Genomic DNA, 72089 nt, shown 5'->3' with positions numbered 1-72089 from the left:
CATTTTAATAAGGAGATGGACACAGTCTCACATGATGCTCATAAGCAGACAAAGGCAATGTATTCTAGATGAAATTTCTTTTAACCAGTTTTGCACTGATCTTCTAGCACATATCATTAGATAAGTCCTCCTATGGGTATCCCACAAGAGTCTGTCCTAGGTCTGGTACTATTATGTATTTTCATTGATGACTTGGATAAAGGAGTGGAGAGTATGCTTGTAACATTTGCAGAGGATACCAAGCTGGGGTGGGGTGGGGGGTTGCTATCACTCTGAAGGGCAGGATTATAATTCAAGATGTCCTTGACAAATTGGAGAATTGGTCTGAATTCAACAAGTTGAAATTCAGTAAAAAGTACTACACTTAAGAAAATAATCAAATGCACTAAAACAAAATGGGGAATAACTGAGTAGGCAGTAGTATGGCTGAAAAAGAACTGGAGGTTATAGTGGATCACAATTTGAATGAGAGTCAATAATGTGATGCAGTTGCAAAAGAGGCTAGTGTCATTCTGGTGTACATTAACAGGAGTGTCATATGTAAAATACTCTATTCAACATAGGTGAGCCTCAACTGGAGTGCCACACTTAAAAAAAAATCTGTGGATGAATTGGAAAGAGTCCAGAGGAGAACAAAAAAAAAAATTATAAGGTTTAGAAAACCTGAGCTAGGTTAAAAAAAACTGAGCATGTTTACTCTTGGAGAAAAGATTGAGGGGATCCTGATAAGTCTTCAACTATATTAAGCGCTATTATTAAGATGATCAATTTTTCTCCATGTCCACTAAAGGCAGGACAAGGAGTAATGGGCTTAATCTGTAGCCAGGGAGATTTAGGTTAGAAAATTTTTCCTAATATTTAACTATAAAGATAGTTGAGCACAGGAATAGGCTTCCAAGGGTGGTTGTGGAATCCCTATCACTGGAGGGAGGTTTAATTAGTTATACAAACTAGTGTCCGTGATGATCTAGGATATGGGCCTTGCTAGTATAATCTCTCAAGATTCTTCCAGCCCTACAGTTCTGTGAAAAGGTAATCTTATGTTGGTACATCTTTAATGTAAAGATCCTTTTGAACTACTCACAAGCCTATACTCTAATAGATTTTATGATTTTTTTAATTGATAAACTAAATCCTACTTTTCCAAATAAGTTTCATGTTATAGCCAGAGGCACACAATTCCCCTCCCCGAAATCTGGCTGGAATGCTACAATGAAGCCTCAATCATTCCACTATACAAACATCTGTTTGATAAAGATTATATCTACCTTGATGGTTTGAAATAGCAGAAATTAGCTCATTTCAAGAGACAACTGTTACAAAAATCAATAAATGCTGCTTTGAAAAATAAAAGTGTTTTGTACTAGCTAGTAATAGAAGACTTATCTTCTGACTTCTATCCCATTAATGGTGTTTCATAACAAACAGAAGCAAGAGATCAGGACTATTACAGTAATTATGTATGACAAGTTTCAGAGTGGTAGCCATGTTAGTCTGTTTCAGCAAAAAGAATGAGGAGTACTTGTGGTACCTTGAAAACTAACATTTATTTGGGCATAAGCTTTTGTGGGCTAAAACCCACTTCATCGGATGCATGAGTGGAATATACACGTATAATATCAGATAACAAAATGTTTTCTGGATTTTTCCAGGAAGACTTTAGGAAGAAAAATTATGTAAACATAGAACGAAGTTCCGGCATGTGCTAGGTGTGTGTGCTAGAACAGGCACCAGGTACAATGGTTAGTTTATGCTCCATTGATGCACAAAAAACCCAGCCTAACACTGCATGCTAATATACTCAGCAGTGCTCCTTAGTGCATAGGGAGCATGAGCAGACATGCAGCTTGAGGCATAGTCCAGGGCCTGGGCCCTCTGCACACCTGGCAGTGCCTGGAAACAGAAACTAAGTGTAATGCACAGTTTTGGTTTTTTTTTTTTGTTTTTTTTTTGACATTTCTCAAATGCCACTAAGTGTGCTGCCCCCTGGCAGGCAGAATGACTCATGATGCCTCCACTCAGCTAATCCAGCTCCTCTATATCCCTTTCCCACTCACTGTGCTTCTGGCAACAAAAGCCAGAATCTAGCCCAAAGAAAGAGAAAAAAAATTACTATTACAAGACAAGACATGAGTAGATTATAGAATTAAAGGGAGATGATATCATGGGCCAGTTCCCCAGCTGCTGTAACAAAGCACACCTCCACCAACTACAATGGAGCTAGGTCAATTTTCACCCACAGAAGATCTGACCTTACATATAGTTTACACCACCAAGTGAGATAATCACATGTGGGGAATGAATATGGACATTAAGAAATCCCAGCAGATCATAACTCAAAGTTCATTGCCCCAACAGCAGATACTCCACCTAGAGGCAACCTGAACCCAGCTAGCACAGTATCAAAAGTGTGTGCGTGCGCCTGGGGGGAGGGAGAGGAGGTTTCTGAGAAGAGCTATAGGCAGAGCATAGGGTAGAGTATGTGCTGGTCAAGATGGTATGGTCTAGAAGATAGAGCACTAGGGAAGGAGTACGGAAACTTAGGCCATGTCTACACTAGAGAGCTTATAGCAGAATGGCTGTACTAGTGCAGCTGCGCCACTGTTGGATCTTTTACATCGGCATAAAGCAGCTACATGAGAGAGCTCTCCCATCAGCATAATTAAACTGCCCCCAACAAGCGGCGATAGCTATGTTGGCAAGAGAAGCTCTTCCACTGACGTAACACTGGCCACACCAGTGCTTATGTCAGTGTAACTTATGTCGCTTAGAAGGGTGATCTGGGCTATGTCTACAAAAACAATTAGTTTGTTGCCAGCTGGGGTGGGAATCTACCCTGTACTAGCCTGTTACAGAGCAGCCATCCATGTGGATTCGTGACATGCATTAACACAGTGTTAATGCATTTTAATCTAGTTCTCTTTGAAACTAGATTAAAATGTATTAACAGATTTGTTAATGTCCATCAGCAGAGTCCACAATGACAGCTGGTCTGCAACACATTAGTATAGGATAGACTCAGACCCAGCTTGCCATGAACTAAATGCTCGTGAAAATATACCCTGAGTGTGTATTCCCAGCTCTGCTATTCAACTGGTGTGTGATCCTGAGCAAATTACTTTGCTTTTCTGTTCCTGTTTCCTTGTTGGTGCAGTGGCTGTCTCTCAGTGTGTGATTGTACAGTGCCTAGCAAAAGGTGGCCCTGATTTTGGTTGAGTTTCATTGAAACCAGTTGTAATACAACAATAGCAATATAGTGTTACTCTGTTGGAGACACTTCTATAGTATCTCAACCACAAATGAAAGCTTCCCTCCCCCACCAGAACCCACTGGCGAGGGAATGTCATTGCTGTGTCAATGTGTTGCAATTTGCTTCTCTCTGCAATAGTAGTGGTAAATTGTGCACCACACTCCCACTCAATCTGCCTCTAGAAATATCTAGCAGTGTATCAAAGGAGAGTCCCTGACTGCTGTTGAATCTTGTGTTATACGCTTGTCTGAGCATTTGCTTAGATTTTTATTTTGTGCTTGCGCTCCGCTCATGAATTCTAGTTGATGGTACAATGCTCTGGGAGGTCTATCAAATGAAGTGACTAATTGAATGAGTTATTGATAGTGAGTCACTGAGTGCTTTTTTCACCTCTCTCAAACTGACTTCTCCAAACCAGAGAAAAACCTTTACATATCAGAGATTGCAACCCTACTTCAAGATTTTCAGCTCCACAAATCAGTCACTAAGGCAGCAATGACACTTCAGATTCCCCTCAGTCTGCCCTCCCACAATCAGCCACATCAAGGGGCAAACTTTTGTCTGTTGATAGTGACCTGAGATCTCTAATCCCCTTTTCTAATTGTGTCTGTTGTTCCTGACCTAAGAAGAATTGCAGGGAACTGGCAGACAGATTCTCAAGTCAAGCAGAATCTACAAGTTGGCTGCCAGCTGTTAGAATCACAGTGCCAGTTTTAGCCTGTGTTTCCTTTGCATTAAAATTGGTGTTGACCTTTCAGGTTTTTGCAAATTTTAAGACTGAGAATTCTTAACCTGTGTTAGGCATGTGTGAATGAAGTGTCTGAATAATGAATATCTCCACCTCGAACTGATGGTTTTCAACGAGCAAAAAAATCCTTCACCTCTTCAAATTGGTTTTGAATAGTGCTACTGCACAACTTTACATGGTATTCTAACCAAAGAGGATGCTTTTGCCAAGAGTAACTTGATGAAATGGTATATATGTATGAAAAATTCTGCATATGATATGGAATAATAACTCATCTAGGGACCACAAAACACTATCTAAGGATGTTATGTAGTTAATATTTGTAAAGAATATATAGAGATCCCTAAACCACCATTTAAATACAGCCACCTCTGGGGTGGAAAAAGGCAACTGCTTGACAGCACACAAACACTACTCCACAACAGCTTTAGTCCGTGAAATGAACAACATATCCATTTGAAACCATGTGTGGGGAATATAATTACCTGTTTTGTGGTAGCAGTAGTTTGTACAGGCCTCAAACAGAACACCAGGGTTAACCACTTTATTTTTATATATGAGGCTGTGGAATCATTAATGACCACAAGTGCTCATCACAAAAGGCTCCATCTCCAGTAGCAGTGCCCTCTAATATTAGGATATTGGACTCTGACACAAGAGGGTCAGCTACTGAAACACCCGCACCACTTACTGGAGCACCATCACTGCTTCTTGGAGGCATCACGTCTAAATATTGATTCAGCTCAACCCCTCCCGATCTTGTGTGATTAACAGGATCACAGACCAAGGTGGCATGGCTACAGAGAATGTAGAGTAGGAAAAGTGCTTCCTGCTATCATCATTTATTTGTATTGTAGTAGCACAGAGAGGCCCCACAATCAAGGACCACAGCCCTTTGTACTAGGCCCTGTATACATAAGAGAATCTGTGTAAAATTTTACAATCAGATTACTCATTAGAAGCCTTCCCCAAGATAAGAATAATGCATCTGATGCTGTTCTCACACAGCCTAACTGCATTGCTTTCAACTGAGTTATTCTTTACTTACCCCAGCATAACTGAGTAGAATTAGGCCTTTTGACTCAACCACATTAAATTCACTCATGTGAAAATGTGTTTTCATATTATATATGGTACATAAAGATGATGGCAACTGAGTACTGATTAATTACTGTTAGGCCAAGTCTGCTACAAGTAGTTGCTTAGCAGAAGCAAGTACTCACGGGATTAACAAATGCTGTTAATCTCATTTCAATGACCACTCAGAGGCATTGAATTCATACAAAAAGAATTATAAAAATAATCTTGTGAATATGAGACCAGCCATGCTTTTTATCATTGCATCTCTTCCCCCTGTATTCCCCATATTCACTCTTACCCATCAGGCATAAACCCAGACTCTTCATGACTCTTAATTCTCTCAAGCAAAGACAAATATACTCATGCACCAGAGGCCATAAACCTACAGAAATCACAGCTCAAAGGAAAACTAGACTACGAATGTTTCATGATGAGCTTGTGGGGGGAGGGGGACACAGAGAAGCCACTTTGGTAATACCAGTAGTTTTGTTCAAGTTTGAGTAGATGATTTTTTTAAAAAAATTAAAAATTTTTATCATTTCTATGGTTAGATCGAAAAATAATGATCTTCCCCTCCTTGAAACTTCAGTAGTCTTTAGGGAGCAATGAACCTAACTATTTCTAATGGCTGCTAGCACCCAGATTACTTTCTCTGTTAAGCAATAATATTCAGCTCCTGCATGGCTCTTCATGTTTTCATAGTCACTACAAACATTAATTGATCAAACTTCACCATGTTATTAAAGCTAGTCAGTTTTTTCGTTTGAAAACTTCTCAACTAAATGACTCTTTGGAAACATTTAAAAATGTTCCTGTTTTTAAAAAAAAAAAAAAAAGGGTGGGGGTGGGGGTTTGAAAGCAATGGAGTTTTTCCCTTCCCTTGTTTTCTCTGAATCCCCTACTATCTTTTTAAAAAAATAAAAAAAAATCCCACTTTGCCCCTGAATAAAAAGGTAGGGAAAGGGGAGAAAAGGGGGAAAAACAAAACTGAAAAATGTCCAGCTTTCTTTGTTGAAAAAAATTGAAAAATGTTTTAAATTTTCCAGGAAAAAAATTTTGTAATAAGAAAAAAAAGTTTCACACAAGAGTTTTTCCATCGATCCTAACAAGTATTATTATCCCCATTACACAGGTGAGAAAACTAGAACATTGAGAGGTTAAATAACTTGCACAGCGGTACAGGGTGAATTGCTATCATCTGCTTCTAACACAAACCAGCCTTGTCTGCCCACTGCTGGAAACTCACCCCAAACTATCAGCTGCTGGAATTCACAAGCCCTACTCTTTCTCTCTGCAGGCTAGCAATTTGTACATCCCAGTCCTTAGGCCCCTAAGTGAGTCCTTGGGACAAAGCAAAGATAACAACCTGTGGCTAAATCTATGGAGATAGTTAGTCCCTGGAGTTCTGCCCTGGCCCTGAGGCAAAGGTCCCTCCAATCTGTCAGTTCACCTAATTTTGTTACACTCAAGTGCCAGTCCCTTGACTTATGGACACTCATAATGCACAGTTGTTGCTTTCATGAAAGCCAGTTCACTAATTTCACCTTAGTTTAACCTTAGCACACTTCACTTAGTTATTTCTTTGGTTTTACTATAGACAAGTTTGACAAAGCTCAAGATAAAAAGATTCAAATAGAAGTATAGGGATTAGAAACAAGAAAAATATCAAATGTAATCTAGAGCCTATAATCATTAACAAATCCCTTTCCTGTCTAATCAGGTATTTCTCACTCAATAGTCAGTCTGAACAGCACTTGTCCAGTTGAAAGAGCTGGGATCACTTTTCTCTCAGACTCGCAGAGAGTCACCTCTATAATAGATGCCATCTTGCACCCTTATTTTTTTCTATTATACAGTTCCCAACCTTTTGTCTTTTTTCATACCCAAGGCATTTGGTTAACTTCGCTTCCTGATGGTTCCCCTATTCAAGATCTTTTTCCTGGGCTTTTTTGTGCTTTCAAAATGCACAAGCCTGCAACTTGTCAAGATTGTCAGCATTTGGCTGGGTTGGGTCAAAAGATGCCAGTTATTCTGACTTTTCCTTGAGTTAGCTCTGAGAACCACACTGCTCTGGGTCAACCAGCTCAATTTTCAGCTGCTTTAGAACACAATATTCTACATGTTCCAGAACTCTTAAAATATTTTATGTACATAAATCCTGTAATAGCCATGGAAACCAGCAAGTACTTAGCTATCGGCAGGGGCCCTATATGCCCCCCTTTGGTGAAATATTGTGAAGATGGTGAACCCAGAGGAAACATGGGCCATTTCTAGGCCAAGTCCCTGGGTATAGACTGTGTATCCCCAACATCTGTGACCAATGTTGAATAAGCATCACACATTTCTGTTCCATTGAAGTCCCCAGCCATATAGTGCAGGGAGAGATAGGACCTTATGTTTCTAAGTTGTACACATTGTGCTAGAGCTCAAGTGTGTCTAGTGTTCAGTCCAATAGCTCCCACTAATGGTTATGGACCAGACCATTCCTGGCTATAGTATGGATGAGCAAAGGTGAGGCATCCCTTCCACAAAGGCCAGGGAAAAGAGCACTGGGAAGACTACTCCTCCTGTAGCTCCTGAGGGGTGTCAGCGACCCAAAGATGGATATGTAAGGAACGCACTTTTTCAGCACATGGAGCTAGCTGGACAGAGATGGAAGCACAATTCTAAAGAAAACTAGGTGCACACCAAAGAAGGGAACAGGAGATCTGTGCGCCTGTCCTTGGTGCAAGGTAAGGCACAGAGACACATTTCAATGAGTTTGAATAGAGGTTACTATGCAACCCTGAGTGTTCTATAATACAGCAGGAATGAGTGGAAGAGGACAAGCTCTGAAGGGAAAGTGATGTTTTTTTCCCCATAAGATATAAAGCAAAGATCAGGGGAGGGGTGAGCTGAGGTACCCCCCACTTCAATGCCATATCATCTGTAGAAGCAGAACTCTACAGGATGGAGGGAATGTGAAATAAAACAGGGTTGGGTGTTTTTATAGAAGACTTCAGCAAATGGTAAACATAAACCTTGGGCCAGATTCAGCAGCACAAGCCTGTTTTGCATTATTCTACTGATGCAAAAGCACCCATAAACCCAGTTTAGCTGGCAGGTTAAGATGGGTTGATAGCTACTTTTTATCAGCTGGAATGGCACAAAGCAGCCAAAGCATAGCAGCAAATCTAGGCATGTGTCTTTTAGTGTTGGACTTATTTTTCCAAAATGCGCTGCTTGCTACTATAAAATAAATGAGGTAAGATGTAAGAGAAAAAGTAGGGAGAAAGCAAAAAAAAAAATGACTTTGTGACTAGGAGTGTGGTTTGACCTTTAGTTTTTAAATTTAAGATGTACTGAACCGCATTGTGTCCTCATAATCCATTTGATTGCACTTCAAACAAATGACACAAAATATAGGTTTAGTAGTCCTCACTAGGACCCAGATGTGAGGCTTTTTTTTTGATTGTATGTAGTCTATGAAAGCAGCAAGAATTGTCTCTTCCACAAGGCCTAGCTTAAACCTATTCCTTCATACTTCTCTGATTAGTGAGCTTCTCCTCACTCCTTGCAAGGGTTAGGGCCCGGGTTCTTTATTTCAGCCTGATACCTCCAGCCAAGGTGACTCTTCCCTGTGCTTGAGACACAAGAGGTGCTGCCCATATCACCTCCCTGTCCATCAGGAATATAACCTATCATATGAACAAAGCACAATACCCTACCAATGAAATGCCACACTCAGAACAATATAACACAGGGGACTTGACTGGAGACAGGAAACAAAGGATCTAGGCAAGGAAGGTATTAAAATTATCTAAAATACTAGAATACAACAATTTCCCCCTCTCTCTGCATTTCCCACTGCATACATACCCCCATTCCCCGCCTACCACCTTTCTAAGCAGATGGGACACAGGGGATAAGTGCTGCAGCACTAGAATGTTGGGCAGCTTGACAAAAAGAAAGGGCTTCCCTTATTGTGTATTCACCCCATGACAGGTTTCTCACCTGGATCCCTTATTTGGAGTCCTGTGGAGGTCTTGGCTGGCTCTAGGTAGTCAGTAGTGGATTGGTTCTCTGCCTCCCTAATTGCTGGTGTTTGCAGGATATGGCAAAGTACCTTCTCCTCAGAAGGCTCAGTCTTTTTTGCTTTAGAGACACAGGCTTGGGCAAAGCAAATCCTTACCAGTAGCACAAGGTCCAGCTTTTCCTTTCCCCAGCCAGTCCCTTGTGCTTGTTTTCCTTCCCTTCTGGGGAGGGAAGGGGAGAGTGCAGCCAGCCTTGAAGGGTTTGGTGTATTACTGCACCCAGCCCACTGGGAGCTTCCATGTAGGGGAGGGTTTGAAAAAGTCTCAAGCAGTTAGAGCCAGCTGAACCTAATTAGTACCCTAGTAACTCCCTTTCCAGCTAAACCTTATTTCCCCATGGTAATCTCCCCTCAGTGGATTGGGAGAGGCCTTTTAATCCCCTGGGACTAATTACTACTCCCTCCCTTTGTAGCTGTTTGACCTGACCACATACTAACTTCCACAATAATTCAAAGTCTCTTTTTGTGTGAGGAATGGGAGCTGAGAGTTGCTCCTCTCTCCGCTCCATAGATTCATAGATTCTAAGGCCAGAAGGGACCATTGTAATCATCTAGTCTGACCACTTGCATAACAAAGACAAGAGAATTCCCCCAAAATAGTCCATAGAGCAGATATTGTAGAAAAGCATAAAATCTTGATTTTAAAATTGCCAATAATGGAAAATCCACCATGACCCTTGTTAAAGTTTTCCAATGGTTAATTACTCTCACTGTTAAAAATCTGTGTCTTACTTCCAGTCTGAATTTGTCTAGCTTCAATGAATTTTATGATACAATTTTCTGCTAGATTAAAGAGCCCATTATTAGATATTTGTTTCCCATGTAGACTACAACGAAGTCAACCATTAACTGGCTTTTTGTTATGCTAAATAAATTGAACTCTTTCATGTTTTCTAATCCTTTAATCATTCCTGTTGATTTTCTCTGAACTCTCTCCAATTTATCAACATCCTTCTTGAATTGTAGGCACCAGAACTGAGCACAGTATTCCAGCAGCAGTCACACCAGTGCCAAACAGAGTAATACTTTTACTCCTACTCCAGATTCCAGTTCATGCATCCCAGGATTGCATTAGCCCTTTAGGCCACAGCCTCATAATGGGAGTTCATGTTCAGCTGATTATCCACCACAACCACAAATATTTTTCAGAGTCACTTCTTCCCAGGATAGAGTCCTCCATCCTATAAGTATGGACTACTTCTTTGCTCCTAAATGTATACATTTATGCTAGCAGTATTAAAATGCATATTATTTGCTTGTGTCTGGTTTACCAAGTGATACATATCATTCTGAATCAGTGAGCTGTCCTCTTTATTATTTACCGCTCCCCCAAATTTTTATGCCATCTGCTAATTTTGTCAGTGATGATTTCATGTTTTCTTCCAGATTATTGACAAAACTGTTAAAACAGTGTATGGCCAAGACCCCTTGAGGTTCAAAGAGGTGACCAGTTCCTCTTTATTTGTTAAGTTAAAGTCAGATAAAGAATTCCCCTGTGGTGCCTGCAACACTTTTTGCATTAGAAAATTGTTTTCTAGAATGTTTAGAAATGCCAATGATGTTTTAGTATTCCAAACTTAAACAGCCTGAAAGTGAAATCAAAATGAGTCCCTTTGTCTCTGAGGCAGCCTGAATTCATCCATCCCCACCCTCTGAGACTAAGCAGCCCTCGCTTCTCATTGGCCTAGCAAATTGGCCTAAATCACTCCATCGAGAGCTCCCCATTGGCTTTTGTAGGCCTTTCTAGTCTACTCTGTCCCCACCCAAGATCCTAAGCAGTCTGAGAGATGGTGTTTGAAGGTTGTGGAGCCACTGTTGCTGTAGTCCAGAGGGTAGCATCTCAGAGGCTCAGTTCAGTGTTCTAGGAGCTAGAAAATTCCTGTCTACCCTCTAAGCACTACAGTGATACAGCTGTAGCACTGCAGCTATGCCCCTTTAGTGTAGACACTAGCTACAGCAACAGAGGGGTGGGTTTCATGGCTGTAGTAAATCCACCCCCTGGAGATGCAGTAACTATCCTTCCATCAACCTAGCTGCAATTAAAGGGGGTAGGGAGTGGCTAGGCTGACCTAACTACGTTGCACAGGATGCAACATTTTTCACAGCTTTGATCAACATAGCAATGCCTATCTCACTTTCAGGTATAGACCAGGCCTCCTGAGGTGGTTACAGAAGTATGAAAGGAAAAAATTCTCTCTGGAAGGCATATTTAAACAGTAGACCACTCCTTGTGTTTTATTTGGTGTTTAGCATTGCCTCCATCTTCTGGCCTCCCTCTGTAAAATGCAAGCAAAACGGACAGGCACAGAAAATGGGAAGTCTTCCAAATTCATTTTGTGAAAATGAAGGCACATTGCCTGCAGTAAAGACTCTCTCTCTTTTTCTCTCTCTCTCACACATACACTCTACAATGAGACACGGAGTTTCCATTCTGAGTATTTATTGTAATGGCAGGCAATTTGAGTATAAAACAGCAATTGTGGTCAAGAGCAAGAGATGGTCAAGTCCAATAAAGACTCTTCTCTTGTACTAATTGACCTAAATATTCATCTACCGCGATAAAGAAAATTTAACTTGACAACACAGGTCACTCTGGAATGATGAGAAAGAAGTCCATGCAATGCATATGCTTAATTGCATCCACTTGTTCTTATTATTGCTACCTGTTGCAGCTATTTATTATGGATCACTGTTTTTTCAGTCTATTAGAACTTCTGAAATTATTTCCATAAACTAAGACAGGTCCTGATAAATGAGGTGCACTGTACTTCATCTACATCTGTACCAGATGATTGGGAGATAGCTAATATAACTCCAAATTTTAAAAAAAGTTCCAGAGGTGAGCTTGGCAATTATCAAACTGGCAAGTCTAACTTCAGTACCAAGCAAATTAGTTGAAACTGTAGTAAAGAACAGAATTATGAGACACACATATGAACATAATATTTTGGGAATGAGCCAACACAGTTTTTGTAAAGGGAAAAAATTCTTCACCAATCTATTAGAATTCTTTGAAGGTGTCAACAAGCATGTGGACAAGGGTGATCCAATTAATCTAGCATACTTGTCCTTTCAGAAAGTCTTTAATAAGGTCCCTCACCAAAGGCTGGTAAGCAAAGTAAGCAGTCGTGGGATAAAAGAGAAGGTCCTCTCATGGTTCAGTAACTGGTCAAAAGACAGGAAGCAAAGGTTAGTAATAAATGGGCAGTTTTCAGAGTGGAGAGAGGTAAATATCAGGGTCACCTCAAGGATCTGTACTGGGTCCTGTGCTGTTCAACATATTCATAAACTATCTGGAAAAGGGTAAACAGTGAGGTGGCAAATTTTGCAGATGATACAAAATTATTCAAGATAATTACAAAGGGATCTCACAAAACTGGGTGAGTAGGCCAGAAAATGGGAGATGAAATTCAATGTTGATAAATGCAAAGTTATGCACATTAGAAAATGTAATCCCAACTATGCATACAAAATGATAGGGTCCAAATTAGCTGTTACCACTCAAGAAAGGTCTTGGAGTCATCGTGCATAGTTTTCTGAAAACATTCGCTCAAAGTGCATAAGCAGTCAAAAAACTAGCAATGTGGGAAACTATCATATTGCCACTATATAATACCATGGTACTCCCATCCCTTGAATACTGCATGCAGTTCTGGTCACCCCATCTCAAAAATATATATTAGAAATAGAAAAAGTACAGAGAAGGGCAACAAAAATGATTAGGAGTATGAAACAGCTTCCATACAGGGAGTGATTAAAAAGACTGGGACTGTTCATCTTAGAAAAGAAATAACTAAGTGGTGAATATTATAGAGATCTATAAAATCATGAATGGTGTGGAGAAAGTGAATAAAGAAGTGTTATTTACCCTTTCACATAAGACAAGAACCATGGGTCACACACTGAAATTAACAGACATCAGGTATAAAAGAAACATGAAGTATTGATTCACACAACACAGTCCACCTGTGGAACATATTGCCTGTTATGAAAGCCAAAAGAATAACTGGGTTCAAAAAAGAATGAGATAAGTTCATGGAGCATAGGTCCATCAATGGCTGTTAGCCAAGATGATCAGGGACACAAACCCATGCTCTGGGTGTCCCTAAATCTCTGACTGCCAGAAGCGGGGACTGGACAACAGGGGATGGATCAGTCAATAATTGTCCTGTTCTGTTCATTCCCTCTGAACCATCTGGCACTGATCACTGTTGGATGACAGGATACTGCGCTAGATGGACCATTGGTCTGACCCAGTATGGCCATTCTTATGTTCTTATGCACATGGAAAAAGGGTGAGTTAAGATTATAAGGGGAGGCATATTGAATTCTTTTACAGGGACATCAGTCTACTGATCCATAACTGAACTTCCTGGGAGTGTAATTTAGCGCTGCCTTATAGAGAGAAGAGTATGTTAACTGCAGTGCTTCTAAATCCCCATTTCAGACATTTTATGGATTGAATTCTGACTATAGCTGGATAAATAATGCAAATGTGTTCATAAAAGATTCCTTGATGAAATCCTGCCAATCTTCTCTATGAATATTAACAAGCTCAGGGGGTGACCCAGAGACCTGGGATCAGTCCTAACACGTATAAGATAATGCAAAGCAATAACAGCAACACGACGTAAATTGTGCCTCTTTCTCTGACAGAAAAGAACAATCTTCTAAGAGAGTTCTAAAACTATGTCCCTTCTATGCTTTATACATTAAACAGAAGTCAATGATATTGAAGACTACTTATAGATAATAATAAGGCAATTAGTGTTTATTAAATCCTGCAGCTTTACACTGGATTGGGCATAGTGAGAGTTATAGCACTCAAATGAGCACAAAAGCTACTGACAGTGTTTGTGTTTCCAAAGGGGACAGGGAGCACTGATCATGCTCTACCATGCCTTTCTGAAGTGCAGTCCTTCCCAGGACTCCCCGCTGGAACAATGCAGTTCCACATTTCTCCCAGCAAGGCACTTGTGACGCTTTTTGGGCATATCCAGGATTTTGAGGCATCTCACTACCAACCACTTGCCCTTAGCATGAGAAAGCCTTGTCTGTGCCTGCCTGATGTGAGTCAGTTCTTCAGCACCACCAGCCTCTGACAATGCTAACACTGTACTCCAGGCCACAGCCCTCACTCTCTCTTTACAAGTCAACAACAAGGACACTCCAACCCAGGGATTTCCCTACAACCCCTGAATTTCCCCAACACCACCCTCTCGCTCCCTCCAGTTTTGTGAACTAGTTACTTGCTAGTTGCCAATTTAGTGATTGTTTGGAAATTTGAATTGAAATTGAAACATTAATACACACTTTAAAAGCATATATGGTTTATGATAAAAATATGTGTATCTGAAAAAGTATAACAGACTTGAAAAGTATGAACATAGACTAGCTTCCTTATACAGTTGTTGTTTTTTATGACAATGTCAGTAGTGATGTTGACCAACCTAATAATTTCAAATTATGATTTGTAAGCAAAGTCTAAATGAGCTCTCCCTGACAGCTAATGTTGAGCTGGGGGTTTGTGAGGAAAGGCTTCAGGAACAGATTGTATTTACATTCACACCTAATCTACCTAGGTATCCAGCAAACAGAGCTGTGTTGCCCAAAGGATAGATTTTGGCTGGGGCTGGGTTACAAATCACTTGAATGCGGGGGGGAGGGGGGGGAAATGAAATTTTAGTATTCTTATTGTGTGAGTAAAGGGCAGCAGAACTGTACTTAGCCTGTGCTGATTGAGGGCATCGAGAGAATGGGTGAGGACAGGAGTTTTACTTGATGATCTGCCTGAGTCACAAGTACTATTTGACCTGCCCCTCTCCACTGTTTAAAGAGAGCTGATTAGGCTCCACAGATAGTCTCTTGTTTTGTTAAGTGACCACTACAGCTGAAATCACTGATAATCAGGTCTAAGTGCTTAGACCTGCTGTGAGACAATGTTTCTGTGGAAGAGACGGCCCAGTCTGCACTAGCAGCAAGGTTCCTCCACTGAGAGCTCAGCTGAAATCACTGGGTGGAACCTCAAGAGACCAACTGGCAGAGATCACAGTGGCAGGTGGCAGTAGAAGGTGACGGTGCAGGGCCTTTGGCAACAGATCGATGGAGTGAACGGTGGCACAACGAAAAACAGTGGCCAAAGCAAAAAGTGAGCAGCTGGAGGAATGAGCAAAGTGCCTTCTTGCCCCCCACCTGGGAGGTGAACTCATGTGAAAGCACCTTTGAACTCTTAGTCTCCACTGACCAAGGACAACACCAGTGAGTGTTAATGAGTCTGTTAAGGATGCTGAAGACGCAACACAGTTCATGCAAATACACATGGCTGTGACATCACACTTTCTATTTAAGCAAGAGATACCACGCACTACAAACTGGAGGCCAATGTTGAGTGCATTGTCCCTTGTTCATCCTGAACTTGAACACTGGCTCCGAACAAGACCAGCAAATGGTCACTATCTTTCTGCAAGAAACTCAACCGACTGGCTAGAAGCATATGGTGCAACAGTGAAAGACTCAACAGTTGAAGAAGTGAAGAACTCTCTCACCACATTCAAAAAATTTGCATACATGGATGATGAATGCACCGATGTAAATGGGCAACAAGTATTAAGCCACTGTATATATTATCATGATGTCAATGGTAGGCCAGTAGATGCATTTCTAGATGTTCTTATAGAAGACACATCGGCTGCATCTGTGACAACCCACATCTTAGAAGAGTTAAATGCTTGTTAACTGGACCCCAAACAGATGGCTGCTTGTGCATTTGATGGAGCTGCAAACTTCTCTGGAAAACATGGAGGAGTACAAACTTTGCTCAGAGAAAAGTGTAACCCTAATCTCTCTTATACACACTGCAGAGGTCATCTACTCCAACTAGCGCTAGTACGAGCTGCAGACTCTTCAAAAGACATTTTAAAAGCTACAAATGTAATGTCTTCATTATATTCTTTTTTCAGCAAGAGTCCAAAAAGACTGAATATCTTGGAAAATATAGAAGATACACTGAAACTGAAGTTCAAATTAGTCCAACCTGGGAAAACCCTTTGGCTTTCTCATGAGCGATCCTTGGTTGTTGTCTTAAAATTACCCCAGCCATTATTACTGGCTTTGGAAAGTATATACCAAGATGGGATGGATCTAAATAGTGGGGCTGGTGGATTACTTTTGCTACTACGTTCAGAAAAGACTATTGCCATTCTCTCTCTTGTAAGTCTAATGTTGAAACCACTTGGTTCATTAAACAATGCCATCCAGGCATCTGCTACAACAGTAGTAGAGCTTTGTCCAGCAATAGAAGTGACATTTGGATCAGAGAGCTATCCGTTGAAAAAGTACTGGAAGAAGCAAATACTTTAGTCCAGAAGTTGATTAATGAAGGCATTTATATTGAATACTTAAGTGAAGAGGACAAGAAATATTTGTTAAGACAACTGAAAAAGTACACAGACTTGATTCTTAAAAATCTACAACAGTTCTAGATTCTATTCAACCTCTATGCAGCTTTTACAGATCCTTGTCCTATAAAACACCAACAGTTGAGTGGAGTGAGGCAGTACCAGCAATGGGGCTTCCATGTGCTCAGGACAGAATAGAGAATTTGAACACAGAGTGGAATATCATACGATGAATGAATTTAAAGGTCATCCTAACTCATTCCTGCAAGAAATGCCTTAGGTGCCTAAGCCATCTGACCGCAGGTCGTGAGTTCCCATTTATGGATAGCTAAACAGACATAGGCATCTGCCTGCAGCCTGGATTTACGCACTGGTGTCTGAGAGGCGGCAGAGCTTATGGCCCCACACTCTGGTTGGTGTTTCCCAGTGGCTAGGTTAGATGACTTTCCCACCTAACATGATGATTTTTGTGGGTAGAATTCTTAGGCACCTTTCTCTCCCTATTCAATATAGAGGGATCTTGGGTGCCTAACTCAGCCTTGTGTATCGCAGTATTGTTCCTGGATTTTCTTGGTGCTCTGACATTCAACATTGCAATGCCTAAGTACCTTTGTGTATCCCACTCCACGTGTCTCAGTTCCTCATCCTATGGCTAGTGTTATGCTGGAGATCACATCATAATGGTCCTTTCTCATTTTATAATCTATTAAATCAATTAACCTATTTATTTGTAAATGTTTAGGAATATTCATTCTGTACATTTGGAGTGGATACACTATATTATTTGTACATAATAAACAGATATGAGGACCTCATTTTCCACCCCCCTTTGATTTTATATAGTTGTTTACACCTGCGTATTTCGTTCTGATAGCGTTTTACACCAACTTTGAACCTGTGTAAATTACAATGTGCAAAGCATTGGAGATTCCAACACACCGGTGAAACCCTGGTCCATTTGAGTAGTGGGGCCAGGAGTTCACCTACTATCCCTGTTTTAAGTGGAAATATCACAAGTACCCCCAAAATTTGAGGGGTTCAGAATGACATTGTCCGTAGGTTCTCAGGGATTTGCAAGCTAAAATCGATGTCTCTATCTCCTGTGTGTGCCAGCTATCCCTTCTCACCTGACTCAGCAACTTTGCAAGTGTATACTCAGCAGAACTTTGACTATCCAGGCCTCAATTATCCTAAATCTCATGTGATCAGAAAGAGGGTCGCATGCATTAATCATGTTAAAAATCCACTTAATTAACTGAAACCTTGATTATTCAGATTTATTCAGTGTCTCCCATGCCACTTGAGTAATAAAGTTTGTACTGTGTTTGTAAAATGCTATGTTTAACCAGTTTTCTTTTTCTTTCACTTAACTCTGAAATTTTGCTTAATGAGGCTTTTTCTTAAAGGGACTAATCCCTGGGGCTTCTTGCCAGTCCTCAGTGCAGTCAAGGTTTTCACCTGTCAGAAGGTCAATTTCATTTAATGTGTTATTTTTTCAGTTATGTAACAGAGATTATTATGTTCCACCACCTTCAGGCATCAATAACTCATTTTCCTGTCAAAGATCCTCCCAATGACCAGTCTGATGAGACATTGATCTTCATTAAAATCAAAGACCAAAACAGGCAACAGGTGGCTGTGATAGTTAAGGGGCGAGAAGGGATGTGAACAGGCTTTCCCAGCTGCATTAGCTTCTGCCCTACACTTTATTCCTAGAAAGGAGCTAGGCACAGGCACATCAGAAGGATTAATGACCACTTGGCTCCAGTCCTGAGTTAAGCTGTCAAATGGCTTTAATGGGGGCTGAGGGAGCAAAAGGAGGGGCTGCTCCACTGCACGCATGCTCCAAGATCCATTGCATTGACAGTGGCCCAGTTTCAAGGTGAGAGATCAGCAACCTTTGGCACGCGGCCCTCCAGGATAAGCCTCCTGGCAGGCTAGGCCGGTTGTTTACCTGCCATGGCCATAGGTTTGGCCGATCACAGCTCCCACTGGCTGCAGTTCGCCGCTCCAGGCCAATGGGGGCAGCGGGAAGCAGCGTCCAGCACATCCCTCAACCTGTGCTGCTTCCCGCTGCTCCCATTGGCCTGGGACGGTGAACCGCGGTCGGTGGGAGCTGCGATCAGCTGAACCTGCAGACGCAGAAGGTAAACAAACCGGCCCACCAGGGGGCTTACCCTGGCAAGCCACGTGCCAAAGGTTGACGATCCCTGTTCAAGACCTTATTCCCTACTAATTCTGCATGCCAGAAAGCCCCCCTTTTCATTAGGGAGAATGAGGCATCAACTCTGAAAGGATAAAATCTCGGAGTTGTTGCTATACTTTTCCCCCTCTCGTAGATTTTCACACTGAATAGGGATGTTCCTATTCTAAAGCACCATTTAAAAATATTATTCTAACTGGCTATGCCCAATCCACACAGGCCAAAGGGCTTTTGAAAATAATCACTTGGGTGTAGAAAAGTGCATGTTGATAATCACCAGTTTGCACACAGCAGCAGGTTCTTTGACCTTTGTCCTCCATTTCCCTTACAACTCCAATGCCCCCTGATGAGATGTCACTTTACAAAATAGAAGAATATTCCCCATTATCCAGACTTATATACCTCAAATAATTATTTTCCAACTGTGAAGTCCTATAGCATCTTTTCCCCTCCTCCTCCCACTGCTAATGAACTAAGGTACTTCATCAGAATTTGCTGCTCCCTCTTCTATGGCAGCCACTTTAACCTCCACTAGGAATGCAAATATAGCACCTGTGTGAGACGCATTGTTCTTGGTATGGAGTGAAAATAACTCCCAACCCCTAAAATGGATGCTACTTAGCCATCTTGCCTTTCCTGGATGTACACTGACTAGACTTTAGAGCCTTACATAAGGGGCATCATTTCAGATTGGAGGGGAGGCAACTTTAACCATGATTCCAGGGGCTACTTAGGCATCTGAAAACTGCAGGGTTTTTTTTTAAGTAATAATTTAGAAATTAGCTCATAGGAGCACTATATCAAATTCCTATATAAAAAGATAATTAAATAAATATTAGACCCACTCAACTCTAATATTAACATGTTCTCACATCTTGCGTTAAGTCACTTAAGGGACACTGCTTAGGTTTAAAATTTTAATTTATATTCTTACTTTGTTGCTAACTCTTGAATACAACAATTGAAACAATTGTAGAAAAATCTGGATTATTTTCTATCATCTTGGAATAGATCATTTAACTTTGGAAAGATCCTACCAGGGCAAGGTCCAGTGAGTTTATACTGCACCTGCATGGGGCTGTAGGAGTGTTACCCCACTACAAATAATAGACTAGAAACTGACCTTCAACAGGAGAGAAACTGATACTTTTGAGTCACTTTCACAGTATTGCCAATCCCAAATATTCAACAATCATGAACAGGCACAACAAAAATCATGAAATTGGCTTTAAATCATGAGATTATGTAAAAATGACAGACTTAGTGTTCTTTTTATTTGCCTTCTGCTTTTTGACCCTTTACGGTGCACTGGGGTCAAATTTTGAAGCTTTCTCCACGGCCACGAGGACTAGAAACTTCATTTTTCTTTAAGAATGAAGGCTGAAATCATCACATATCCACGTGACTCCAAGAGCTGGTGATTTAAGGAAAACAGTAATTATCATGAGGAGTCCTGTGGCACCTTAGAGACTAACAAATTTATTTGGTGTGGCAAATTGCCGGTACTAGTATGATGTGTCTCATGCTTTTTCTTCTGGGGGGAAGGGTCAGGGGCCGTTTCTTGCCCCTGAACTGGGATTTTAACTGCCCCACTAGAGTCCTAGTGGAGAGGGAGGGACCCAGGCCTGCCCTCTACTCTGGGTTCCAGCCCAGGGGCCCTAGGGATAGCAGTAAACCACTTGAACCAGCGTTTCCTTCCACTGGGCTACTTCCTTCTCCTGCCCTTCAGCTTGTGGGGGCTTCCTGCCCTCCCTCTGCACAAGCCAGGTGTCCCTTTACCTAGGGTCTTAGTCTTCTTAGCCCATCGCAGCACTTCTCCAAACTTTCCTCTGCTTCCTTCCAAACTGTTCTCTGCTCCAACACCAACCCTCTCTGCTCCAACACCTTCCCCTGTCAGACTGAAGCAGGGGGGTTATATCAGGTGACTGACTTCAGGTGCTCTAATTGGCTTTAGGTACTTTAATTAATCTATAGCAAACTTTCTTCCCTCTACAGGGAATAAGGCTCCTTTCTAACCCTCTCCTGCTGCCCTCTGGCCATGCTGTACCACATTGGGCATAAGCTTTCATGGAATACAACCCACTTCATCAGATGCATGGAGTGGAAAATATAGTAAGCAAGTATAAATACACAGCACATGAAAAGATGCGAGTTGCCTTACCAAGTGGGAGGGAGTCAGTGCTAACGAGGCCAATTCAATTAGGGTGGATGTAGCCCATTCCCAACAGTTGACAAGAAGTGGTGAGTATCAACAGAGGGAAAATTATTTTTTGACGTGACCCAGCCTGTACCATAGTGTCGGTAGGCCTGAATAAAGACTTGGAGTGGTTGGATCACTACAAAAAATAATTTCCCCTCTGTTGATATTCACCGCTTCTTGTCAACTGTTGGGAATGGGCAACATCCACCCTAACTGAATTGGCCTCGTTAGCACTGACCCCCCCCCCATTTGGCAAGGAAACTCCCATCTTTTCATGTGCTGTTTAATTATACCTGCTTACTGTATTTTCCACTCTATGCATCTGATGAAGTGAGTTATATCCCACGAAAGCTTATGCCCTAATAAATTGATAGTCTCTAAGGTGCCACAAGGACTCCTCATTGTTTTTACTGATACAGACTAACACGGCTACCCATCTGAAATAATTATCATGAGACTCATGACAAAATCATGAGAGTTGACAACACAGCTTTCACTTCTGTTTAAATGCTAGTTACTTTCCAGAGGGCTCTTAAACACAACACTACAGTGATTGAGTTGCAGTTCTCACAGGAGAATATTTAAAACCAAAAACCAAGAGAATTTCACATTTTAAAGATGAGAAAAAAATTGAGACTTTTGAGGTATAGGGCCACTGCCGGCAGGAAAGGAAAATAAACAGGCACAGAAGCTCTGGGTAGCTCTTCCACTTGAAAGAAAGTTGGAGGGTTGAATCTTCTAGTCCTTAATCCAGTAAAACTTCTATTGCCATCACTGCCTCCACTCACAGATATTAACATGTGCTAAATAACTATCCCTTTCATACTTAAATATCTGACCCACATTTAAAATGTGGAATTCTCTTCTTTTTGGCCCCTTCTTTTCACCTACACCCCCAAATCTCCCCCTTTTCTCAATGTAACCTTGGCTCAGAGTTGCTTGACTGTATTTTTTCTGAGGGTATGGCTACACTTACAGCTGTACAGCGTTGGGAGTTACAGCTGTCTTCGTATAGCTGTGTAGGGAAAGCACTGCAGTGTGGCCACACTGACAGCTACCAGCGCTGCAGTGTGGCCACATTTGCAGCATTTGCAGTGCTGTTGGGAGTGGTGCATTGTGGGCAGCTATCCCACAGAGCACCTCGTCCCATTTTGGCGCCGTGGGTTGTGGGAAGGGGATGGAAGGGTGCGGGTCATTCCGCTTCCTGTCCCAACGCCCCGTGGTGCATCGCTTCACATCTCAGCAGTCACTGTTTTTCCGTCCACGTTTGGCGCAATTGTGAGTCTCCCAACAGTTTCTGTGCAGCGCGATTTCTGTGGGAAATGGAGCCCGAGCTGCTGAGGACTTTGCTGATGAGTGTCGCCAGCACATCACGTTTGGCAGTTGAGCTATTGCTTAAGATCCAAAGTGATGACGAGTCCGATGATGATAGCGAGTCGCCTGATGCGTATGACACTAAATTGCTTCTGGCATTCACGGAAATTCTCAGCACCGTGGAACGCCGCTTTTGGGCTCGGGAAACAGGCACTGAGTGGTGGGATTACATAGTCATGGAAGTCTGGGATGACAAGCAGTGGCTGCAGAACTTTTGGATGAGAAAAGCCACTTTCATGGAACCGTGTGCTGAGCTCGCCCTCACCCTGCTGCGCAAGGACATGAGATTGAGAGCTGCCCTGCCAGTGGAGAAAGGGGTGGCTATTGCAGTCTGGAAGCTGACAACTCCGGACAGCTACCGATCAGTCGGGAACCAGTTTGGAGTGGGAAAGTCGACCATTGGAATCGTGTAGATGCAAGTTTGCAGGGCCATTAATCGCATCCTGCTAAGAAGAACCATGATGCTGGGGAACGTGCAGGATATTCTGGATGGCTTTGCACAAATGGCTTTCCCTAACTGTGGAGGCGTGATAGATGGGACGCATATTCCTATTCTGGCACCACCCCACCTAGCATCCGAGTACATTAATCGGAAGGGGTATTTCTCTATGGTTCTCCAGGCGCTTGTGGATCACCATGGGCGTTTCATTGACATTTCATTGGCCTGGAAAGGTGCATGATGCACGCATCTTTTGGAACAGTGGCCTGTTCAGGAAGATGCAGACCGGGACTTTTTTCCCAGACCGCAAGATCACAGTAGGGGACGTCGAAATGCCCATTGTGATCCTTGGAGACCCTGCTTACCCGTTAATGCCTTGGCTCATGAAACCGTATACAGGGAAGCTTGACAGGAGCAAGGACCGGTTCAACTACAGGCTGAGCCAGTGCCGAATGACTGCAGAGTGTGCTTTTGGCTGTTTAAAAGGGAGCTGGCGATCTCTGTATGGGAAGCTAGACTTGGGGGAAAGCAGCATCCCTGAGGTTATATCCGCGTGCTGTACCCTCCATAATATTTGTGAAGGGAAGGCTGAAAGATTCAGTCAGGCATGGATCTCTGAGGTTTAACGCCTGGAGGCTGAATTTGCACAGCCAGAGAGCAGGGCTACTAGAGAGGCCCAGCACAGGGCTACAAGGATTAGGGATGCCTTGAGGGAGGAATTTGAGGCTGAAAAACAACAGTAATGTTTGGTGCCTTGCACAGGAGTGAAGTGCAGTGGTTACAATGTTAGTAGGAAGCTGTTTTTCCTAAAATGATTTGCAGTGCCTGTTTCTTTCCTGGGCTACGGTGTCTTTCACTTTCTGCAATAATAAAGACTGTTTTCAAAGCCAAGAATTCATTTATTGAAAATAAAATAACTTTCTTGACAGACACACAACATTTTGGGAACCTAAAAGGGAAGGGGGGGTGGAGTGGGGAACTGTACAGTCACAGGTTTGAATATGTCCTGTCTGGAGTGCTGTGCAATGACTGCTGCACTTCAGGATGAAAATACTGCATGGTGATGGGGGTTGAGTGCAGAGGGTAAGGGTCGTAGTTCTCAGGGCTGGTTGGTGAACGTACAGGTGTTGGAGGCAGCTGGTGGTGGTAAGAACCTGGATGCTGGGGAAGGCGGTTTTGAGCTGACATTGAGGCACAAGGGAAAGAGCTTTGGGACGGGGGGGGCCGGCACAGTAGTGCTCTGCCTGCATGGCTATGAGTGACTGGATAGAGTCCGCTTGGCATGCCAGGATGCTTATCAGCTGCTTTGTGCTTTTCTTCTTAGCCACTGCGTTTCTCTGGCGGAGCCTGCTTTCCCTTTCCCTCCAGTCCTGCAGTTTTTTCCTCTAGTCCTGCAGTTTTTTACTCTCTCTGGCAGAGTGATCCATAACTGCTTTCAGCATGTCTTCTTTGCTTTTTCGCGGCTTCTTCCTGAGGTTTTGTAGCCTCTGAGCAGTGGATGATACGGGCAGTCGAGTAGTCAAGGACACTTTTCAAAAGGCAAAAATGGCAACAGTTAACATAGGCTGCATTGTTTATAATCTCACCCAGAAAGTTATTCCCACACAGTGAAGGAGTTTACAGTCTTCACTTTAGGATACTTTTCCCATATCAAACAGAGCACACATAACCCACAGGAGACAGGAAATGGTGAGTAAGGGGGACTGATTGCTTCAGGGATGTGCAGGGGTTTCTGTGCGTTGGGGAAAGCAAACTACTGCAGGGGGCACCTACACTGAACATTCTCCCAACATTTTCCACAGGAGTTAATCCTGGAAGATATCTCGCTGCTGCGGGTCACCTGGGAAGAGCGGGAGGGTCTTCTACAGCAATGCAGTTTCTGCCCTGGCCCCTATGCAGCTTGCCTGTGTGCAGCAATGGTCTCTCCACCCCTCGCAGCACAGTGGCGCGGACGCGTGGCTCTCCCTATAAACTTGCGCAAACACATTGCCCACGCTCTGGCTGAAACTTTTGAAGAGATTACCGAGGCCGATTACCACGACGTGATAGACCACATCAATGGGCTATTCCACATCTAGGCATGCATGCATACAGCCTTAACCCCCGCTCCTCTCCCGAAACATTTCCATCCTGAAAATGAAAGCCGCTTACCAGGAACCCGCTCCTCTGCTTGTTCTTCATCAAGTACCGGCTCCTGCGACTGGCTACCTTCTTCCTGGCTTGACAAGAGCTCCTGGCTGCATGCCTCCTGGGACTCCGGGGTGTCTCCCTCCACCCCCGTACCCTCAGTCTCGGTTTCCTCCCCGCCTCCTCCTCCTCTCCCCCACCCTCCCCACCCGCTCTGAAGTGTCCATCGTGGTTGTTGAATTGGCAGTGGGGTCACCCCCAAGTATCGCATCCAGCTTCTTGTACAAATGGCAGGTCGTGGGGGCAGCACCGAAGCGGTGGTTTCCCTCGCGGGCTTTGCAATAGGCACTCTGCAGCTCCTTCACTTTAACCTTGCACTGCACCGCGTCCTGGTCATGGCCCCTTTCCAGCATGGCCCTTGAGATCTGCCCATAGGTATCGTAATTCCTACGGCTGGAGCGCAGCTGGGACTGCACAGCTTCCTCAACCCAAACACTGATGAGGTCCAGCAAATTGCCATTGCTCCATGCTGGGGCTCGTTTGGCGCGTGGAGGCATGGTCACCTGGAAAGATTCACTGATTGCACTCCACACCTGGCTGAGCAAACAGGAAGGGGATTTTTAAAATTCCCGGGGCATTTAAAAGGCGGGTCACCTGAGGCCAGGGAAGTAGAGTGCGAACTGATGAGCAGAGTGGCTGAACAAGCATTTGCTGGAGGCCAATTACAGCGCTTTTGGTGGCAACACTGGTGGAGCAGCGCTGCATCACCAGCGCTGCAATCGTTATACCCCAGGCAGAGCAGGAGTACAGCCAGCGCCGCAGCCAGGGAGATGCAGCGCTGTTTGTGCCTTGCAAGTGTGAACGGTGAGTAAGTTGCAGCGCTGTAAACCCACCACCAGCGCTGCAACTCTCCAGTGTAGCCAAGCCCTGAGTCCCTTGTGTTCCCTCTAAAAGAATCCCCCCTCCCACTCCACAGAGGGATTCCTGTTTTACAGGCTAAACTTCCAGATCCTTAATTTAATCACCTCCCTTTCTTAATTTAATCACCTCCATTTCTTATCTTAATCACCAGAAGCTGGCGGCTTCTGTTTGTAAACAAAATACTGACTCCCTGCCCCAGAGGCACATCTCCTCCACAGAATTTACATTTCACACTAATGCTGTGCTGTAGTTAAAACCTACATCTGGGAGCTCGCACACTTCTTGTACAGAAACTCAGGGGGAAGTATCTGTCCCCCTACCCCCATGGCGCCCCAGCCTTACACACTCCTATGCAACTCTGACACATCTAGGATGACCAGATGTACCAGTATTAGGAGCTTTGTCTTATATAGGACCCTATTACTCCCACACAGTCCCGCATCCTGATGTTTCACACTTGCTGTCTGGTCACCATAGACACACCCACTTTTCCCTGCTCTGCAGGCAGGAAGTGCATTGATGCAGTGGCTGAGCTAGGCCTGAGCGAGGTAATGCAGAATATGGAGCAGTCACACTGTCAGCTATGTTTCCTGCTTCCTTTTCATTGGGAGTTAACTTTTTTCTCTTATTTTCAGTGGAGCCCCTTTGACTTCAGGGATGTGACAGCAAAAGAATTTGGTACAAGAAATGCTGAGTGGGCAGACTGCTTCTGGAAATGCACAGGAGTATTTCAGTGCACCTTTCGAATGAAGGTTCCACTTAAAAATGCCAACCTCTCCAAACAAGAAGCCTGTAAATAAAATACATGCTTACAGCCTTCAAATGTGGTGTCTTTGGGCCTGTTCCTTGTAATGTTAGCAAATCTTGTAAAATCTCCACACCTTGATAAAATGGTCATTAAATTGATCAAGCAGAACTTTCTCTGGTCACAATCCTTCGGCTTCATGAAAAGCAGAACACACGTCTGTTTGCCAATCATTTCACAACCTGTTGCCATATGGTAAATCACATTTTACTAGATACAGCAAACTCCCACTGAAACTATCTAACAAGAGGGTAACCCAGCATAAAGATCCCCTGGCTCTTTATGTTAATCAATTGCATCTTACACACCTTATAAGCGGAGCCTGTTGAATCTCTAGCTTCAGGTCACATTTTCTCTATTGATGCTGGTGCTTTCTTGTGCTCCAAGATCTAACCGGAGCAGGTACCAGCTCCTGGGGAAGGGCAGATTGGAAATGACTTTATTATAAGTGCCATTGCTGCCAGTGGCTGGATCCAAAAGAATATATTGCATTTGGGGAAGATAGCTGTGTGGTTTGTCCGAGTAGCTGCCCTTCTCTCCCTTCTTCCCCTCGGTGAGGAAGAAGGAGTGAGCAGAACAAAGCTGGAGGTAACGAAGGGAAAGGGGATTTGGAAGACGGGAGTTCAGCCTCCCCCTTCGCACCTCCCGTTTCCTCTGCCCGGGAGAGGGGTGGGGAGAGTTGATAGTCACCCAGCCTTGGGAGGCTGGGACACGGCAGCCGGGTCACATGTCCTCCTTGTACAAGTCCGTTAAAAAGAACAAACGCCAAGAGAGAAAAGGCGACTCGCGTCCCTCCCACTTTTTCTTCCCCCCCCCCCCCCCGCCAACCCCCTCCAGCCGCAGGCTCCGCCTCTCCGCGCTCGCCCAGCCAGCACACACACGTGCCGCCCACCCAGCTCTGGGAGCGCACGTGCGGGCGCGCGCATCTGGCGGGCAGGCGAGCGAGCGAAGCTTTGGCGTTTCTTTTGCGCAAGATCCCGCTCTCGCTCCCTCCGCAACCAGCAGCCTGCTCCCCGGCGCCCCTCCCCTGCGGCTCCCGGGTGCTCCGCGCGGGGGCTGAGGTGGCAGCTTCCAGCCGAGGACAATCGCGTGTGAGGCGCTGCGAGGCGCAGGGTGCATGTGTCAGTTCGCCTCTCCCCGCCGCCCGGTGCGCCTCGCTGGCTGCAGGCTGGCGTCGCTCCCTCTCCCCCTGGAGGCGGCCTGCGAGGGACGCCGCTGAGCCCGCCCGTTGCCCGCCTCGCTATTTACCTGCTGCTCCGGAGCGCGTCCTGCGCGCTCCTCCGCCCAGCACCATGGACAGCTCCTTCCCCGCCAACTCCAGCGCCTGCGGCCCCTTCGCGCCTCCCTCCGCCGCCTGCCCTCCCCTGCCGCCGGGCGTCTGGGGCAACCTGTCCGGGCACCCGGAGGAGCCCGGCTGGAACCAGTCCGACCCCTGCAGCGGCACCAACAGCAGCCAGGGGGGAGGCAGCGGCAGCCCGTGCCCGGCGAGCGGGGTCAGCCCCTCCATGATCACAGCCATCACCATCATGGCTCTCTACTCCGTCGTGTGCGTGGTGGGGCTCTTCGGAAACTTCTTGGTCATGTATGTCATCATCAGGTAAGGGGCTGGGCAGGGGGCAGACGGAGCTGTGTTCGCGCACGGAGGCTGGGGGCCGGAGGGAGGGAGACCAGGGAGGCTATAAAGCGCCAACCACTTTTTTTCTTATTAGTCACTTTCCTGGGCACCGCTCGCAACCCGAGAGCAGCTACATGGCGCCAGACAGTGCGATTGCTTGACACCGGGGTGCGGAGAGAGGGGGACATGATGTCTTTGCCTTGATGAGGCTGCCTGGAAGGGGGTGGGGGAATCACTCTTGAATTGGCTCGGCTGAAAGTAGGGTCCTGCTTGGAGATACTTTCCACACCAGGCTCTGTCTCTCCCGCCCCGGTTGTGCTGGCCACCTGGAAAGGGGCTGAGATTCTTGCAAGTTGCCTCTTCCTGCTTCAGGGACACGGGACGTGGCGGGGAAAGATCCTTTAGACAGACCTCTCTGTTTTCCTCTTTCTGCTTTGTGGCTAATCGCAGACGATATTAATGTATTGCTAAAATACCCTATGGGAAACGTGACGCCTCTGCTAGGGGGTAAGCTGAAGAGGTTCTGGGGAAAAGTTGTACTCCAGGTCTGATAGCGAGAGAAAAATATTTCACAAAGATCAGCTCAGAGGAAGGCAACGGACCTTTCTGCCTCATGAAGGAAATTTCAGCACGGCTCAGAGGTGAGCTGACTAAACGAATAATAAAAAAATAGAGAGAAAGAAATTAACACAACGCGCCACAGAGGCAAAAGTGACGTCTGCTTGTTTAGGTGGCAATTTATAATCTTCATGGCTGTGATTTATAGTCTGGTAATGACTACCTGAGAGTCCAGAACAAATGCTCACAAATAAGTGGAGATAAATGCATTTGCTCAGAACATTTGTGCTGTGCTTTCACACGGAACTCTAGCACACTAGCTATGGAGACAGAAGGATTAAAACTATGATTCTGTAACACTACACACGTGAATATTATAACACCTAACCTTTTACACACACACACTCTCTCTCTCTCTCTCTCTCCCCCCCTTTCTTCCAGGGGCTCTGTAGTCTTCCCCTTGAAATTAATGGCAAAATTTCCACTGACCTCTACTAAGGAAAGGATCGGACCCATTAAAACTGATTACTGCTTTTTCGATGTTGTTGCAATCTTTCTTAGCTTTCCCACAGATAATCCCAATTCCAGATAAATATATTTACTAGTGGGACAACTGTTATTTGAAGGAGCAATTTAAGATTTAAAGGGTTTTTTTTAAATAAGTTGCAGTTGTTTCATGACTGAGTCCTCTAAACTTACAAATCAGATTTCTTAATACAAGGCAAGTAAGAGAAGAATGAAAGAATGGTGTCCCTAGCCTCTTCATCAGAGGATGGAGATGGATGGCAGGAGAGAGATCACTTGATCATTGCCTGTTAGGTTCACTCCCTCTGGGGCACCTGGCATTGGCCACTGTCGGTAGACAGATACTGGGCTAGATGGACCTTTGGTCTGAACTGGTACAGCTGTTCTTATGTTCTTATGTCTAACATTTGGGAGAAATCAGATTACAATCACTTTCTCTGAGAAAACAGCACCATCTATTGAAAGCAATGATTGCAACAGATGGAATTGCTTAGGAAATTGGGGTTTCATTTAGAATACATATTCTCGTGAGAAACAACATCTTTCTTGCATTAATTTTAATGTAATTTGTAAAGGTTTTCATGATGTGATGAGAAGAGGAAATAGAAATAATTCTATATATTAAAGCAAGGTGATATGTTGTTATCCTGAGTGGTCCTGAAGTTATAAATGGTTAGTGTTTTAAAGACCTAAAAATAATATGATGCGTTATAGATTCATAGATTCTAGGGCTTGAAGGGACCTCGAGTGGTCATTGAGTTCAGTCCCCTACCCTCATGGCAGGACCAAATACTGTCTAGACCATCCCAGATAGACATTTATCTAACCTACTCTTAAATATCTCCAGAGATGGAGATTCCACAACCTCCCTAGGCAATTTATTCCAGTGTTTAACCACGCTGACAGTTATGAACTCTTTCCTGATGTCCAACCCTTGCTGCAGTTTAAGCCCATTGCTTCTTCTATCCTTAGAGGCTAAGGTGAACAAGTTTTTTCCCTCCTCCTGATGACACCCTTTTAGATACCTGAAAACTGCTATCATGTCCCCTTTCAGTCTTCTCTTTTCCAAACTAAACAAACCCAATTCTTTCAGCCTTCCTTCAATTTCTTCACATCTTTCTTGAAATGCGGTGCCCAGAACTGGCCACAATGCTCCAGTTGAGGCCTAACCAGCGCAGAGTAGAGCAGAAGGGTGACTTCTCGTGTCTTGCTCACAACACACCTGTTAATGCATCCCAGACCCACATTTGCTTTTTTTGCAACAGCATCACAGTATTGACTCATATTTAGCTTGTGGTCCACTATAACCCCTAGATCCCTTTCTGCCGTACTCCTTCCTAGACAGTCTCTTCCCATTCTGTATGTGTGAAACTGATTGTTCCTTCCTAAGTGGAGCACTTTGCATTTGTCTTTGTTAAACTTCATCCTGTTTACCTCAGACCATTTCTCCAACTTGTCGAGATCATTTTGAATTATGACCCTATCCTCCAAAGCTGTTACAATCCCTCCCAGCTTGGTATCATCTGCAAACTTAATAAGCGTACTTTCTATGCCAATATCTAAGTCATTGATGAAGATATTGAACAGAGCCAGTCCCAAAACAGACCCCTGTAGAACCCCCCCTTGTTATACCTTTCCAGCAGGATTGGGGACCATTAATAACTACTCTCTGAATATGGTTATCCAGCCAGTTATGCAGCCACCTTATAGTAGCCCCATCTAAGTTGTATTTGCCTAGTTTATTGATAAGAATATCATGCAAGACCATATCAAATGCCTTACTAAAGTCTAGGTATACCACATCCACCGCTTCTCCCTTATCCACAAGACTTGTTATCCTTACCAAAGGCAAAACCAGATTAGTAGTTATTTTCTTAAATTGTTGTTTTTCACTAGTTTAATCTTGTTGTTTTAAAATACATTTGTATTTTCCAGGGAATACAAGCAGAAGGGAACTTTTTAATGTCTGATTCAACCTGGGACTAATTTGAGAGATTGGTGCAGCAGGGCACAATTAGCAGGAATAGCATGGAAACTAGTTGTTAGTGATGAATGCCATATTGTAATTGAAAGGGCAGAATGGAGACAGTCCCACATCAACTGCTTGCATTACAGCAGCAACCACAGCAACTTCACGGTGGACATGTTCCCAATACTGAAAATTTTAACCGCAAAAGTACAGGATTTGAGATATTGATGAGAGTAGAAATTTGTCTCACCCACAGTATATATTTAAGAGCAGTAGTATCATGCTAGTGAATTTATGGCACACCAATTAATAAGCCAACTTGGCTGACAGGGTTAAGGGAAATGGAGATTCAATAATATACATCAGTGGCTCCAACTGGAGTAGTCCTATCCCAGGCTAGGGAGCTGCTGTTTCAAATTACCCTTTAGGGACTGGATTTTAAATTGAAATAGCTGGAAAGATTGTATACCACTTCGTGATTTTATCCAATCAGCAAAACATGCCGTTTCCTGGCAACTTTCCAGCTGTACAAATACTTCTAAATGGCTTGATGACCATACTTGTTTGATACATGTATTGAATGTTTTCCACTGGGGAAAATCAGATGCATAATATAACAGAGTAAGGATGCTTGTAAATAAGTATTGGTTTGAGGTTGTTTAGTTATTCCAGCTGACCCTGTTAAATATCCAATAACTGATAGAACCATTTTCACAATCTTTGCTTTTATTATTATTTGTATTACAACATCACCAAGAAGCCTCGGTGTCCTAGACATGATGCATACTCATTTTAAGGAACAGTCTCTGCCCCAAAGAGCTTACAATCTAAATAGACAAGACAAAGAGTGAGAGAAAGGAAGTTTTATTACTTTCATTTTACAAATGGGGATATGAGGCACAAAGAGATTAAGGGTGGGATCCATAAAGGTACTTAGGTACATAAGTCCCAGTTTTAGGCACCAGTGAGATCCACCAAACTCCTGCTTAGCTGCCACATAACCTTATAAGTGGCTACAGTCACTCAGCACCTATGTTTTTGCAGTAAAAGTTCCTTATGTGCCTGTGTTCCTGCCTGTGGACATGTGCACTGCTGCCTCATTCTAGGTATCTGGCTACCTACCTCCTGCCTAAGCCCCAGAGTGATTCACAAGCCAGAGGAAGATATGTTTGGCTGCTTAAGTTTGGGGCGGTGGGGGAGGGGGATTTGATGCAATGGGCATGCTCAAAAGCTGCCTACCAGTTTGGACTCCTCAGATGAGTTCACACAATACAGCAAGGGATGAACGGGATGAGGTCTCCCTTATAACCTTTAGCCCAGTGGTTAGGGTATGCAGGTGGAATAAGAGAAACTCCTGGTTTAAGTCCCCCCTCTGCCTGATATGTAAAAGGGATTTAAATAGGGATCTGCCACTTTGCAGTTTGATGCTTTAACCACTAAACAGCAGAGTCATTCTAACTATCTGGGACGCAATTAATATTTAATTAAAATGGAACAACTTCAAGTGGAGAGATTGAGGGAGATCTGCATCAGAATATTCTATTATTTCAATGGGAGTTAGGCACCTAAATATCTTTAAGGAATAGGTGTACCTTGGAGGATCAGGCCCAACAAGAACATTGATGAGTTGATCTTCAGAGGTGTTGAGCTTCAATAACTCCCAGTAAATCTGGCTCCTTTGGAAATGTGGTCGAAAGCACATGGAGTTGCCTCACAGTTAAGCTGAAAGCTCCATTAGAAGTATTCAAACATCTACCCCCTAGCTCCTCCAAAAAGAAAAGTTCTTTCTGAAATTTTGCACACCACATCTAATCCCTGGGTACATTATCGTTTCAGGAAGTTTGATAAGGTTAAGCAAAGGGGTTTTAAAATTATGAGTTTTGGGCCTTGATTGTGCAAGTCCTTGCATAATGTTCAGGGCTAACTATAATCCTCCATGTTACTACTCAAGCCACTTCTGCATCTGGTCCCTTACTCTCCTGAGCAATGGGTTAAAAGAGGACAAGTCGAAGAATGGCAGACATAGGCTTAAATGTGAATCTCAGTATGCAAATTAGGTGCTTTGATTATCTGTTTGCTCGTTTCCTTGACCAAATTTTTGCCACTACGAAGGAGTGACTTGGCAGCTACTCGGCAGCATTCTCATTGATGCAGGATCAGATTCTCCAACACACCCTGACTTTCTGATCAGTTTTTAACTTGAATGTATATGTACACCATTCTGTACCTGCATCCTGTCCAGTCAAGTCCTGTGTAGCCAACTCTGAGTTGTTTCTGTCAGTGATGATCAAGCAGCTCCTCTGCTGTGTTTCTCAGTGATACAATAGAACTCAGGTTTTATCACCCTCCATTGATTTCTTGACTATTGTGGTGCTATATTAGCTATTTTCTGTATGGATTCCATATGAATATTAATTCCAAAATGAATAGGGTGCTGTAATGCTTTTGAAAAGACATGAAGGTGAATTATAATTTTCTTCTTAAATTAATATTTTAGTCAGCAAACGTTAGGCAACAACAAATGTGACTTCTCGCTATTGAGTGGCACATAGATACAGTGTGCTATTAGTAACACAGTGAATTCAGTTACCAAAGCAATCTGTGGGTGCTGTCCTGGTCCCATTCAAGTCAGTGGGAGATTTGTCATGGACATGCATGGGAGGAGGATTGTGGTCTAAGGGTCAGTTCTTCAAAGCTCTTTAGGCATCTAGCTTCCACTGATTTCAATGGGAGGTAGCTGCCTAAATACCTTTGAGGATCTGAGGCTAAGACTTTAGCATGTCCAGTGTTAGAAAGATATAATACAAAAGTAGTCAACCATCCTTGACACTACACGGATGTCTGGAAAGACGGAATATTTACCTCAGAGCTCAATCCTACAAGGTGCTGAGAGGAGCTTAGTGCCCACAACACCCAGTAAAGTCAATGGGAACTGAAGGCACTGCACACTTCTCAGGATTGGAGCCTTAACTGAATTTCTCATAAATTAAGACTGAAGTACCCTTGGTGATGTGTTCTTTCAAGAAATGCCTTGTATCTTGACGGTAAATGATTTGCCTAGTACCATGAATTTGAAATTACAACATAAGAATGGCCGTACTGGATCAGACTAATGGTCCATCTCTTCCAGTATGCTGTCTTCAGACAGCAGCCAATGCCAGGTGATTCAGAGGGAATAAACAGGAGTGGGCAATTATCAAGTGATCCATCCCCTGTCATCCACTCCCAGCTTCTGGCAGTAGAAGCTTAGGACACCTGGATGAAAGGAGTCTTTGCCAAATGATAGAAAACAAAATTCCTCCCTTCAGATGTTTCAGAACATTTTTTTTACTAATGATTTAAAGAGAAGAGAAGCTGTGATTAAGCCCCGTGAAATCAATTAAGTCTTTCAGTTGACTTCAGTGGGTTTTGGATCAGGCTCTGTAGGAACAAAAATAACATTACTTTTACCTTTTATCCAAAATATGCTTTATATATTCAAACAATTGAAAATTGTATTTTCTTCTTTCAGTCCAGATAAGGTGGTTAGAGACCAACCTATTACTAGCGCATATTTCAGAGTCATCCCTTTCTGATCAGATGGAGAAGGGGAGCAGCAGGCAACAGCCAGTCCAGACTGCACATGGCTGATCTGCATGTGTTAGTTACAGCTAAAACAGGTCAAATAAAAAAAAAGTTATGGTTGAAAAATGGCCCTTTTTAAAACCAAACTTTTCACACAAAACCCTTAACTTTCTCTAAAAATTTTGCTAGCCTTGGCATTTTTCACATTTATCCCATTTTTTTATCAAAACTATTACCAACATTTTCCATGTGAAAACTGGGAATTCTGATTCAGCGTGGGTTGGCATCTAGTAATGTAAGTAGCCATGACCCCTCGCTAGGTGATCCTGTGTTAGCATGGGGCAGGAGAAGAGGAGGAAGAAGCGTCCTCAAGGATCAGAAGCAAGAGACAGAAGAAAGGCTGTTCAGGATTTGGATGAGGGGCAGTAAAGAAGGAAAATGGGCTTAGCAGGATCGTGAGGGGCAGTGGTGAAGGAGGAAGGCCCCTCAGAGCTTATGATGGGAGGCAGAGAGAAGGTCTAGGGTCAGATTAAGCCTATCCAGGGCACTAAGCACACCACACCATTAGAAATCAACCCAATGCTATGGCACCTCTTTTGTAGCAACCAAGATCATCTCTCTCATCTGAAGATGTAGGGTGGCAGCATGGGGGTTCCCCACAGTACTTAGCTCAGTAATGGAGGTGCATCTGCTGGAGTGAGTTGGTTGGACATACTGCACTCTTCTGCTCCTGCCACCCCTATAGTGATTTGCTGGACTGGTGTTGTTAACACCTCCTTGAGATGCATTGTGAGGTTCACCCCTCTCAGAGCGTAATTTCAGGGTCTCTGCAAACTCAGACTAATGTCTCTGCATCAGCTGCACTGCGGGTGCATTTTCAAATTTTTCTTCACAACAAAGAAGACTAGAAACTTCTTTTTTTTTAACTGAAAGACAAGTTTCTCACGTAATCGCAGGGCTCCAGGAGCTGGGGCCAAAGTGCCTATGCCTCAATCCAGGGTCAGAGTGGGGTACCGAGGGGATTGAAAATGTTGATGCTGATGTGTATTTTTTATAGTAAGGCTTTTGGAAGGGGATTCAGTGATTCTTTTTCTTGTGTTATGTGTCAATGTTGGGTGAGGGTAATTTTTTCTTTGCTTATTTTGTGGAGAATATTGCTGATGATTTCTTCAGACTCTTTCTGCTTTTGACATGTGGTATGTGTGTTTTTCTTTGCTAATGGCAACAGTGGGTTTATCTTGCTTGGTTTTCTTAATTGCTTTTTTGAGTGGTGAAACAGTGTTTTTGGGAGTGTTTACAAGTTTTGTGGGATGGGAGAGGTTAGAATTTAATGTGTGTTGTTTGGAATGCTGTACATTTAAATCTTATTAACTTATTAATGACCAAAAGACCCACTGCTGAACTATTGAAATTGGCAAAAGGCCTGATCCAAAGCCCAGAGAATTCAATGGAAGTCTTTCAATGATGTCAGTGTGTTTTGGATCAGGCCCGGTAGGAGCAAACAGTAGAAAAGCAAAGGTGATGAATCACAAAATATGGTTCATATATTCAAATACTTAAACTGTATGTTGTTATTAATTACCGGATAATGTTCCAGGATACACTACTACAGCAGAATTTGTAAAATGAATGAATTCTGGGCAGTATGTGACCTCAATGTAACTGTATTTGATAATAGGCATTTGCAAAGTAATGGAAAGAAACTGCATTTTTGTACAAATTATAGAGTGTGGGTTAGCAAATTCTACTGTGTTTTTTTTTTTTTGTTTTTGTATGTTATGTGCATGTTTCTGCAGTGCAGAGGCTCTGGTCTAATGATGGTGTTATCAGCAATGGAATTCTGTCAGAAATCTATTTGGACAACCCATCTCATGAAATTATACCTAACAATCGCTCTAAATGCAGAGCACTAAAATCAAATCCCACTGTGAATATTTTGGGGGAGGAAGGGTTGCAATAGTGCTGCAGTTTTAACTTTCTTCACAGTAAGATAAAAACTATGTGTAGTGTCTGGGACACTAACATCCCTTTTTCTATTTACAGTATTATTTTTAGGGCTGTCAATTAATCACAGTTAACTCAAGTGATTATCCTGAAACAAATTAATTCAATTTAAAAAATTAATTGCAATTAATTGCAGTTTTAATCATACTGTTAAATAATAAAAGAATACCAATTTAAATTTATTATAAATATTTTGGATGTTTTTCTATATTTTCAAATCTATTGATTTCAGTTACATCACAGAATACAAAGTGTACAGTGCTCACTTTATATTATTTTTATTACAAATATTTGCATTGTATAAAATCTAAACAAAAGAAATAGTATTTTTCAATTCACCTCAGACAAGTACTGTAGTGCAATCTTTTTATCGTCAGTGTGCAACTTACAAATATAGAATTATTTTTTTACATAACTGCACGCAAAAACAAAACGATGTAAAACTTTAGATCCTACAATTTCACTCAGTTCTTGTTCAGCCAATCACTAAGACAAAGAAGTATGTTTACATTCAGAGGAGATAATGCTGCCCACTTCATATTTACAATGTCATCTGAAAGTGAGAACAGGCATTTGCATGACACTGTTGTAGCTGGTGTTGCAAGGTATTTACATGCCAGATGTGCTAAACTTTCGTATGCCCCTTAATGCTTTGACTTGTAGATTGCACTATTTGTTTATCTTGTTTACAGTGCAAATATTTGTAATAAAAAATAATATAAAGCGAGCACTCTACACTTTGTATTATGCGTTGTAATTGAAATCAGTATGTATGAAAATGTAGAAAAACATCTGAAATATTTAGAACACATGTAAATTGGTATTCTATTATTGGTTACCAGTGCGATTAAAACTGTGATTAATCATAATTAATTTTTTAATGGTTTGACGGTTCTAATTATTTGTTAGTTTTAAGAGTCATACCAGCGTACTGACTTTCTTAAGCTTTTCCTTTAAGGCTATACTAATATTTTATCAGAGCCGTCTGGAGGACAACAATTCTGGTTTGTGGCAGCTTTCAAAATTTTTGTTCTGCACTAGCGCAAAACCAAAACCTTTTGAATGTTTTCATGAAAAATAGAATTGTGTTGAAATGTCTGTTTTCAGATTGAAACATGAGGTTTTCTGGTCAGGAAGGTGTTTTGAGTCCAGGGCTTGCTGGTTACTTCATACCACAGACAGCAACTCTTATGCTCTATAGCTTGGTGGGTAGAGCACTGGCTGGGCTGTGGGAGATCTTGCTTCAAGTCCCTTGACTCTGAGGCCTGGTCCACACTACACAGTTAAATCGATTTAAACAGCGTTAAATCGATTTAACTCTGTACCCATCCACACTACGAGGCACTTTAAATCAATTTTAAGGGCTCTTAAAATCGATTTCTGTACTCCTCCCCAACGAGAGGAGTAACCCTAAAATCGATATTACTATATCGATTTAGGGTTAGTGTGGACGGCAATCGAAGTTATTGGTCTCATTCCTTTAATGTAGCTACCCAGAGTGCACCGCTCCGGAAATCGATGGTAGCCTAGGACCATGGACGTACACCACCGAATTAACGTGCCCTAGTGTGGATGCATAAAATCGATTTTATAATATCGGTTTTAGTAATTTCGATTTTATGCTGTAGTGTAGACATAGCCAGAGTGATCTGGCATGGCAAACTCTGCTGTGAATCAAGGACTTGAACCTGGGTCTCTCTCAGGCTAGTGCAAACCAGTGATCAGCAGGCTATAGATTATGAGTAAGTTTTTCTCAAGTATTTCAGCTTTGACAAAATGACACTTTGTCAAAAAATGTCTCTTCCAGCACTAATTTTTACTTGCTCACTCTCTTGAAGCAGCACAAGAATTGAGTGCTGCGGACATGCTGTACTGTTGGCATTGCATCGTGCAGGGATAGCATGCCAGGGCTGCTGATTTGGTATGAGTTACCCTTTGTTTCATATCAATTTATACCTTTTCATTCCTTTGTGTGCTTTGCACAAGGGGGTGGGATGTCTGGGCCCAAGAACGGTAGTTTTGGTCTGAATTCTAATATAGATAGGAGGTCAGTGAAGGTGATGGAGAGTGCTGCGCGTGTGATGGAAGACAACTCGACAACTCTTTCTCTGACAAGATGTAAAGCTTTGGTTATTATTCACAGGGAAGAATAGGGGCTAAAAATGACAGATATCAAGGGATTACAAATTAACCAGACAAAAATTACTGTAAAGGAAATTTTATCAATATTCATGTGCTGGTTGGAAATATTTTAGAGCCAAACTTCTTTTTTTTAACTTTGTATACACATTGAGGAGTCAGAGACCAGCACTTGGGGGAAGGATAGCTCAGTGGTTTGAGCATTAGCCTGCTAAATGCAGGGTTGTGAGTTCAGTCCCTGAGGGGGCCATTTAGGGACCTGGGGCAAAAATCAGTACTTGGTCTTGCTAGTGAAGGCAGGGAGCTGGACTCAATGACCTTTCAAAGTCCTTTCCAGTTCTAGGAGATTAGTGTCTCTCTTATTATTTATAACATGGTATGTACAACACATTCTTACTTTTTATTATTATTCTCCCTGGCCTCTAACTTCCCCCTCCTAAGTTTGTCATTAACTCTGTTTGTAACCCTTCTTTATTTAGGTCCAGAGACAGCCACGCTTGTTTACATTATCCCCAAGGTGTTCAAAGTAAGGAAGGACAGTAGAATGTAAATCCTTAGATTGTAAACTCTTTGAGTCAGGGATCATGACATTTCTGTGTTCTTAAAGAATCTGAGCACACTTTGGAAGTTAGATAAATGATAAATAGCAATTAATGTGGTACACATTTTCAGTATTTGATTGTGGGTTAGGTGTAGGGGGTTTGGAGGGTCATTTTCGTTTCTATCAAAAATAGATTAATTGAGAAGAAAATAGTACATGTTTTGAATACTCAAACCATCACAGTTCCTGATTAGTAGTTAGCCCATTGGTGATGTGAAAAATGCATCCCAGTTATATGTTGCATTAAAGTCCATATGGCTAGCATTATTACTATGAAGTTATTGAACAGTTATGAGAAAATATCACCCGGTATTTCACATTAAATAACCTGAACACCATCGTAGCTATCAGTGTATTGATCCATGTCTTTTACATTTACAGAAAAACAGATGTCTGTGTTTGCATACCATCTGTGGTTGAAATTTAGCCTGTGTAATCTCTGCAGCTTGGTAAATCTTTGACTATCAAGCCATTTTTCCCTTAGAGATCAAGGAAACCAAATTGATGAAAAGCATTTCTACCTTAGTATTCATTTTATTAGAACTTGAACAAAGGATGAACACGACTCAAATGCTCTTTTCTCTGCCTTTATTCAGCCTCATTAACAAAATCTATATTAACATTTTTTACATTGAAATATCACCTTTAGGATAAATTGGGTGCCCCGGGGGATTGGTAATGGGCCACATAAGATTTCCTCTTATTTAAGTCTAGTCCAGACTGCTACTGACCAAAAGTTGATTACCATTTAGAGATTAATCCTATGAGGTTATCTGATACCAAACCTCTGCTACACTCTTGGATGATTTGGTGCAACACATGTTACGATATCATACCAGGAAGCAAATACTGGGTGTAGAGAATGTTGCATTTCATAAAAGGAATGCTATACAAATTACCACCACCATGCAACACAGGAACTCTGGGAAGAACTGTGCTTCAAAGGAATGTTCCTGAAGCACAATGCCTCTCAAACCAACCTCAGGATAATACATCTGTACCCCAGGTCTTACTTTGCCTAATTAGCTTTATTTAGCTTTGTCACTAAATGCAACTGTGTAACAATCCTGTAACTCAATGTTAATTATAGCAATTGGTCAGATAACAGTGCCAGGATGAGATCAACATTTATCATCTAAAGTTTTTTGTCTTGCAAATATCATACTAAGTGATTTAAGGCATTTGTATTCACTTCATATACAACTCAGAGTGATGAGTTTGATGATTTTCTTTAAAGCTAAGGACCAAATTATATCCATGAAGCTGCATGCACATGTGATGACCAGTTTTGACCCATATATTACAAAGCCAAAGGCACTCCACTTTGCTACTTGTTGTTCTCAACTAATAAATTAGAGTTATTATTGAGCCAAATTCTGCCCTTACCTCCACTAATGGAAATTTGTAGTAAATCAATTTGCTCTAGCAGGATTACTCAGAATTTACCCTGGTGAGCCTAAGGACAGGATTTAGCCCACGACTCGAAGTAATTAGCTGTTAAATACAGAATAATTCTATTTTTATGAACCATGATTCATATGGAAATTTCCATCGGAGTTCAGACCAATAATTCAACTAGTCAAGTTTGCTGTCTGATCGTGGCTGTGACAATCAGGTCCACACAGCACAGGGGGAGAACAGATTTACCCATGCCCCCAAATTGTGCAGTTGAACCAACTGATTGCATACTTTATTATTGTACTACACAAGTATCTCGAGTAAGGCCTTTTATGAAAGCTTGTGATGTTCTGAACTTGATGGTCATTCTGAGGTACATGTTATAGACTGTGATTATGAATCCGTAGAAAACTGCTCCTAACTTCTACAACTTCAGCTACACCTCACAGCAGGGAGGGGCACCTCCCAAGGCAGGTGTTTACAGGAAACCAGCTTCAACAAGTACCCAACCCTTGCCCAACCCACGAAAAGGCAATGGTGTACCATTAAAGTTAATAGGAAGACACCGAGCCATCAAGTTCAGCTATCAAGTCCAGAGGGAATTTCCCCATCTCTGAATAACCATGCGTCACTATGCTAGGGAAGAAAGGGAGGAGGGAGCCTTTTTAAAAGGCTTGAAACAGTTTTTTCGTCCAGAAACTAGGGGGGCAGCCTCTAAGCGGGAAGCTATCTGTGAAATGCTGGATTCTTGCTCAGGGTAGGGGGCTTGCTGAGAAACTGTTTAAAGGCAAAAGGTGACTTGTATTAGAAAAGGGAATTTATCTAATATGGAAGCGCAAAGCGTGAAGTTGCACTTTTATGTTTATTGTCTGTGTAACTTGTATGTGTTTGATCTCCACTTACTAGTTCATCTTTGAATCTGTGGCTTTTCTATGACATAAACTTACTTATTTTTACCCCAAGCAGGTAAACACTCCCAAAAACACTGTTTCACCACTCAAAAAAGCAATTAAGAAAACCAAGCAAGATAAACCCACTGTTGCCATTAGCAAAGAAAAACACACATACTACATGTCAAAAGCAGAAGAAATCAGCAATATTCTCCACAAAATAAGCAAAGAAAAAATTACCCTCACCCAACATTGACACGTAACACAAGAAAAAGAAACACTGAATCCCCTTCCAAAAGCCTTTCTATAAAAAATATGTGAAATGTGCATGTACTGAAGTGAGCTAATAAGCGGGGGCTGTTTCATGCCTTCAGTGTTACAAATCAAAAGAGACAATTCAGTAGTTAGGAACTCTGGATCTGAGGAGATTGTGGGCTGGAATACTGCTGGTGTCACCCTGCAAGGAGTAACTAGGGTGGTGGAAGCCAGCGTGAAACTTGGTGCTTGTGGGCAGCATACTAGTATCAGGGATCTGAGCCATAGCAACACAGAGTTAAAGCACCTCAAGGCTACAGGGAAGCCAGTGACAGAATGCCTTGGGGGCTGGGTGATCCCCAAAATGTCACAGTGGCTGACACTAGTGGGTTTAGAGGAAAAGGCAAGAAACCCTGGAGTTGATTATGGAATAAGTAGAGCTGGGCAAATAATGAATTGTTTTGGTTTGATGGCCATTCCAAAAAGAGAGAGAGAGAATTTTGGCTCAAACTGATTTTTTTTTAAATTGTTGGCAAATTGACAAGTCAGAAAATTGAATTGTTTTAGGGCAAGCAAAAGGGTTCTTTTAGACAAAAGGGAAGTGTTTTGTCTTGAACCATGTTTGATTGGTGGTTAAAATATTATTAAATACATTTTGAATTAAAAAATTTCCCAGCAGCCGTGAAGTACTGCTTGTGTGCACACAGGTCCTGTGGAGTATTCCCGCAAATGTTGCATTTGTTACCATGGATGCAACCACTGATTTTTCTCCAAAAATACGTTTCACTGGAAGCATGGGAGGGAAGTAAAGTGAGTAATTGAAGTTGAGAGTGGTTTTCTGGCAAAGCAAATATACCCTAGAAAGGCCCCTTGCTAGATAATGAGGATATACTGTATGTATTAGCAACATTCATCTTTTCTCAGTGGTGTATTACAGAGCTCGTATGGGAGCAACATCTACTACTGGAGACCCACCTTGTGTCATCTACCTACTTATAATGGGACTGAGAGATAAAGATGGTTTGACAGTCTTACCTCCTTTGACTGCAGGGAAGTTCGACAGTCTAAACACTTTTGACTGCAGGGAAGTTTCAGCCATTTACACTAGAGTTGATATGGCTCCAAATGTTCTTACCATTTATTAGTTTGTGTATCAGAGCATTCACTTTACAGTAATTTCTTTTTAAAATGAAATTTCTCTTCACTGCAAGTCTGGGAAAAGAGGAAGATTAAGACAATAAGAATATTTTTGCACTGAAACATAGAAAACTAAAGATTTTTTTCCCCTGGCAGTACTTTCTGTTTTACAGATGTATTGTAATAAAGAAAGAACACATTATCAGATTGTTTTTATTTAGTGCAGGCTCCTGCCATGGCTCTTTCCATACATATATGTGCAATAAAAAGAGGAAATAAAATCAGGAGATAAAAAAGTGGTAAAATAATTACATTATATAAGCTCTGCAGCAATTACATGTTCTAGCTAAAATAAATTCCTTACTTGCTGACGGCTAGATTCTTTGCAGTCAATGCAAAAAATGTTGCCTCAATGGCAGATAAGATGTCCTCTCTGAATGGCGATAAACTGCCATTCTTTGAGAAGAAAAAAGCTTTTTTGTTCCATCTGGAGGAGGACTAATACCAGTAAATAATTCATAATAAATCATGGACAAAATGTGAGATGTCTTTCCGTTGGGAGAAAGTGATGGGAGCCAGGGCGAGAGGCGCCATTAAAAAAAAAAGCAACAAGTGAATTAATGAGCAGCTTGAGCCCAAGGCCCAACACATTAAAACAATTAATTAAAAAAATGAATATCAGACACCCTCAGTGAGACGTGCAAGTGGCTGTCACATTATTCCCTACAAGAGCAGTGGCAGGTGGCTAAAAATTAACTGGGACCAACAATTACCTCAGCTTTCATGCCCTCCTTTCCAGAAGCTGGGTCGCTGCTGAAGCTGCTAATTGGCCCTGAATGCACAAGAAAGGGAAGTGAACACACAGGCTTCTCCAAAGGAATTTTTAGTCTTTTAAAGCTACTTCCTTCTCCTACCCTGCAGGTCTTCTGTGAACACAGGGTGGGGATTAGCGTTAGTATGGGAGGAGAGTAGCTCAGAGGGCAGAGCCTTAGGCCTGGTCCACACTACGCTGTTAAACCGATTTTAACAGCGTTAAATCGATTTAATGCTGTACCCGTCCACATTACAATGTACTTTAAATTGATTTAAAGGGCTCTTATAAACAATTTCTGTACTCCTCCCCAACGAGAGGAGTAACGCTAAAATCGATATTAACATATTGATTTAGGGTTAGTGTGGCCGCAAATCGAAGTTATTGGCCGGATAGTTATAGTGATAGCTACCCACAGTGCAACGCTCCGGAAATCGATGCTAGCCTCAGACCATGGACGCACACCTCCGAATTAATGTGCGTAGTGTGGACGCATGCAATCGACTTTATAATATCTGTTTAATAAAACCAGTTTAAGTTAATTCGAAATTATCCTGTAGTGTAGACGTACCCTTGGAGGAAGAAAGAAAATGTAGGGGAAGACACACCTTGGGGAAGGGGAATAGAGTCCAGGGGAAAGAATGAGGTGAAGAAAGGATATTGTGGGGAGGGGAATCCACAGAATGAAAAACCAAAGAAATAGGAGGGAGGAGTTGGGTGGACAAAGACTGGTCTAACCTAACCTAACCAGTTGACCTATACCAATATAGTAGCTATGCTCTGGTCCAGTACATTCTACATTCAGATCCACTGTATATCTTTTCAAATGCCTCTGCAGAAATTCCTTTGAGAAGCTGCACATCATCTAGCAGTTATGTGGGGAGAGAAGGGGGTTGTCTCCAGCAGTAAAGTCAGAACTTGGATTATTTGGTGGCATTACTGCATTCCATGCTGAGCACAGCAAGAACTATAACTGTTCAGTGTGATCACAGTTCTGGTATGCCCTCCTATCACTCTGCTGCACGCTGTGCCTTTGCAACTCTTTCCTTTCTGTGATGTTCCATGGCTCATCGCTGAATTATAGAGCAGGTAGTGGAAAGCAAATAAGTTCCACATTTCCAAAGAAGCCATTTGGACTGTATTATACATATTGTGCAGTTATCTAAGAATCAGTGCAGTTTTCCTGGCTTCCATACAGCATTTATCATTTTTTTAAGTATTAAGTAGAAACAAAATATCGTCCCTGCATTTACATGTGCCTCCTAGGCTATGGCTAGCAAAAGTCCATGGACAACAAAGAGTCTTGTCAGCTTGGCCTGGATCATAAGGACTGCATGGTCCATTTTGTTAGAACAGGGGTTTGGCCCAACATCCTATTCAAAATGTATCCTTCTCCTAACCAACGTAGTCCAGACAATTGCCTCCTTCCATCCCAGAAGTGGCTGCATATCTATTAAACTTTTGCAGAATAAACATTTAAGTCTCTCCTTTGAAATTTGTCCTGACCCACCACCCTAATAACCACCACCACACTTCTTTGGATTCCTCTAACTAAACAACCACAGTCCCTAAAACCCAGAGGTACATTCTTCTCTCTCTCTCTCTCACACGCGCACACACACGCCATTTTGAACTCTTATAATTAGACACATAGCTAGTTAACTTCATCATCATCTAACTGGGCTGGGCCAGGATAAGTTGACGAAACCACCCAGGTCTCTCAGCTATGTCCATTTTCAGCTTTTGTCGAAATACTATTTCAACCAGCTCCTCCCAACTCCCTAGTTGTGTTCTGTACATGCCCCTGGTGACCCAGGGAAGCAGTCCTGGCAGTAAGGGGTATGGCAGGAGCTACTGAGGGAGCTAGTGAGTCAGGCATGGAGCATGAGGGGTTCAAGTTTTAGGGAGGTGGGGAGGGGTTTATTTGGAATGGAGAAGCTTGCATGCAGAGGCAATATCCGTGTGAGAGGCCCAGAGCAAGGAAGCCCTGTGTCTCTTTGTCACTATAGTGGTACTTGAAGGGCTTGCACTGGTCCTTCTGTCTCACCTCCTCAGAGCCCAAAAGCAGCAGTGCTGTACAAAGCTCATCAAGCACCAATGCAGAGACACTGAGCTCCTTCTAAACTGTTGCTTCAGCATGCAAATACACCCAGGCAGCCATGACACAGTGAGCCCATGTCACTTCTTTTCCTTGGCACAGAGACTCTGTGTTCCCTCACATCCCAGCCCTCACCTGACTTTACCCTCACTCACCTGAGCATGTATTTTTGGGGCTCAAACTTTCCCTTTGAATAGTCTCTTAATGACATCAGTTTCTGAACAGGAGGGCTTGGGGAAGGGGGTGGGGCGGCAGAACGGACAGATGCTTGCAAAAAGATTTGTGAGCACTACATATTTGTGCTGTTTTGTGATCAGATACAAGGCTGGAAACAGGCTCAAAGAGCTGCAGCCATGCCTAATGCCCCTTGTCATAAACAGATAGCTAAGGGTTAATGTCTCTTTCACCTGGAGCACCTGACCAGAGGACCAATCAGGAAACCGGATTTTTTCAACTTTGGGTGGAGGGAATTGTGTGTCTGAGGTCTTTTGTTTTCCGTCTGCCTGCTTTCTCTGAGCTTTGGAGAAGTACTTTCTACCTTCTAGTCTTCTGTTTCTAAGTGTAAGGACAAAGAGATCAGATAGTAAGTTCTATGGTTTTCTTTTCTTTGGTATTTGCATAAATATAAGTGCTGGAGTGCTTTGATTTGTATTCTTTTTGAATAAGGCTGTTTATTCAATATTCTTTTAAGCAATTGACCCTGTGTTGTATCATCCTAATACAGAGAGAACATTTGTACTTATTTTTCTTTCTTTTTATATAAAGCTTTCTTTTAAGACCTGTGGGAGTTTTTCTTTACTTCAGGGAAATTGAGTCTGTACTCACCAGGGAATTGGTGGGAGGAAGGAATCGGGGAGATCTGTGTGTTGGATTGCTAGCCTGATTTTTGCATTCCCTCTGGGGGAATAGGAAAGTACTTTTTGTTTCCAGGATTGGGAACAGAGAGGGAGATTCACTCTGTTTGGGTTCACAGAGCTTGTGTCTGTGTATCTCTCCAGGAGCAACTGGAGGGGGGAAGGGAAAAAGAATTATTTCCCTTTGTTGTGAGACTCAAGGGATTTGGGTCTTGGGGTCCCCAGGGAAGGTTTTTCAGGGGGACCAGAGTGCCCCAAAACACTCTAATTTTTTGGGTGGTGGCAGCAAGTACCAGGTCCAAGCTGGTAACTAAGCTTGGAGGTTTTCATGCTAACCCCCATATCTTGGACGCTAAGGTCCAAATCTGGGACTAAGGTTATTACACCCCTGCAAATAAATCTTACTCGCCAACTCTGTGTTGGATATCAAAGCTTTATTGCAGATAATACTGTGCCACAGCATATAACTGCAGCTAGGATTGAGACAAAATGATATACCTGAGTTGAGTATATACTGTACTAGTGGACACAGGTCTTCTATTCTGGCAAGTGGTACATATGCAAAGAAAGGGAAAAGAAATATACCTATAACACTATGGTGTGGTCACCACTTGATTGTATACCTCAGGGATCATATGGTTCTCCACACACACAGCTGAGTATGGAACATACAGTTTTGACTCCAGACATGCAATTTTTTTCTTCTATCATGGCACAAAGATGAAATACTTAAGGGGATGCTGAGGTCAGTAATTACCAGCTCTAGGCACCAGGAAAGCAAGCACGTGCTTGGGACAGCACAATTCCAGGGGCAGCATTCCGGCCATTTTTTATTTTTTTTTTTTGGCTTGGGCAGTTGCGCTTTCAGAGCTTGGGGCAGCGAAAAACCTAGAGTCGGCCCTGAAGTCAGTACTAATTGCAAAGTGGACTTTGCTCTGAGAATTAAAAGCCCAGTAAGAATTGAAAGTATTTGGTACTCAAAGACTCACTAAGAACCGTGCAGAACTGGGCCCTGAGCCCACTGTAGGCCACAAGTACTGTGCTTATTGTGTAGTTTGGGGACATGTAGCCCATATCCTCATGCCATCAGGTACAAAACTAGGCTGTTGGACAAGGCTGGCCTGGAGAAGTGTCTATTTCCTAATCCATCTCTTTAACAGTATAACACAGAGCACTGCTGCTACCACACCATTGTGCTGCAAGGTTTGCTGTATGTGTCAGTATAAAAAGCATATCTGACTAACACTCATCTGATACCTCTGAACAGAATGATTCCTTGCAGTTCCTTTCAGTAAGGAATGGAACAGCAACTTCAGTAAGTTGTACCACTTGTATTAAAGTGCCATGAATTAACAATGGTAAAAGCCCCAAGAGAAAACATGTCCTTGCTAATTATTGCTTTATTAGGGGGAATATATTATCTAGGCCTGTATACAAGATTAATCAGAGCAGCCATGAAAATAAATGCTAATTTAAATTAGTTCAGCTTGGCATATTTCATGCATTTTAATCATTTGAAGCCCACTCAAGGAGACCTCAACTACATAAACTAGTTTAATGCATGCATCCATCTGAATGTAGTAAATCTTCATTTGTTTTAACAAGTCATTTGTGCACAGAGGGTGTTAGTTTGGGGAGATAATTTAATGTCCCCGAGCACAGCAGAGAGAGATTTGTAGGAATTATGTCCGTTATTTGTATACAGGTCTTTCCTGCACATTTCCTAATGGCTGGTTTGTCTTGTTTCAGTGAGCACAGCAGCAGCCTAACATTTTCATAAGAGCCTTCTTCCTGCAAAGAAACTCTCAAAATGACATCACAGCCAATTTCTCATTTATTTTTCACCTCCTGTGCTCTCACCAGACCAGATCTTGGCCCCTGCTCTGGCCCCTTTGTACCAATCTGGTGGCCCTAAAGCCAGAAAGTTGCTCTAACAGGACAGTCGAGGATTCCTCTAGCTTGGGGTTCCACCAGCTCCACCCCCCTCTGATGTGACAAGCACACCCAAGGAACATTAGGAACAAAGTTGGGTGGGGCAGGAGCAGTATTCAAAATGCATGCGTCAAGCCTGCAAAAGTCATATAATCATGATACTTAAGCTACTTTTTGGTTGCCTTCTGGCTTTATGTTTTGAATCTTTCTAGGGTTTATATTTTCAAGCATTTCTGTGCAATCCTGAGGATGAGAAACCTAATGTGTATTTTAATGAAAGCTGCGATTTCCACACTGCTGCATCTTGCCTTCATTTGTGTTGAGATGATGTCGAGGGCAGCTTAGGATCTGGCCCATTTTTGGACAGATATAAACAACTAAACAAGATGCAAGGCATTGGAGAAGCAAACCTGTTACAAATAAGAAATTTCAACACCTGCAACCCGTAGTTTCAATTTAAAAAAATGAATGCATTTCTGTTCTGTAGAAATTTGGATCCATTTCCTAAGGGTACCCAGGAGAATAGTAGTTTGGTTCCCATTTTTCATTGAAAAAGGAGACAACATTGCTGGTAGAATAAGTTTTTACATAAGCAGTAAGAGAGTGAGTGTCAGCTATGCAGGAGATGGGAATGCAACTTAAAGCATGACAAATATAGTTGAAGGCCTACTGTGAAGATAAAAGTGGTTTAAAGTAATAGTCATGCATTACATTGCCAAGGAAGATTGACAAACGATGACTCACGTCTCATCAGTATTACAACAAGTTTTAAAATTCACGTTTATTTTGTTCCAAAATACCAGTGTATTCCCATTGTTGCTGCACTGAGATCGCTTGGGCCATGCCATCTGCTTTAGTCAAATAATTTCCAGTTGTCTGGAATCTTATGCATGGTGAGCTGGGATGTCTGTGTCCATTAATATTCTTCTCCTGCAGCATGACAATGATCCAGCAAAGCACATGCTTAACTTTAAGTACAGGAAGTCCCATGGAAGTCATTGGAGCTACTGACATGCTCAAAGCTAAACAAGTATTTTAAATACTCTGTTGGGCTGAAGCCTAAATGAGGGCAGAATTTACCTTGCAGCCCCTTTAGAAAGGTACACCACCTTTTCTTGTGCTAAGTCTGGCCACAATGCTCTCAAAATTAAATAAAGATGAGATTTTTTAAAAAAGTTATTAATGGATACTGATATTGTAATTTGCATGTGGTCTATCTGATTGGTAAGTATTAAAACCAGCGCTGGGATAAAATATTCACAGCCTCAATTTTTTTTTGAAGTATTGCAATTCTGTGAAAATATAAGTTATGTTTTGCAAAGTCAAATCCTGCCCTTGCTTACAAACAGGCCTATTGTGATATAAATTCCTCAGCATTTTCAGAATTTCAGCTGTTGAAATTCCATATACTATATGTTGACATTCAAATTTTCACAGGTTTGATGCAAAGCTTTTTTTTTTCCCCTCTAAATGCAAAAGCTAATAAAAAGGTAGTTTTCAAGCTTCAAAGTTGCCTTAAATAAAATTCCAACTTTTAAAATTCTTAATAATTTACCCCCATCATATTACTTTACAAATGTTACTACATATATTTTAACTTATGTAGATGTCCTACAATACACATATACACACATACTTACTTCAAGGTACTGTAACTCATCATAGCTGCCCATAGGACTGGATAACAGAAGAGTCTATGCACAATACTCACACAAGCAGGTTGATACCTAAACAGAAAACATACATAACAGCTATGATGAAGTCTTTGGAGATCTATATTTTAGGGAATGATTGTTATATTTGTATGATGTTAAAATTCTTTTAAACCAGTTACTTCAGTAATCTATTTGCACACCGACATGATGCTGGACGTATGAATAATCCCCTTATTTGGACAAATAATCACTTTTAATGCAGTGCATCTTTTAGAAAAAAGCCATTTATATAATCCAAGGGTCGGCAACCTTCAGCACACGGCCCATCAGGGTAATGCGCTGGTGGGCCATAAGACATTTTGTTTACATTGACCATCCACAGGTGCGGCCCCCTGCAACTCCCAGTGGCCATGGTTCGCCGGGGTAGTACCCTGATGGGCTATGTGCTGAAGGTTGCTGACCCCGATATAATCTTTAAAATGTACAGTAGAGACAGATATTTAAGACCTGATCAGGCCCTTGAGAGCCAAATACTTTCAGTAAACATGAAGGCTCTGCTTCTTTTATAGTTAAGAACAGGTCAGTTAGATATTTGACGATTACATAGTGCATCAAGTAAGATCCTCCATCAGTGGTTTATATAGTTCATGAAATGAAATAATTCACAGTCTACGAACTTTTAAGGCCCTACTGACAATGAATAATGCAAAGACAGCAAGAATGAAAGTATCTGAGCCTGGTCTGCCCTAGGAAATTAGATCAGTATAACTGCATTGCTCAGAGGTGTGAAAAATCTCATCGATCCGTCTTCCGCTGCTCAGGGAGATGGATTACCTACACTGATAGGAGAATCCATCCTGTTGGCACAGATAGTGTCTTCACTGAAACACTACAGCAGTGCAGCTGCAGCATTTAAAGTGTAGAAAAGCCCTTTTATGTGGTATGGCATGTTGTCCCAGCTTGCCCCCCTGTGGCCAGATGTGGCATTGCAGAGGTGCTACCTTAGTTCCCATCCCCTATCCTTTGGGTTACCTTGTCCCTCAGCCAAACCACTTTGTAGAGCCCCACCCCTGTCAGGGGTGCAGCTTCCTTTACCAAAGTCCAACAAAAAATAAATAGAAAACCAAACCTTCAGCTCAGTTGGGCTCAGCCAGCCACCTCTTCCTCACAAGTAGTTTTCATCTGCTATAGTTTGCCCCTACCCCAAGCCTTGGGCTCCTGTTCCCTCAACAACCCCACTTATCAGGGGCTGGCACACTCCTCCCCTCACTCAGGGGTTCATGGAGACTACAGTTTCTCAAGACCCTTGTCACCCCTGGAGTAGCTTATCTGCTCTCCTTCCTCCATCTCAGTCTTCTTTCAGGCTGCAGCAAGTACATACACAAGTGAGTACACTGAACACTTTCCACCTCCATTCCTGTGGGTCTTCTTCCGTCAGGTGGGTTCACCCACCTCTTTATGGCAACAAGCTATATTCTCCCCCAGCTGAGATTTATTTCCAATTAGGCCTGGCCCACCCTCTGGTGCAAGCAAGCTGGTTAACTGGCTCTCAGGCACATACTAACCCTTTCCTTCCAGCAAACCATCACTTACCAGCCAATTTTTTCTCCCTCCTCCCTACTTGTTGTTTTGATAGCTCTGGCTTTTTCTGAATTTCTCCCACATGGAATCTCCCACAACAGCTTCAGTATCACTTAGGATCCCAGCAGCTTCATCTAAGTACCTCTCCACAGGAAGGAAGTATAGGTGCTCTAAGAATCTTGCACAGAACCTATGTCTCTCTCTGATCACATTTATGTTTGTTGAGTAACATAAGTACTCACCATTCTGTCCTGGCAGAGTGGGGAATGGCAGTAGAATGAGCAGCCTGGGTACTTTTTTTGTTTCAGAATGCATTCTGTGCTTAGGTTTATAATTTAGATACAGAATTATGTATCATCATTTCCCAAAAGAGCAATATGAGTATGATACCAACAGCTTGCTGTTTTAGTTTTAAACTATTAGAAAACTATTAAAAAAACAAAAACATTAAATGTAGGTTGCTTATGGCTGTAGATACACAGTGCTATAAAATGAGAAAATTAGGAGATTAGTAGCTGCTTCCGATATTCTGCTAGATCAGAAGTTTTCAATGAAGTTCTTGAGACCATGTTCAGTTGTGCAAATCTGCCTAAACTAGTTAATAGTGGCTGCCAATTCCTTACAACCAGCTGCTGTTCACTAAAACTTCTAAACAGAGCAAAGCAAGAGAAAGAAACACAGAATATCTTCTTTTACATCTTTTATGTCTTTCCCTGGAGGGCCTTCTAAAAAGAACTTTAGTAATTTGTTTCTTTTACAAATCAGTCCTTAAAATGTAAAGACATTTTCTGTTTGGTAAGGCACTTTATATGTTATTTTGTGGGACCATAAAGGAGTTTAATTTAAAAAAAAATCATATGACCCACTGAGAACTGGACAAACAATGGGTTTAACAACCTAGGAAGCAATCAGAATTCCAGAGCAGAATAGCCTGAAACTTACTTTGAGAGAGAAAGTTTCATTTTACCTCTGCAAACCATCTAGACTCAATGACCTCATGCAGTATCAAATGGCTTAGTGAATACTAAACTATAGGATGTTCACAAAGGTTAATGAAACAAAGGGGAAGTTAATGCACCACTCAGAGCAATATTAAGGGTCCATCTATACTACAAGTATTACAGGAGCACAGTTATAGCGCTGCAGCGATCCTGCTGGAGAGTTATAGCATAGACACTTGCTACAGTAAAGGAAGGGGTTTTACCATCCCTGTAAATCCACCCACTGGAAAGACTGGAGCTAGCTGGAAGAATCCTTCTGTCCATTGACCTAGCTGTGTCTACGGGATTAAGTCAGCCTACTTATGTCATATAGGGCACAACATTCGTCACAGCCCCAAGCAATGTAGCTAGGTCAACCTAAGTTTGAGGTGCAGACCAGGCCTAACTCAAATTAAAATACAAAAAAAATACCCAAAAATGCTCCCTGTTCTGCTGTGATTGAAACGTACTTGGTAGATTTAAAACTAACTACACTTGTAAAGAGTTAGTCCTTATATTAACAGCAGCTCTCTTCTCATTCAATTTTTCCTAATTATGTAAGTCACTCAGACCAACATACCAGCTCAGGATATGACTTTGTCTTACATTTTCCACTGTTGTAACATAATTATAGTAAATTTGTTATTTAATATTGTAAGTTTTAAATATAACTTTCCTAAAATTACTAGCAGGCCAAAAAACTCTTAAAATAAAATTGGATTTTTAGACATATTGGACATTTCTCTTTGTTTACTTCTTCACCAAGAATCTGGCCCATTGCAGTGCCACAATATATATGATTTAGGTCTCCATTTTTATGTACCACATATTTGTTCAATCAGTTGTTGTCTCAATTGTGCTTCAGCCATAATGGTTCTTCGGCAAATTTTCTCCTAGATTGCACTGTCACTTATTAGAGCAATGCTTCGTTTTGTTTTACAAACATTCATAGAGGTGTTTAAAAATATTTCATTTGAAGCCTGTGCATTAGACAGTTGCTTGATTAAATAAATTGAATCTGAAAATCTCAAAGCCAATACTGTTGTTTCAAAGATGCTTCCTACAGGTAAGTCTCTGGTATTGATTTTATTTAATACTGATAGCTGTGTTCATTTACCCACTTTGCTGATTTTTCTAGGTACACCAAAATGAAGACTGCCACCAATATCTATATTTTCAACCTTGCCCTGGCAGATGCCCTAGCAACAAGTACTCTACCATTCCAAAGTGTGAATTACTTGATGGGAACATGGCCGTTTGGTACAATCCTTTGTAAGATTGTTATATCCATAGACTACTACAATATGTTCACAAGTATCTTTACACTCTGCACCATGAGTGTGGATCGCTACATAGCTGTTTGCCACCCAGTCAAGGCTCTTGATTTTCGCACCCCCAGAAATGCCAAAATTGTCAATGTCTGCAACTGGATTCTTTCTTCAACCATAGGTCTGCCGGTTATGTTCATGGCAACCACAAAATACAGGCACGGTGAGTCTGACTTTCATAACAGGGATTGAGTTAAACTGAATGTTTAAATGCTCACTCTCTTTCTTAAGACCTAAGCACTGTCTCTCTTTATTTTAGAGGTTTGGGCCTCAATTCTGACCTCACAGCTGTATAAATCAGGAGAAGTCATTAGGATGAAATTAGTAGAAATGAAAGCAGCATCGGGCCCCTTCAACATGTCTAAAATAATACCTGCCACAAATTCAGTAATGTTATAGAAAGGCTTTCTATATGAAGTATAGTTTGGTTTCTAGACCTATGATGATTGTCATCTCGGGAGAAAACAAAATGAGATCTGTGGTATGGCTGACAAAAGAGAGGGTGTATGTAAGCAGCAGTGTATTCACTAAATCTGATGCAGGAAATAAGATGGGAACTGTGAATTTGGGGGTGGGGGAATGGTAATTGTTTCAAAATTCAAAATCTTTTGAATTTCAAATTGTATTTTCAACCAACACTATAGTTGGTCAAAAAATGGTGTGGTGGGGGAGGCAGGGGAATTTCTTAAAAATTCTCTAAATTTTTCCTGTTTATTTTTTGAATTTCAAATTTTTGATATTTCGTCACAATTCAGAAAAATGTTGGACAGCTTTAGCATTCACTGTAACCTATGAATGTTGAGGCATTCCATTATCGTCAAGCAAGTCCTTTGGAGCCAGGTGGGTTCCATAAGGACAATATTTGATTCTATGGTATAAAGTCTTATCCTCCACATCTACTCTGCCCCTCCAAAAAAATCAAAAATCTATCTATACAAAATATACACCAAGTACTGCAGATGAACACGTATGTAGATGAAGCCTGTCATGTCATGAGATGTCCACAAACTATAGTTGACAAGTAAGGAACATATTTTCAAGGGCTTTTGTTTCTTAAAATATGCTTCCAGTTTTCATGTAAGAAAAATTATTATTGACCTATTAAGAGCCTCATCCAAAGCCCAAGGAAATCAGTGGAAAGACTCTCATTGACCTAGGATCTGATCCTGAGCCAACTGAAGCTAGTAACAAAGTTCCTACAGGTTTCAAAGATGCAGGATAGAGCCTTAATGCACTGGATCAAGCCTTAACTATCAAAAAGTGTGCAGGGCACCACTAGTACAAACAAAAGCATTTATAGTCTAATCCTGCAAACAGATTTGCCCACACTGACTTTATTGGAACTCCTCATGGGGTTCAGGAGTCCCAAATAGCAGATCAAGTCTAAGTAAAAATATGACGGGGGCAGGGGGAGGAAGGATGATAGAAAGAATAGGATTATAGATACAAGAGGATGAGTTAGCTTAGTGATACTGCATACAATCTGAAGATATGGTTTAAGAACATAAGAATGGCCCTACTGTGTCAGACCAAAGGTCCATCTAGCCCAGTACCCTGTCTTCCAACAGTTGCCAGTGCCAGGTGCCCCAGAGGGAATGAACGGAACAGGTAATCATCAAGTGACCCATCCCCTGTCACTCATTCCCTGCTTCTGGCAAACAGAGGCTAGGGACACCATTCCTGCCCATCCTGGCTAATAGCCATTGATGGACCTATCCTCCATGAATTTATCTAGTTCTTTTTTTAACCCTGTTATGGTCTTGGCCTTCACAACATCCTCTGGCAATGAGTTCCAGAGGTTGACTGTGCATTGTGTGAGGAAATATCTCCTTTTATTTGTTTTAAACCTGCTGCCTATTAATTTCATTTGGTGACCCCTAGTTCTTGGGTTATGAGAAATATAAACAACACTTCCTTATCTACTTTCTCTATACGAGTCATGATTTTATGACCTCAATCATATCTCCCCTTAGCCATCTCTTTTCCAAGCTGAAAAGTCCCAGTCTTATTAATCTCTGCTCATATGGAAACTGTAAGGTGTTATGTTAACTTGCATTATGGTAATAGCTGCAAAAAAAATTTGTGTATATTATATATGGAAGGGGTTGTATGCCACTTTCTATCTTTAGATATTTGAGAACTTTGGCTTAGGTCACTAAAGAGTTTTGTTCTCGCTGTATGTATGTACGCACGCACGCGCACACACACACACATTAGATGCACAGAAATGCTGTAAATAAAGTTCTCCCATGACATATAAAGCACCTACAATGCAACCCAGTCTTTGCCTACTCTTCCTTTATAAGAATATTCCGTTTTTATTACAGAACCTATTTTTGTAACCAAGCACACCCACCTAGTGATTTACATTCACCATAATATAAAACATTATATTTTCCTCGTATGCCAGAATATAATAGCATATTAGCACTTCAGAATTTCTTTTTAACGAGCACATTAACAGGAAATATTACCCAAAACAACACCGGTGCCACACAGAAAACTCATCTGCATAATAATTCTAGCAAATGCAAAAGTAGATCCAGTGCAAACAAAAGAAAGGAACATCACATTGGAACAAACGTAGCCACCATTATTGTCACAATTTAGAGTTAAACACATGAGTCGGCATTGTTAAAATAATTTAAACACGCAAGTAGAAATGCAGATTAAGAACTCCATGTGTAGCAATAACACAAATGAGAGAGAAATCTGAACAATCCACAGGTGTGGAGAGACCCATTTTATGGTATGAGGGCAGTGTGGAAAATCTTGCATTGCAACTGCTGCCTTCACATGGATAACAGAAGAAGAGCTGCCTTGCCAATACATTTCATGTGTGTTAAATACGTAAAATTGCAAAGAAAACACTATCAAAAATATTTATAGTAACGCTTGAGTTCTACCATTTTGGATTTCATATAAACACACAAAATCACCTTCACTCCCAACGTTCAGTGGAAATATTTATCACATTTGATCTGACTGATGACATCTTACTGATCATTTCAGCCAGTGAGTTATGTTTTTGAATGTGTATATTATTATCCATGTTTAATAAGACTAGTATAACCCCCTCCTCTCCAGTCTCCTGGGCTCTTGCCTCTCTACTCTAACAATCAGCAACTAAATTAATCTTCCTTTCCCTCCCTCGGGCATCCATGCACTTCTTTAAGGCCTCAAACCTTCAAGGTGCTGACCTCTCTGACCCTGATTCAACACAGCTTTTAAGCACAAATTTAAATGCTGTAGTAACTAGGGATGGACTTAAGCACATGCTTATTGTGAGTGTGTAGGTGACTGTGACAGACTGCTGGGAGCTAGCAGCTGGCCCAGCACTCTGTTCACTTGACATACTTTTACACAGAGATAAAAAAACTGGTGACTGGCCTGGGCCAACTGACTTGGGCTCGGGCTCTGGGCTGAAAAATTGCTGTGTAGATGCTCAGGCTCAGGCTGCAGGGTCCCAGAGCTCAGGCTCCAGCCCGAGCCCTGTGTCTCCAGAGCAGTTTTTCAGCTGTGAGCCTGAGTCAGTTGACTTGGGCCAGTCACAGGTTTTTTTATCCTTGCATAGATGTACCCTTAAGGCTTCTCTGGGGAAAGTATTTAGTGCCTGATTGGGGGGCAGAAAACCATGAGCTGATGAGCTATGAGGCTAACTATCCCATGCGCTAAAAAGATAGTTAAAAACCAAAAGAAGGAAGTGCGAAGGGAGGAGAGAGGGCTAGCAGGGCCCTGGGGAAGCCAGGTTGTTGGCTGGTGAGATTGCTTTGTCTTCTCCTCCGCCCTGGAGACAGGGCTGAGGATTGAAGGACACTGTAGGTGGAAGTGCTGCACAGGAATTTTGATGATGGCTTGGTGGAGGAAACAAATGAAAACAGAGGTGTTGACAATAAAGAGGCGTCCAAGACTGTTTGCAAACCTGCCCTGTTACAATGGTCCAATTGATTTCAGTGTGCATAAGCATGTGTCTGTGTGTTTTGCTGGATCAGGACAGCACGCAGGTCAGCACCTTTCAGGACTGAGCCCCAAATTCCTCCAAAGCCGTCTTGTCTCATTTTGCATAAAATTCGAAGTTCTCCTGACTTTTGAGGTCCCCTGCCTGCACTCATCTCCTGTCACTCCCTGTGCTTCACCCACTCATCTTGTTGCTCCGTTTGGTCTCCTCCTCCCATTCTTGCTTTTGTGTCTTTTTCATGCTGCTTTCTACAGCTGGGAAACCATCCTTCTTCCTCATTGTCCTTTTAACCCCCAAACCCTGAAGACAAAACACTGTTTAAACTGCCCTATTTCATCAGATTTCATGCTGAAACTGAAAATTGGCCCAAGTTTGTTTGTTTGTTTGCAAACCTTAAGTGAACTTTTTGACAAACAAAAACAAAGCAAGAATCCTTTTTTTGGCTTTCTAACGAAAGCATCACAAATCTCTAGCAATAACACTGCATTCTTCAGAAGATGTACAGGCCTGTGGTAAGGTATCTGCATGGCTGTAAACACACATGCATCAGCCATTCAAAGCTGTTTTGTTTCAGCTACTCATTTTATAAAATTGCATCAAAGTGCTATACAGTGTTGTGGGGCAGGGGGATGGGGGAGGAAGAGACTAAAGCAAAGCAAGTTAAACACTGAACCATTCACTCTTCTCTGTAATTTTGTTTTACTTTAGGTTCCATTGACTGCACACTTACGTTCTCTCACCCAGCTTGGTACTGGGAGAACCTACTGAAAATCTGTGTATTCATCTTTGCCTTCATCATGCCAGTCCTGATCATTACCGTGTGCTATGGCTTGATGATTTTACGCCTGAAGAGTGTCCGAATGCTGTCTGGCTCCAAAGAGAAGGATAGGAACCTGAGGAGAATCACAAGGATGGTCCTTGTAGTGGTGGCAGTGTTCATTGTCTGCTGGACTCCCATCCACATTTATGTCATCATTAAAGCCTTGATCAATATTCCAGAAACTACATTCCAAACAGTCTCCTGGCACTTCTGTATCGCTTTAGGATACACAAATAGCTGCCTTAATCCAGTCCTTTATGCATTTCTAGATGAAAACTTCAAAAGATGTTTCAGAGAATTCTGCATTCCCACTTCCTCCACTATTGAGCAACAAAACTCCACCCGCATCCGACAAAACACTCGTGATCATGCCTCCACTGCCAATACTGTGGATAAGACTAACCATCAGGTATGACTAGCAGTGGAGATGTCATCTCTGGATTCAGGCCTCCCTCCTGGAGATGACATGTGTTCCGAAGTTACAGTCTTTACTGAATTATAGCTATCAAAAGGTAGCTTAGTTTATCTTTACAGCTGGTATACACATACATACAACCCAATCCAGTGAGAAGCTAAGCGCTCACAATACCCAATGAAGTTTGGAAGTAGGGGGTTCTCAAAAGTACCTTGCATGATCAGGCCTAGTGTGTGTGTGTGGTTGTGTGTGGCTGTGCACGCGCATGCACACACATACAGAGTACACCAGAGAAAGAAACTGAATGGTCTTACTTACAGAATGTTTGCAACTTATGAACATTCTGTAACTGACTGATGAAGGATCATAGACTTTTCTATTCACACCACTAGTGCGTGGTGGTAAGCCAAATAGATATCCCTATGCTCCTCCCATTTTAAAGGTAACTTTCAAAGGCAGAAAATATATTTGTGCAATCCTTTTGCTTCTTTATGGTGTATGAAGAAGTTCTGAAAGGCTCTGTTTTTCATGGAAGTCTATGCAAGCCTGGGCCCAGTCATCACACAGTTTTTGTACCAGTACAACTATGTTGGTTGGAGATGTGATATTTTTAACCAATATAGTTATACTAGTGCAACCCCCAGTGTGGGCACAGTTCTGCCAGTATAAAGAAGCTTTGTAACCCCTTCCCATAGAAGAATAAGTTATTACAATGCAAGCCAAGTTTATGACAGTATCACCGTGTCCACACTTGTTGGGGGGGACATGTCTGTGCCACTTCAGCTATACTGGTTTAATTAAAGCAGTACAACTTGTATGTGAAGTCTGGCCTTAAAGAACTAGTAGGTTTATGGCATCACATATACCAAGGAAATCAAATTTACTGAGGGGGGAAGAGATTTTTATTCAAGCAATTTAAAAGGCTGGGGTTTGTTTTGTGTTTTTTTTTATTGACATCTATTTAATTCAATTGTCAAACTGCTGGATGAGAAGCTCTTCTGTTAGTTATTCAACACTCGTGCCCTTTTAATTAGGTCTGAGAGCTTCTATTCCACATCTGAGTCTTCCCAGGGAAAAAAGGAGCTAAACAGGGAAAGAAAAACATTAAATGTTCCTGTGATCAAAGAAATGAAGCAGAAAAATAAACCTCAAGATCTTCTGAGTCTTCTTTACAATTCACGTACAAAAGAAAAAGGCCACAAAACCTGCTAGTGCAGGAAAGATTCACTCCCCAACTTGCTGCAAACCTGAGTCTTTGTGTAGACGGGCCCTTAATCAGCAGCACTCTGTTTCCAGTATCCACTGCATCTACAGTACACTAGGAGGTTTGACAGAACACTGTCATTATAGCGATACCAACAAACCTTTCTAGTGTAGACAAGACTTTAGAGAGCCTTTGGTATGAGTACTAATTCCGTAGGGTACGTCTATACTGCCCTCCAGATCGGCGGGTAGTAATTGATCTATCGAGGATCAATTTATTGCATCTCGTCTAGGTGCGATAAATCGATCCGCAAGTCGACACCCGTACTTCACCTTGGCAGGAGGAGTAAGCAGTGTCGACGGGGGAGCCGCGGCAGTCAACTCACCACCATGAGGACGGCCAGGTAAGTCGAACTAAGATACTTCAACTTCAGCTACACAAATAGCGTAGCTGAAGTTGCATATCTTAGATCGACGACCCTCTCCCCCCCAGTGTAGACCAGCCCTTAGGCTGCTCAACACAATTCATATCATTTTCAGTGGAACAGACAGGGCCCTAACAAAGTGCTGACTGAATGCTCTTCACTCCCACTAAATGAGAACTGAGGGCACTCAGAACCCCAGCAAAATTAAGGCCAAAGTGCTTGACACTAGAGCTTCTTGGGAATTTGACAAAGAATTGTGTGTCAGAAAGTGACAATTCGTTGAATTGTTCTGAAAAGATGGCAGAATCTCACTTGCGTTCATTGAAGTAGGTGCTCAGATACTGTGGTGATGACTTCATCAATTAGCTAGAAATAAATCCATCAGAATGAATTGGACGTTTCAGAATTCAGCAATCAACACAATTCATTAACAGCTGATCTTTGTTAAGATAATCAGCAGCTGGCAAAAAAGAATAATAAAAAGGTCTTTTTCAATAACAATAGGATCATTAGCATCTTTGGTGCAGAAAAATATTCAAGTAGATTTTAACCTAGGAAACAGAATCTTGCAGATAGTGTTCACCTGACTGGTGTAAGAACTGGTTTTAAAATCTTTGGACCAGATTCTTAGCTAATATTAACCAGAATAGTCCCATTAAATTCGACAAAAAGCCAGTATGCCATTTACACTAGCTAGGTGTCTGGCCTTTCCTTTATACTCCAAACCTGTGTTGGGTCACTCAGAGAAGAGTCCAAAGTACTTTAACATTAAGCAGTTTTATTTTGGGAAAGGGATTTCCTCAGGAGCCCTCCATTTCTTCTTCACTTTTTATTCCTTCCTCACTTACACATCACTGTAAGTGCATTTATACTTTTACATACAGCCCCACAGACAAACAAAATCAAAGTGCGCCAAGCTTCCCTTAACCAAGGAGGTTTAAACAATTACACACTTCAGAACCCATCAGCTCCATCCCTTCAGTCTTCCAGGGAGAATCACTGAAGAGTGGCACAAGTTGCTTCATCTCCCAGGAGCTGAGCATGCCACCCTTGCATTATGCCCAGTGTTAGCATGGTAGAGTAGCCACCATCTTTTTTCCCATTAAATTATTTTGCACCATCTCAGAAGTATGCTGTGGATCAAATTCTGCTTTGTATATCTTAAGGGAGAGCTGAGCCTTATATTATTAAAGAATGGGCATAGCCACACTACAAATAATAGCATACTTCAATTACTATAAAACATAGTGTTTTTTTCTAACAGAATACTCCTAAATAACCTTGTTGGCAGAAAAGTGTCATTTTGTGTGTGTTTATTGCTATATTCAGCAGATCTTTAGAACTGGCCCCTATTCTGTAGCTCGATAGCTGTTGTACATGGAGTGGCTCTAGAAATGAGCCCATTACTTTTTCTCTAATATATGTGATTCTCAAATCTGTTTGGCTTGCTACTCATGAAAAAAATCAAGAATAAATGACACTCGATGGACTGGAACTAACTGATTATCTTATAAAAATGCATGCATTTACTGAAACTATTTTTTAAAAGTATGAAATGAACTAAATGATCAGGAAACATACGTGTTCATTAGTGTATGAAAAATGGAAAGCTTTATCTGATCTGTAAAACTTAGAGATGGGCGTAAGCCACAACATTCATTTTTGGATGCACATTTCCCCAAAGCATAGGGATATTCAGATTTGAGGATTATAATCCATTTCTAACTAAGTAGTTGCTAGTGGAATTTCCACCACAGAGTTGCAGAAATAAATAAATAAATGAATGAAATAAAGCTTGTGAAATTTTGACACTGCTAAACCTGAACTTGAACTTGGATTTGACTTTAGATCATATCTTATTTTAAACCAGGAGTTAAAGAAAACACCTCCTTGCTGAAAGAAAAGTAAGAGGTTCCTCTCCTGCATTTCGTTTGGGTGAGCAGGGCTGCTCTGAAGCACCTCCTCCTCTGTGATTGGTGCAGGGAGAGCTTCTCTTTTCCTATTTCAAGCCACTTTAGCTAGTGGTCTAAATCTAATCAGGAGCTCTACTTTTTTTTAGCAACAAACACTTCACTTGCAAGGTGTTTTGCCTTGATTTCAGCTTGCTACAACACTGAAAAATGCAGCCCATTGGCAGAGCATAGAAATGATCAATGGCTTTCAAGGAGAAAAAAACCGGCAGGTTTCGCTCTTGAAATTGTTGGTAGTGCACTTCTGTGCAGGTGCAGACTGATCACATGAAAACTGTAACTTTCTACTATATGTATATGCTATTGGGGCTTTGTGGGCAGGGGGTTTAGTTCCCATCTTTTCAATCTCAAACTGAACTTTTGGACTATTACAGAGGAACTTTAAAAAAGTTAAAACTCTTAACTTAGCAGAGTGACAATTGTATTTGGCACAATAGGAAGCAAAAATCTCAGAAGATGCTCATGTATCTCAGAGAACACTAACTTTTCAGCAATGGCTGCAAAAAGTGCATTGAAAGGACCAAAGTTGTTCCATACTAATGAAATTCACATAGGATTCTCAGTATAGAAAAAAAACTGCCATCATTATGTGCTTGACACGTAATGTATTCTAGTTTAAACATGGTAACATAGTGTATGACATGGAGTAGACGTTTCTCTGTTTTAATTCCCCTGTTGTAAACATATTGGGCTGGATCCTCAGCTGGTGTAAATCAACATAACTCACTATTTGATTCAGACCAGCTGAGGTTCTAGCCCATTCAAATATGTGGGTAAAAAAATAAACGAACACAATTGTTGCCACCTTATGTTACTGAGAACCAGCAAGAGGTTTTAAGTGGAAGAACTACACTTCTGTTGAAATCAGAGTCAGATCAACTAGGAATGTGCATATTTCTCTTTAAAGATCTTCTCAGGTATAGTCCTGAGGCTAAAACCTCTATTTCTGTGGTAGTTTCCTTTACCTTCATGATGTAAACTGAAAGGAAATTCTTGCCTTCAGCTTTGCACAGTGCGATAGTAGCAGCAAATGCTGAGTAAATTCACCCAAATAAACATTTACAGGAAACACCTGGGAGGGGATATCAATGAGGTACTCATGGTATTTACAATTTCTTCCCTTTCAGTTGGAACTTCTGGAAGCTGAAGCCACACCACTGCCATGAGAGTGTCTCCTGCTGCATAGCCCTCAAAGCAATCACAACACCAGTGCCAAGGGGTGTTTGTGGGGAATGTGTAGGACACACTTTTTCCCCCTGAAGGAAAGCGCTTGCTTTAAGATCCATCAAAGTGATTTGCCACTATGGCAACTCTGCATTGCACGTTACAGGAGCATGAAACCTAACAGCAGGCAGAGTCAGATGAAAATGGAGGTTTACCATGCTCCAGTGTACAAAAATATACATATTCATCCAGAATATATACATTTATCTAAAAGGGGGCTACTGGACATTACTGGGGTCAGATGGCCCAAGTTTTGCTCTGAATGGTTACAGTAGCATTAGGTTGGAAGCAAAAACTCAAGGGATGGGCAAATATAGGCTGCTTAATGGAGGTGATTTTCTAATAAATGGAAGCAGAATTGCATACAACACACCTAGGGATATTTTGGAACAGTTTCAGCTAGAAATGTGCTTTATAATGGTGGTTTCTTCCATCAGTTACAATACATACATTTTTTATATGAAAAATCATCTCTAAGTTAGCTACAGTAACAAAGAAGATCAAAGCTACCTGTGTGACGCAGATAACTTTCTCAAAAAAGTATGACCCTTTCTAGCATTTTAATGGAAAATTACTCACTTTTTTCAATGCTCACTTCAAAAACCCAAACCTTAACCTCCTCTTCCACTTTTAACATACAAAAATATTTTAATAATAAAAATAATGCATTCTCCTTTGTTCAGGAAGAAGTAATGGGAAAAACATTTGGGAAGTTTTGATGGTCCCCTGAATTGTTGTTGCTTGTAAAATGGAACAATAAAGGGACCGCAGCTTTTTCTGTAAATCCCATTGTGACTTTATGTACATTGTTAATCTTTTCAGAGCTAGCACAGTGTTTTTATACATTCTCTTTGAACTCTTTCAACTGTGCAGTCAGCAACATCTCAGACTCATCCAAATACTCATTTTTTGTATAGCACTCTGGGATCCTTCAGGATGAAAGGAGCTATATAAAATGTAAATCATTATTATTAAATCTGTGAAGAGCTTAAGCAAATACAGAACACAGTTTAAGCCTTTTTTAAAAAGAAAAACAGTAAAGTTACATTTTGCAAGTAAATTAATTTTTTAAAACCAAGCCCTACCATTTCTAACCAATGTAATAAAATTGGAGTCTGTATTTCCATTTTCTATTGGCTACTAAAGCACTTTAAAATATACAAAAGAAAGGCTGTACAGAAGCAATTGCCATGTAACCTGCTGTCTGGTATCAAAGACAACTATTCATGTAGATAATTTGTGGTAATACAGTATTTTGTAGCCACTGTTTGGTATTTGCTGTATATAATTAAATGGTGACGCTATCCATGAGACAAAAAGTACTTATATGAATTTACGTGCATTGTAAAATAAAACCTTCTCTCTCTCTTGTAATTAAAGTGCATCTAAAATTCTAATATTTTAGTGTGAACATGTTTGTTTCTGTCATGAATAGTGTAATACAGATTGACAGCCAACCCCCCATCTGGTATAAATCAGAGTAGTACTACTAAAGTCAATGAAGCTACATCAATTTCTCTCAGCTGAGTATCTGACCCTATGCATCTGCATCAGTAGAATACATAAAATGGAACCCATTTTTTCTCTTTCTGTTGAAAGCTATCTCATGCTGCCACAGGATTTAATCCAGGGAAGCCACCTCTTGCAGTAACACAAAACTATGAAACTCTCACATGGGTCATTATTACAACACAGATTTCAAGGAGTAAGCCCTTGATCTGGTTGCAGCGATGGGTGAGCTTCCAGAGGGGAATATGATGCACACTTTGCTAGTATATTGTATTATTCCTTGGCTAACAGCAAGAAGTAGAAGCATCTCACACATTATCTGTACCAATAATCTTCAGACTGCTTGGTTACTGACCAAGACTAACAATGTCACTATTCTGCTATAGTCCATTTTAAGAAACTCGAAGTGAAATATAAAGAGCAACAACTTCTTAAAGCCCTTAGTGGTAAGCCAGAAGTGCAATATATTAATTAAAAACAGAAGTCATGGCTTCCTGCACTCATTAGTTTTCCACTTAAAGTGCTTAATTATTTAAAACCCCAATTTCTTTTGGACTGGGAATGGAATAATGTTCACAAGTACAGTAATTTCACTCTTCATGGATAGTCAAATATTTTTAAAATGTGGCTTCCTACAATTCAATAATTAACTTAAGTACATTCATCATTATTCAGTGTGAATACCTATTAGCAGACATTGTAGTGAAGCATTAGAAGCATTAGAAAAATGCTTTTCCTTCATTTTTGGCAATGATTTAAAATGTCACAATTTAGTATGACTTTTTGTTGTAATGCATTAATAAAAAATAGTTGTGCTTTTCATTCATGCACAATGTACTGTATTCCAAATAAGAACAGGAGTACTTGTGGCACCTTAGAGACTAACAAATTTATTTGAGTATAAGCTTTCGTGGGCTACAGCCCACTTCTTCGGATGCATAGAATGGAACCTATATTGAGGAGATACATATACACATACAGAGAACATGAAAAGGTGGGAGTTGTCTTACCAACTCTGAGAGGCCAATTAAGTAAGAGAAAAAAACTTTTGAAGTGATAATCAAGATAGCCCAGTACAGCCAGTTTGATAAGAAGTGTGAGAATACTTACAAGGGGAGATAGATTCAATGTTTGTAATGGCTCAGCCATTCCCAGTCCCTATTCAAGCCTAAGTTGATTGTATCTAGTTTGCATATCAATTCCAGCTCAGCAGTTTCTCATTGGAGTCTGCTTTTGAAGCTTTTCTGTTACAAAATTGCTGCCTGCAGGTCTATCATTGAATGACCAGACAGGTTAAAGTGTTCTCCTACTGGTTTTTGAGTGTTATGATTCCTGATGTCAGATTTGTGTCCATTAATTCATTAAGTCTCTACTCAGATGGCTGCTACTCTGAAACCTATATTCCAAATGACATCCATTCAGCAAAAACGTCTAAAGACTTGTCTCAATGTCCAAGCTTTTAGCTTAGTTATGAAACAAGGTTAAGATCCAGTCTATACTACAAAACTGGAACTATTTTATTACCTCGTTAGGGGTCAAACATGGTGTAATCAAGTTCCTTGATATTTGTATGTGGATAGGCCTTTTTGGATACAAATGTCATACTTCTGGCACACTAGTATCCTGTCACATGTCCTTGACACAGTTCAGTTGAGAATAGTAAAAAAGAGTGCTTAAAGTTGGCTCCAAAATGAATATTTGGGAATGTAAATAAGTGCCCTGATTTTCAGAAGTGCCCCTTCTTAGACTCACCTTGAAGGATCATGTCCTTAACTATCCAGCTGCCTTCGAAGAGAATCACTGTTCTTTGTACAACAATGGAAATGTTTTATGTTTTATTATAAAAACAAAACATATGGTCCAAACTCTGCCCTGACTTGTACCGCATGCAACCATGCTGAAATTAAGAGTCTTATACAGACTATTGTGTTAAGTCAGAATATGATCCCAGTCAGTCAGGCAAGATACAAGTTAGGAAAATTATTTTTACAGAAAGTATAATAAATTCCAAATAATGTAAGTAATACCCGATTATTTGCTAGTTACACAAGCTGACTCCATGCATTTCCCTCCCCCAACTCAGAAGAGTTCTAAAAGACTTTTGGTCATCTATAGTAACCAGCTACTATAAACGACGGTAGTACTATACTTCTGTCCATTCAGAGGGTTCTTAATAAACAATCCAGAAAACTTGGAATCTTTATGGCAATTTGATGTCTTACCTATAGGTTGGCTGCTGCTACAACTCCCTTTATATTATCATTGAAATTCCTCTAGATTTTTACTTGTACAATTACGCTTACTCTTTAAGAGTCCCCAGTTTTAATTTCTAAGGCTCCAGGTAGGAACTCCTGCAGATGCCTTCTCATTCCATCTTCTTTATAGATTTCCCAGCTACATTTAATTGTTACATCGCTTGTTGCAATTCCTAGCTCTAAACATGAAAATGTTCCAGCCACTGAATTAAACCTAGAAGGTGCTCCAGTGTTGAGCTATACCAGATTGTGTACGTCTATGAACTGTTCCAGGCATTTGCCATTATAATCAGTTTTTTTGCTTCCCCATAAATCATTATGGCTATTAAGGTCTCCACAAATAATATATGGGCCTTTGACACCTTTAACTAACTCTTCCAGTTCTAGATTGTCTATTTTTTTTACATGGATTGTAAACATCCTAGATACGTATTAAGGTGCTATTATTCTGCAGAGGATCCTCAACAGTATTGAACTCAAAATTTATATTCTGTATATCCATGTGAATACCTTCCTTTATATATATATACACACACACATCCCTCCTCCTGTTATTTCTTGATCACATCTGAGGATATCGTATGCTGCCAATTTAAACAAATGTAACTTTCTCACTACCTAGGTTTCTTGTGCTCATATCACATCAGGCTTGCTTTCCTGTTTTAGAAAACTGTTTTCTTTAATTCCTGTCCATGTGTTATTAAACTATGTGCATTCCAGCAAAAACAAAAAACTCACCATTAAAACCACATTGCTTAAACTACATTTTTACTTTCATTTAAATTTGCATGTATGCAGCCTATCACGAGATTGGCTATATGCAAATACTTTCCTGTGGCTTTTGTTATAATTTTTATTCTTTCAGTCTTCTTCCCTGTCTGTAGAGTACAATTATTCACTTCTATCATATATGCCATAAATTTCTCATTACCTACAAGCCATATATATCTTCATCTATTCTCCTTATGTTATCTTTCCTGCCCTGAACTGCATATTATTTTAGCAGTAGCTCTTTTCCCTCATTAGCATTTTCCTCTTTCTCCGCATTATGCTTTGAATATTTTTGGTAGCTTTTGCATAGGCTATTTTATGGATAGTTTTATGTATCTCTCTAGCTCCTTCCGCTGCCATGCACCTTTTGTATGCTGCACTGTGCTTATCCCCACCACTGCTGCATTTTAGATGTTTCTTACACAGTTCTCATACAAGTGTTCTCCTCCACATTTCCCACGACTTGTTTTTTCCTTACAGAGAGCCACCACATGCCCAAATCTTTAACATTTATAACATCTCAAAGGGGCCATGCTATGTGTCTTAACTCAGAAGAGTAAATATCCTATATTAACCCTATCAGGCAGCACTGCATCTTTGAACGTTATTCAAAGAGTTGTAGATGTTGTGTGTTCTCCCCTCTCTTGCTAATAGGTCACTTAACAAGCAGCACTTGGTCCTCACTTACACCCTTTTAATTTAGTCCTCAGTCATACCTAGTGGATCCCTATGTTACCACTCTTGCTTCTGTCATAAATTTAAGTGGCTGGCAAATTACTCTGACTTTTCCCTAAAATTGTAGTTTTAAGAGTTTTCTCAGCCTATTTCTTAAGTGTGCATTCCACTAATAAGCCTCCAAGCTGCATTCTTTTAGCTCTTAATAGACCTGCAATACTTCATCTGACCCATTCTGCTGTTTTCAAGGGATTAACATCTCCTGTTCTTGTATCTTCCGCTAATGATTTGTTGATTAAAATGTTGATCCTGTTCCTTGCTTTTTTTTTTCACTCCCTGCCTGCTCCCAGTTTTTCAGATACAGATATTTCTTTTTCCTCGCCCGCTTCTTCCTGCTCTGAAGCCATTCCTCATCCCTTGCTTCTTCTCCCTTGTTTGCCAACATAACTTCCAGCCTTTCTCTTTCAGCCAGTATTTCCAGCTCTGTTCGGCCAGCACAAGCTCTCAGCTTACTCCAGCCAACCAGCCTCAGTTCCATAGCCCAACTAGGGTTACCAGGTGTCCAGTTTTCGACCGGAATGCCCAGTCAAAAAAATACCCCGCCGGCTCCAATCAGTACTGCTGACTGGGCCATTAAAAGCTGGTCAGCGATGCAGCAGGGGCCCAGGGCGAAGGCAGGCTCCCTGCCTGCCCTAGCTTTGTATGGCTCCCAAAAGCAGCTGCCAGGTCCTTGAAACCCCATGGCGCATGGGGGGGCCAGAGAGGCTCCACACCCTGCCACCACCCTGACTGTCGGCTCAGCAGGTCCCATTAGCTGGAAACCATGACCAATGGGAGATGTGGGGGCAGCACCTGTGGGCATGAGCCTCCTTGGCTGCCCACATGCTGGGGGCTGCAGGGACCTGGCGGCCACTTCCTGGGAGCTGCAGTAAACACCACCAGGACCCTGAATCTCAAAACCCCTCTCGCACCACAATCCTCTGCCCCAACCTAGAGTCCTCTCTAGGGTTGCCAGATGTCCAGTTTTTGACCGAAACGCCTGGTCAAAAAGGGACCCTGGTGGCTCCAGTCAGCACTGATGACTGGGCTTTAAAAAGTCCAGTCAGTGGCACAGCGGGGCTAAAGCAGGCTCCCTACCTGCCATGGCTCCACACAGGTTCTAGAAGCAGCAGCATGCCCCACTCTGACTCCTGCATGTAAGGGCACTCAGGGGGCTCCACACACTGCCCCCAGCCCAACTGTTGGCTCTGCAGCTCCCATTGGCCTGGAATCATGGCCAATGAGAGCTGGGGATGGGTGGTACCTGTGGACAGGGCAACATACCACAGACACACCTGGCTGTGTCTCCACTTAGGAGCCAGAGCAGGGACATGATGCTGCTTCTGAGAGCTGCTTGAGGTAAGTGCCACCTGAAGCCTGCACCCCTGCCCCCCTCCCATGCCTCAACCCCCTGCCCCAGCCCTGATCACTCTCCAAACCCCTTGATCTCAGCCCACAGCACCCTCCTGAACCTCAAACCCCTCATTTCTGGCCACACCCCAGAACCCACACCCCCAGCCCAGAGCCCATACCCCCTCCCACACTCCAGTCCCTTGCCTCAGCCAGGTGAAAGGGAGGGGGGAATGGATTGAGTGGGGTATGAGGCCTCAGAGAAGGGGTGAGAGTATTTAGTTTTGTACCATTAGAAAGTTGGCAACCCCAAGCCCAGACCAGCTGTCTCTTACCCACAACTTTCTCTTTTTATAAGTTTATCCCAGCTCCTCCAGCAGCTGGGCTTCATCAGCTATTAGGCCTCATGACTTCCAGATGCAGCCTATAAAATTAATTGGCCTATTTTATCTCTTCAGGCTTGTAGGAGGGAGTGGATACCCCAACATATAGAGTAATTCCACTGCCCCAATTTCAAACCTCATATGAGTATCTTGGAAATTTTTGGTGGGAGGCAAAAGCATTTCTCTGACTGTTGATTTTTTTTTTTAATGGTAGCTGTTTGAAGCAGCTCAGAGTTTTGAATAGTTAGAATAAGCCCCAGGGTTCTGGAGTAGTGGGCAAAGATGAGTGAAGTAAATTTATTGCAATTTACCACTTGAATTTTCTCTCCCTCTTCATTCTAGCACTTTCTAACCTTTGTGCCTGTTTTTACAACTTTAATGTTATTTTAATGTAGTATCTTGTTCAGATATAATTGTTTCTATATATTTTCTCTATGCTCTTTATTTAAGAACATTTGTATGAAGATGTGTATTTAAGTGTTCATCTGCTGCTGTTCATTCCCAATCAATTCACAGTCCTCTCTAACATCACAATTGGTTGCCATTCAGAATCACTGTACAGCTCAGAATTATAAAGAAATG

General features: G+C 41.7%; 1 protein-coding gene across 2 annotated transcripts; it reads left to right on the top strand.

Annotated features, from left to right (window-relative positions):
* Positions 1-27845: 27845 nt before the first annotated feature.
* OPRM1 (opioid receptor mu 1) lies at positions 27846-65984 on the top strand. Of its 2 annotated transcripts, none has more exons than XM_050949790.1 (4): positions 27846-28198; positions 54321-54673; positions 59177-59697; positions 64429-65984. In XM_050949790.1, the coding sequence occupies exons 1-4, from the start codon at positions 27909-27911 to the stop codon at positions 64465-64467; spliced, it is 1203 nt and encodes a 400-aa protein (XP_050805747.1). In that variant the 5' UTR covers positions 27846-27908; the 3' UTR covers positions 64468-65984. The 2 variants fall into 2 exon arrangements, with proteins under 2 accessions (XP_050805747.1, XP_050805746.1); XM_050949789.1 differs by having other exon boundaries at positions 27846-28213.
* Positions 65985-72089: the final 6105 nt, after the last annotated feature.

The sequence above is a fragment of the Gopherus flavomarginatus genome, chromosome 4 (genome assembly GCF_025201925.1).
Source record: "Gopherus flavomarginatus isolate rGopFla2 chromosome 4, rGopFla2.mat.asm, whole genome shotgun sequence".
In the NCBI taxonomy this organism is placed as follows: Eukaryota; Metazoa; Chordata; order Testudines; family Testudinidae; genus Gopherus; species Gopherus flavomarginatus.
This window is presented reverse-complemented; position numbering and strand designations above follow the sequence as displayed.

Excerpts from the sequence above, each read along its gene's own strand:
- OPRM1 (XM_050949789.1), top strand. The coding sequence starts at position 27,909 with ATGGACAGCTCCTTCCCCGCCAACTCCAGCGCCTGCGGCCCCTTCGCG. Across the intron at positions 54,674-59,176 it reads AACCACAAAATACAGGCACG|GTTCCATTGACTGCACACTT; the intron begins GTGAGTCTGACT and ends GTTTTACTTTAG. Across the intron at positions 59,698-64,428 it reads TGGATAAGACTAACCATCAG|TTGGAACTTCTGGAAGCTGA; the intron begins GTATGACTAGCA and ends CTTCCCTTTCAG.